This window comes from Hetaerina americana, unplaced genomic scaffold, assembly GCF_022747635.1.
Source record: "Hetaerina americana unplaced genomic scaffold, ioHetAmer1.1.p SCAF_12, whole genome shotgun sequence".
In the NCBI taxonomy this organism is placed as follows: Eukaryota; Metazoa; Arthropoda; class Insecta; order Odonata; family Calopterygidae; genus Hetaerina; species Hetaerina americana.
In genome coordinates, this window is record NW_027286292.1 from 2,518,091 (window position 1) to 2,579,640 (window position 61,550).

General features: G+C 38.0%; 2 protein-coding genes across 3 annotated transcripts; both read left to right on the forward strand.

Annotated features, from left to right (window-relative positions):
* The first annotated feature begins 352 nt into the window (after nt 1-352).
* Nucleotides 353-35,257, forward strand: LOC139685653 (uncharacterized). 2 transcript variants are annotated; one of them, XM_071582612.1, is made up of 13 exons: nt 353-669; nt 833-1,067; nt 1,156-1,281; nt 3,399-3,552; nt 3,632-3,794; nt 14,763-14,976; nt 15,882-16,010; nt 16,128-16,334; nt 19,473-19,632; nt 19,716-19,878; nt 32,421-32,634; nt 33,607-33,735; nt 33,858-35,257. In XM_071582612.1, exons 1-13 carry the CDS (start codon nt 535-537, stop codon nt 34,079-34,081), a joined length of 2,253 nt encoding a protein of 750 aa, XP_071438713.1. In that variant the 5' UTR covers nt 353-534; the 3' UTR covers nt 34,082-35,257. The 2 variants fall into 2 exon arrangements, with proteins under 2 accessions (XP_071438713.1, XP_071438714.1); XM_071582613.1 differs by lacking the exons at nt 353-669; nt 833-1,067; nt 1,156-1,281 and adding an exon at nt 2,781-3,204.
* Nucleotides 35,258-43,817: 8,560 nt separating this feature from the next.
* On the forward strand, nt 43,818-44,402 carry LOC139685787 (uncharacterized). The gene has a single exon (XM_071582905.1). It carries the CDS (start codon nt 43,818-43,820, stop codon nt 44,400-44,402), a length of 585 nt encoding a protein of 194 aa, XP_071439006.1.
* Nucleotides 44,403-61,550: the final 17,148 nt, after the last annotated feature.

Below are 61,550 nucleotides of genomic sequence, written 5' to 3' on the forward strand. Positions count from 1 at the left end.
TTATCCCTTGAAAAGTTCTCGGATGCAAATTCAAAATTTGGGGTCAGTTAAAAGGCATAAATTACATTAAAAATCAGCAATGAAGTCGTCAGGTCACGTTACACTTGATTCGGGCCAACAAGCTAATAAACGAAAAACATAATAAATACCACATGTACCCGGATCGAGTGGTACAGCTAGTATGAAATAAAATTTAAATCTCGTCTTCTTGCCAACGCATTCAAAATTCACGCCATAAAGTGATTTAAGAGAGCAATTAGCAACATTACGTTTTGGAACAACGCGCGCTGTTCGCGATTATGCCAAATAATTGAAAGACGATTTAATCTTAGCTGTCGTTCCCAGGGCTGGACTACTGACGTTTTCGTGTGTTTACTAGCGGGATAATGCCAATGCAACGCTATTATTTTCAATGTTTCTTGAAATAATCCTTAACACGGAAGCTACGAAAAGGAATAATTGTATGTTTCCTTGAGTATCCACGATTTAGTTTGTTAGGTTTTTCTGCTTAAATTACGCATCTTGATTCTGCAAATGGGCTTCACAGAAATGGATAATTTGCCCATAGAAATGCTCGAGTATATACTGTGTTGTATGGATGGCCGTTCCTTGATTCGCGCTAAGGCTGTATGCAAGAAGTGGAATGATGTGGCTTCATTATTTGATAAGGTAATATAATCCTTAGTATTGTAACATGTAAATATTTCGAGATACAATACTCTCGGGTTGTACGGAAAGAAGTTTCTTCCACCCATGATTCATTTTTGGCATTAGCATTATCTATTTATTTGTATTAAACAATACTAAAAAAATGATTAACTAAATATTACAGAAACAATCACATTGGAAAAGTTTATGTTACAAAGAAATATCACGAGTTCCCTTGCTGGAATATGCTCTAAAGAAGTATCCGTATTGGCGACCGAACTGCGAAAATGATGGACAGTTAAACTGGAAGGACCTATACCTAACGTGGTTGCATTGGAAAGTTCTCAATTGTTTCCAGTACTACAATGATATACTTTCAGATCATAAGACTTGTTGTGTTACATGCTTAAAACTTGTTGGTGAGATAATGATTTACTCTTTGAATTTGACATAATTGGAGTAAGAAGATGTACTCACTGTGTTCGCTGATGAAAATGACATTTTCAGGCAATTCCATTGTAGTAGGATTGCTGAATGGGGAAATCAAGTCGTGGAAAATAAGAGGCGGTGATCCATACCTCTTATCTACTCATAGGTCTAAAGTGACAAGCCTGGATGTTCTGTCTATTTTAGGTAAGCCATGTGCATTTCAAACAGTATATATGTAACATATCTCTGGGCTCTACTGAAAAGGGCAGTGAAATGTTCTTTGATTTCAGAATTTAATAGAATGTAAAGCATATAACAATTATAATTATTTTAAACTTAAATGTGAGTTATAGTAATTGAGAGACAGTTCTCTGAATTGATAGGCTAAAAATTAATGAAAATACACGTGCGAAGAAAGTCGCCATATTCAAATGAATATAGGCGCTATGAAATCTGGGAAAAGATAAATTACATTGTAATAAGATATAATATCCTCAATTGAATAATGCACATATTAGCAGAAGAGCATGGAGAAGATCATCCACAAAGAACCTGAACTTGAAATAGATTCATTCTACATAATACAATTGCAAGCTATAGCTATATGTATTTGAAACTTACCCAAAATGATTTACTCTTTCAAATTAAGTATTTCTTTGATTGTGAAGTTTGTGTTACTCCATTGTTTATTCCAAACATATCCGAACATTCTGAAAAGTTTATCAGAACAGATTGCTTTAGATAAATGAAAGTTATATGTGGAAGACAAAATATGAGGCATTTCTCATTAAGAGTCAATTATAGTCCTCTGCTGAACAACTTGAATTTCTAACTGGAAGAACGAAAAATTCTCAACGTATGGAATAATGCCCTAGAATCAAGTAAAGGTTTTATGCCACCAGTCTAAATGTCCATTACATGTGTTGCTGCAAATAATGACCTCGAACACCCAAAAATAATATAAATTCGCACACTTGTACCCAAATATTCAGAAAGAAATTCAACTGAAATATCCATCAATGACATTGAAATTCTTAAGTCTCTAACAAACAAAATTTGTTCAATGCCTATTGAATGATTATGCAAATTGTTGCCATAAATTTTACTCAAAGGATCGGTTCTGATTAGTCCCAGTTCAAATATTATTATTGGCATAATCTACTAATTCACAAATTGTCATTTTATTTTTACCAGGCTCTTCTCTCAGCTGAATAGTAAAACATTTTCTCCCAGAATTTGCCTTTCAAAATGGGATTTTCACATGTCGATAAATTTGGTGAATTTTTCTTGGTCCAGCAGCCTAGTAGAGTCATAAAACTCATCAATCATGTTGATGTACTTGCTTGCTTACTAAAGTGCATTTCAATGCAACAATTTCAGAGTGTAAAAATCATTCACCTTGACTGGAGTGTAGTAAAACTAATGTAGTGCTCCTAATTTATCCTCAACTATGGAACGAGATATTCTCTGCCATGAACTATAAAATATCATTGTTAAAAAAAAGTTTGATCCAAAAACATCAGTATATGTAGTAAAATCTTGTGCTTTCCCTGCGTATTTGCTTGATGAAGTTTTCTTGGGTCTTCACCGTGTCAGGGGTTCCATATTGGTCGTAGTTTCGATGCTCGACTCGTGCATCAAAACGTTGGCCAATATAGAACCCCTGACCCGGTGGGAGACCCGAGAAAACTTCATCAATTAGTCTATATAGTTTACTCAACTGTTCAATTTCTCGAAACTGTTGTATAATTCAGCTGGTAGAAGAAAGTAAAATGTTGGATGTGGAAGCATGGGTTGTACAGAGAAAGACATGCTACATATCCTATATTTATGTGTTGAATCAGGTTTGAACTTTTAATTTGAAGAATATGTTGATTGGATCTGAAATATCATCTTGATTTTTTTATATTGCATAGCTGTTTAGGGAACTTTCAATTCATCCAAGACCTGCCAATAGATCCATTCCATCACTGTGTAAATAAATGAAATAGTGAATAAAGTGTTATTCTAGGGTTACACAATACAAGTTTAAACATTAAAAACTTTTTTGTAAGGATGTGCATTCAAAATCTTATGCCATTACTAGTGCCAATATAAATACTTCACTAAAATGAATGGAAATTGAAGGTAAGTTATTATTTTGATCTTCCTTTTTGATTTTATTTTCTCTTAGATGAAAAGTAAACCATTATTAAAAGATCTTATAATAAAATGAAATCAGATACATTGTAGATGTTAGAAGGTCAGCAGTCGCCATGTGTCTTTTTGAACTTCCTTATTAACTGTCTCATATTTGTAAAAAAGAATTTTTTCCTATCAAGATGAAAGGAAAGAAGTTACATCTGACAACGAGCTGGACTACATATTGTCAACCTCAGATGACAAGATAGTGAAAGTGTCTTACTTCATAGATGAAGACATGATACCAAATTTTTTTGATATATACCACCATGAGCATTCTACAATTATGGTTAGGTAAGAAATGTTGCCAAATTTGATATAAATGTTTATTATTTTTGTTCTCAATGTACTGCTTCTGTTAAATCAATTTCAGAGCACTGCAAAGTTACTTTGCCACTCTGGATGAGAGTGGAGCTATTGCTGTGTTTCTTGTTACTGCGCCAAGTCATGATGATATTTTGCCCGCAGTGTACTTAGTTGCCGAATACCAACCAAGTGTCCCACCAATCCTCTCTTTAAACATATGGGGGAGTAAGGTAATTACATATTTCTCTTCTGAAGTATTGCTTGTTTTGCATGGTTGTGTAGCTGCCCTTTTTCATTTTGTGACCACTTTCTGCATTCAAGTAAAGCAGCTCTCGGATATTTACTGTCTCAGGTGCCCAATTATGTTCTGGAGCTTTGGCTGCCTATTCCTTTTTACTAGCTTATCATATGAATGAAGCACCATTTTTCAAACACCATCTTTGAATAATTTGTATTTTCTGTGTATTATATAATGGGAAACTTGATGGAACATGATAATTTACTGCCTCAGGCAAATTTGCTAAATATCATGGATTAACCGGTAGGCACATTTTTAATCTACCTTCTTGATAAAGATACAATACTTTTGAGTCTACATTTACCGGGTACACAAACATTTCACAATGAAACGGAAAATGGTCATTGCTATGAGTTCCACAAATTTATGGAACTCATGACTCATTTTGTAATTCGGAAAAAAATTCCCTCATAAACTATTATCCAATAGTTGTTGCTATGAGCATATCACTGACTGCAATATTGTTAGATGATATGATTGCTAAAGACGTAAAAAAATTATGCAATAAAATTTTTTGAGTAGGTTGTCTATTGCTCTCTTTCCAAAAAGTGTAAAGGTAGAACATTATTTTAGCAACTTAACATGGGAAATATTAATTTAAATATTTCGGTTGGCAACAGCAGCACCAGGTGAGAAGATTATCTGATTGCTAAACACTTGAACAGATACAACCAGCAGAAGTTTGAAGGATTTAAGGAGGCTCCTGTTCTGTGTATAAAAAAGTTAACGATTGGACAAAATTTTAATGATATAACAGTAGGAAAGTAATATCAATGTTTATGACAATCTAACTATCACAGCCAGCATATGACTGTAATTCAAGTTTTTATGGTGAAGGTAGTTGGAACTGTTTGCTGCTAATTTAACAGAGAATATCATGTAATAAATAATAGAGGATTTATTCCTATGCTATGTCCATTGCAATTTTAAAATTGAGTACATTTTTGGGCTTTATGAGCTTCATATAATGAAAAACATAATTTCATCCACATTAATGATAAGTTGAATTTACATCTTCTTAGATTGAGTGCCGGCTTTATGATTTGCATCAAGTTACTGTTGCGGCATCTCCTGCAGTTTCTTTGGAATTTATAATATTTCTATTTGTAAATTAATCACCACCCTCTCAGGAGGTGAACTTTTATCTGTCATGAATTATAAAGACTGTTTTTTAATACCATTGGAAGTAGCAATTACACCTCCCTATATCAGCAAAGGCAGTTATCAGAAATAAAGCACTACTCAAGAAAAATAGTGTAAACATCATCAGCAAGCTTACACCTTAAAATAACAGAAAAATAAGCAAAATAATAACAAAGTGGACTTTAAACAGATTCAGGTGAGATGTAGTGGAAGTTGGTCATTATGAGAATAACAAGTTTGCACTTTTCCACAGATTTATTGGTAACATACAACCTTGTATCTATAGATGGTTCTATGAACTGAAATGTGTTGTATGTTACCAATAAATCTGTGGAAAAGTGCAAATTTGTTTGCCATAAAGTGGACATAAGTATTTAATTTAAATGATTAAGAACTGCACGTAAAAATATGTAAACTTTTGGATAGACAATGCCTCACTTTGTAGGCAGCTTCAAGTGAGCCCTCTGATGGAAATAACATGTTCACCTTTGCCTATCAACATGGTCAGTGATTTTCAATAAAAAGAGGAAAATCCCATGTAAAATAAAAAGTCAGCATCAAAAGGCTCAAAGATAGCAATAATAAATGGAACAATAGCAAAGTTTAAATTAGTTTAAAATGTAATGAAAAAGAACTGCATGTCCACAAAAATGTAAACTGGAACTGGTGAAATTAAAATGGAAAAGAGTACAATATTAATAATATTTTATTGTCCACTGACCATATATATCTTGTAGGTATAGGTGTCATCAATTACAAAGAAAAGTACAAAATACAGGTACATTTTGACACTATGGACATGCTTAAAAAAGAACATATACATTAAGGTGTGTAATAAAAACTCAATGAATTATAACTGCTTGTCATTTAAAGATTCATTCTATGAATAACACTTAATTAGCAGGAGTTTCCTGAGTTTCTATTTGAAATTGCATAATTTATCAACAGTTTACAATGACTGGTAATTTTTTTATAAAGTCTTACACCCATTGCCATTGGGCTTTTAAATGAAATTGCTGATTTATGGTAACTTGTGTGGATGTTGTGATGATTTCCAGTTGAATAAGAGTGAATATCACTATTTTTGTGAAAGAGATGGATATTATTTTTGATGCAGACAGACATGGCAAATATATACATAGATGGAATTGTAAGAACGTTTAATTTTTTTAAAGACAATCACCAAGAACAGATAATAACATTTTTTAATTAAGAAAACTTTGTGCATCATGCACACACATGATCCCCAGAGCACTATTCCATATGATGTCGTGGAGAAAAAAATTAGAATGATACAAGAGTTTTAATACCTCTAGAGACCCTTGTGTTATGCAGGGACTGAAAATCTACATCACAGAGTGCAGTTTAGAACATAGAATATTAACATAAATATTCAACCCCCCAGCTTGTTGAACATTTAGACTAGGAATAATGCATGGAAATCTGCTTTTTTGGAGAAGGAATTAAAATTACATGGAATATGGAATGGGCATGGAGTAGAAGATTTAGGAAATGAAATTAAAAGAGTCAGAAGTTAATGTAAAGACTAAAATTTGGGAATTCAACAGAAGAAAGCAGCGGAATGGGTTAAATAAGGAGAATCTTGGCCAAAAATTTAATATAATATTTTTGAATTTTTACATTTATTGCCAGGTTTGTGATCAATTCATGAATTATGAATTCAGTTGTATTTCAATAATTGATGACTTATAGGTTATTAGAAAATTGATTATATTATTTAGCTAGTTTATGCAAATGACTAAGAGTGCATAGCAACTGCTTGGATGAAAATGTCCATTCACTTATAACTGTTCCAGTTCAATTACTATTTGTGCTAGTCTTATACTTTTCATGTAACTAGTCCGGCACAGGATCTCTGCAAAATACATACTTCAGGTATTTAGAAATAGGAATACAGAAAACATATTTAGACATTGACAATATTTAAAAACACAGAACAAAGCATTTGGATGTAATCGTTCTTCCAATTTTGTTGGCAAAACTACATTCAGTTAGTGCTGAAGAAGGTTACAAGTAAACCCGTCAATTCATTTCCAAGTGCACCTTGATTATAGTATGTAATTGATTGATCCAACACCTTCTATATGAAAACTGAGGTGATGTGGTGTTTTTCTACAAGGGTTAAGGTTTTTGGATGTTTCTCCATGTCTGGGTGTCTCTTGGCGACAACAGTTTCTCCAGTCATGCTGCTGATGTTTTCAGGTCAGAAGTTTTATTTGGGTGAGATTGAGACTTTGGCAGTCTCTTCTTCCATATAGGGGACTGGTAGCCCTAGGTTGGCTCTGATTGGTTGAGCATTCATCTTTGTGTCAATCCTGTAACCCTCCTCCAGCTATTGGCTGGCATGTCACTGTCCTCTTGGTTGTCATTGTCTGGGTTTTTCTGTCATTTCAATTTCCTTTCGGATTAGCCTTGGATAGCAGTGACTTTCACTGCAAATAACGTTTGCTTTATCAAAGTGTACCACGTGGCCCGGTTCAGGCCACATGTGAACTGAGACAGCCGAAAGGCAGAACTGTTTTTTCTCCATGATGAATGTATGTTTTTGTAACCTGAACTTGATTGATTTTCCTATCTCTGTGATTTTCCACACGAGCATTGGAGTTAGTAGACTCCTTTGTCGAGCAAATGGGTGATCTTGTGTTTAGGCTTGAGAAGATAGTTGCCTGCTTTCTTGCAGCAAGTGAATCTCATCTTCACATTGTGCCATTTCCCCACAAAATGGAAATGCAGCCATAAATGAGAACTACAGAACAACGAGTTTGATTTTGCCTATAGCTAAAGGGGTTATCAGGATCATCATCAAAAGGTTGGAGAGCTGAGGGTACTAAAAGAGAGGAACATCAAATACAAAAAGATGCCTGTGTTGGTTTTTTTAGATTTTAAGAATATGTTTGATTGAGAGAACTGGGTAGAATTGATGAATGTGTAGCAGAAAATTGGAGTAGATTGGAGAGGTAGGAGCGATATCCTCAGTCTGTACATATCTCTTACTGCACAAGTGCAAGAGGCAGAAGGAATGGATGGGCAGTATTAGGACAAGGGGTATCCATTATCACCTTTGCTGCCCACCGTATTTGTTGAGGAAATGGTTGAAAAGGCATTAGAAGATCTGGAGTTAGGAAGGAAAGTCAGTGGCAAATTCATGAAATCTGTTAGGTTTGTGGATGATCAAGCTTTAGTTTTTCAATCAGCCAAGGGGCTAAATAAATGCACGGAGGGAGAAAAACTGCCACCTTAGGCTCTAAACATTACATGCTAACATTTCATTCCAAATCAAGTCTCATAAGTCATGCAAAACATCCTAGGTACCTCAATCCTGAGGCTTCCGCGACATCTATCTGATGAAGGATCCATGCTGCTTCTGGGAATTACCATTGAGTAGGTGTATTGATGGACAACTGTTTCACCCCCAATCCTGGAAGCATCTAATATACGATAAATATTGAAGTCAAGTAATGAGATGTGCTGGTGAGCTTTGATGTAATCTCCCTGTTCATGAATACACTCATTGATGACTCCATGCTACTCATTAAAGAACTCACCTCAGAGGGATTACCAAAGGATTTCCCGGGCCTCACAGAATTCTGACTCAGGAACTCATACTTCCTTTGGAATGATAAGTACTTTCAGCAGGAGAAAGGTGTGGCCTTGGGATCACCTCTCTCTCCTGTAGTAGGTAACATTTTCATGGAGAATTTCTAGCAGAAAGCAATAGAGATTTATCCAAAGAAACCATCTCATTGGATCCATTATGTCGGTGACACCTTCGTCATCTGAGGGAAGGATGAACTAGAATTGTTCCTGAAACACCTAAATCAGCAAATTCCTGCCATAAAATTCACCATGGAAATTGAACAGAATGGTTTTCTGCCCATTCTAGATGTGCTCGTGAGTAGAAAACCTAATGGCAGCCTTGGCCATGCAGTATACTGCAAGAAAACCCATAATGACCTGTATTTGGATGCCCGATCACACAACCATCCAGCCCAGAAGAGCTCGCTAGTAAATACACTAGTTCATCGTGCCTATACCATCTCAGATGCCGACTTGCTCACATCAGAAAAGAGACACCTGATCTCAGCGCTGGGGAAAAATAGATACCCAGAAATATGGTCCCAAAAAGGACTGCCAAAAAAGAAAAGGAGTTGATGGAAGATGGGATTCTGGCCAAGAAACAGAGTGAGGAGAAGCCTGGAAAAGAAAAACCGATGATATATGCTACCATCCCGTATGTCGCTGTAATGGCTGAAAAGATAAGTAAGCTCCACCGGAAACATAATTTAACCACTAGGTTTTCCACAGCAAGAAAAATCAGCGATATCATCTCTAAGCTGAAGGACCTAATCCCCGGTCTCATGCATGAAGGCAGTAGTAGTATTTTAGGGGAGGTGACCAACAGCTGAGGTCATTTGCGCCATTAGGGATGGACAGGAAAGGATGAAGGGTGGAGAGATACCCAGCGTTGGCATTAGCCTGCTCTTTACGAAAGACGCCAAGGGGCCTGGAGCTTAACGTCCCATCCAACGGACGGCGTACTCACTCAAAGTGCCCTCCACAAAGCACCTCGAGTAGGGATCAAGATACCACTGAAAAAATTCAACACCGCCGGGATTTGAACCCAGGCCTTCTGGGTAGGAAGCCAGCATCAGATTTTCATTTCATTTAGCCACCGCACCATCTCTATTCCCTGCATGAAGGGGTCTGTCACGATAGTTCCCTTAACATGAAATCCTGGCACATGAAGGTGTCATATGTCTCCATGCATGCAACTTATTGAAACCAACACATCACTTATTATTCTGTAGGTGCTAATCTGAGTTCAAATTTCAAAAGTTTGAAACTACAATCTTATTTATGGTGTAGTAATGATCTAATTGCCTTTGAATTGTCTTTCATGTTACTTCAGAATTCAGACATATTTGCAAAATGTTGTAATACCTATCACGGTATCTGCAAACATGTTTTAGATTAAGGTACATCCACAAGCAACGAGGTGTCTATCAACAAACAAAATTATTGTATATGAATAACTTTACCTATGGTAAAAGTTTTCCAACACACAGAGAGATGGCCGTGGAAATAATAAATTTAGTATTATCTAAAGTTAAACTTAATATTCATTATTTTAGCAATGAATTCAGAGGGAATGCTGCTTCCACTCATAAATGCTTACAATTGACACATAGGCTCAGGACATTAATGGCAGGTAGGAATTACAAGGGTAATTTGATAAGTTCTTGGAATGGAATAGAAATAAATGACCTACCTCAGTGCAACTTTTTGATTTTCAATGTAGTCTCCCTGTACACCAATGCACTTCATCCAGCAATTTTCCAATGTCTTGATCCCATCTCAAAAATTAGATCCCTTCAGGCCTGCAAAATGCCTGTCTACTGTTAGTTCTTTGTATGAAGAGAATCTCTGTCCTCTGAGGAAAATTTTGAGCTTGGGGAAGAAATGAAAATCTGATGGAGGCAAATCGGGCAGAAATGCAGGTGCATCAACAATTTGTATCTTAGTTCACATATTTTTGCTATGGCAGTGACACGTGTATGGGCATGCACTGTCTTGATGAAAGACGACTTTCTTCCTTGCTAAAACCTGGTCTTTTTTCATGTCTTTTACTGCATTTGGTCCAGGAGATTAGCTTGGTGTTGCCCAGTAATTGTTTGATCAGTGGCAAGATAAATCTATCAGCAGAATCATTTTTACATCCCAGAAAACTGAAGCCATCACCTTTCCAGCTGACCATATTGCCTTCGCTTTGTTTGATGGTGGTGAGTCAACATGTTTCCATTGATTTCACCGCTGTTTTGTCTCTGGGTTATAGTAGTGGACCCAAGTTTCATCTGAGGTCCCAAACAGGATCAGAAAATCTTGTTGGTTGCTCTTTAAATGTGCCAAGCATTTTTCGTAAATTTTCATTCTGATGTGTTAGTGATCCTGCATCAAGAGCCGGGGTACCCATTTAGCAGATAATTTTCTCATATCCACTGCCACTGTTAAAATATGATATGCCCATTCAGATGACATGCCTTCAGTTTCAGCCGTAATTTGCACTTTCAGTTGGCAATCCTCCATGGCCAATTTATGCCCTTCTGTAATAATTTCTGGGGTAGTGACACATTTTGGGTCCCCACTATGCAGATCGTCATCGAAATTGTCGTGACCAATCTTAACTCATTTGCCGACTTGGCAACAGTTGAATATAATGGAGCAGTGGAGCAGAGTCCCTGAGTGTGTTCTGAAAGTCTGCAAGAATTTCACTTGCTTTCATACTTTTCTTTATGAAGTATTTATTCGCGGCTTGAATCTCAATTTTTTCCATCTTCAAAAATCACTACTCAGGAACAGCGGAGATGTGTCCGCACTACAGATAGCCTCCCAGAGGACTGATGCATTACGTGTTTACTGATACAGGTCTACCTATTACCATGTGGGAAACTCATTGTGCTAGGGCCGATATCTGGTGGTGATTCTGAGAACCTTTCAAATTACCCTAGTTTTTTTTTTTTTAATTTTTCATTGTGTTGTCACTCGTATTGGTGATAATTCATCCTCTCTTGCAATGTACAGTTATAAAAAATTAATGTACAAGGCAGTTGGGGGAGTCAGGAGGAGACCGGAAGTTGCATGTCTGCCTGTGGAGCTGAAGGTTGTTGGTTCCATTCCTGTGACCGGCGAAAATTTTTCAGCTTATAAAAAAATTTTTAATGGTGTTTGGAACAAGACAACCGCACCTTATAGAAAAAACGCAATAATGGTATTTTGGAACGAGACGACGAGAAAAATAGATCCCTGAACACATGGTGAAAGGCAGCAGTTTCACCATTAGGCACTGGTGGCGCAGACCGAGTGGGTCGGCCCAGCATCAGCTGCCACAGCTGCAGGCGAGAGTGAAGTTCATGTCTACTGCAGCACTGCGATGTGGAAGGCTACGGGGAAACTACCAAATTATTCTCCCTAGAATATGCAGCCTTGCCTTACATTATAATATAGTAAAATGGAAAGATATGGGCTGCAGCAAACCAGTCCTTGGATTGAAATACTGATGATAAAGGTAGTTGGATTTTTATCTAAAATATCTGGCTAGAAACACATGAAAAAATACCAAAAAATACCTCTGTTTTTCTCACTTTGATGCTAATCCTGTTGATAAAAATGCTTGTATGCTATTTTCAAAGTGAGAACAAAAGAAGTATTTCTTTAATATGAAAAAGACTTAATTAACATTGAGAAATGACCCTGCAGTAATACACATTATTACCAGAAATATTCACTATTATCTAAGCACATATCAGGTGATTTGTTAAATAGGGGTTAACTTATTAATTTTATTAAATGCTCATGTTTGATGCTACAAAAGTAGTTTTTTTAGTCATAAGCTGTTTAAAATGCAAGTCACAGAAAAAATTCCAAACATCCAAGTCGAAATTCCTAGTCGAAAACTAGAGATAATGCAGATGATTATGTTGATAATTATATCACCCTTTCTGCACAAACTTCACTTTGCAATTGCACAATACCAACTTTTTGAACCAATATTATGATAGTGTTTCTATTTTGCTTGATGAAATTTATTGACAAAATTTAATTTCCTCACAAAGTAATGACTGGTGTAGTTTATTTGAAAAACAAGACCTTATCACTTCAACTATTTGTGAAGATAGTCATTTTTCTTTGAACCCAAAATAAACATTGGCAAAAAATCTGTAAGAGTGGGCAATGTAAAAAAAGAATAAACAATCTGACACACCACAGATAGTTGAAGGAATGGTAATAGAAAATAAAATAGCAATATCTACATCGTAATTCAAATATAGTGATAAGTGATCTGTGTATTGGCCAAGAAAGCATACAGAATATCATTCAGTTTGTTTGCATTTGCCCCAATGAAGTAGGACTTGCCATCGAAACGACACTGCAACTCCCTCTTTTCCTTTCTTGTTTTCCTTACCTTTGATCCTACCTCGTTAACCTTTCACCCCTCCCTATCTATCTACCCTTACTATGAACGACACTGCATCCCCATCTCGGTGACCACCCGTTATCTTGTGCTGCTCTAACTTGGTGAATGTGCCAACATCATCTAGCTGGTCTTGCAGGCGCCAATCGTCAAAGGATTCACCACCAAGTGATCTAGCCCAGTGAGTTACCATTTCCCTGTTTAATCCTCTCCCATCCCTACTCCTACCTCTCTAATTTCCCCCTTCATAATCCTTGTGCATTGAAGTCCCGCCAGAAGTAATATTCCCTGCTTGACAAATTTTGAGGTCTTTTGACTCTTATTGAATAGTTGACATGACTTATGGGTATCATATTGCTAATGGGTTCAGACCGATTATTTCTACAACCAGACATAAGTGAAACATTTGAATTTGGATATCCAAGCAGTGATTGTTGCAAGTGGCCTGGGAAAAGTCTCATAATCCATTTGTATGATTCTGTTGGCTTTGAATTGTGTGGTGGTGCAGAATCATTGGGTATGGCTGTGCCATAAATGATGTTGCACATACTTGAATGTTAAGGCCACAGGATGAGAAAGGTCCTTTCACTATTCAGTTGTTACCTGCTCCATTACATCACCCGATGAAAATTAAGAAAGGTAATGATATGATTACATGTTATTCAGGGGTGGATTGGTCTGTTTCTAACTGGGGAGTAAGTTTGCATCCTAGGCTGCCTGCACTAAATGAGCGCTGATTCTCACTAAAACTATCAGTATTTTCTATAGGTGTTTATAATTGATGCAAAATTCCATGCATGTGGCAGGTAAATATTGTGGAAGAAGTAAAGATCATTTTCCAGTGATATGATAAATTCATTGTAAATTCTGATGTACTTAAGAGAAAGAGTTAAGTACCAAAAAGAATATGTTGAAACCTGTTGAACCATAACTTAAAAAGTATAGTGGGACTTAAGGTATGATCAGATGATATATCATTGCAAGGAATTTTCAGACTTATATTAGGATCAACATCAATGTTAGAGTCCCTTTGGGTGAGAGGATATTAGTGAGTCTATAGTCTAATTACTGGAGCTAAAAACTATAAAGATCATTGGTTCTAGTTCACTTGAAAAAATATGGGAAATATTTTAGCTTCCTATATAATTTTGAAAATATAGGTTAGGAAAGGGATTCCAAGTTTATAATTTTTTCTGCATTTGTGTATTGCGATCAATACACAAATATTATTGCAATCAATGTTGAGCATGTTTGTGAATTGTTGTGATTAGTGTCCAATGCATTTGTGTGATTGTTAAATGCAAGTCCTCATAATACATTATGAATCCAGCTGAATTATGTTCATTTATAGTGATGGAAATATATAAAAAATTATCCTAATTATTTTCTATTTTTCTCCTATTTTTCTTTAGAAAGCAAATGTTTTTGGGAAAAATAATGTGTGGGAAAATATGGGAAAAAGAATGTTGTGTTAGGATCTGACTTTTTGTCCTGATTAATTTCTTAGAATCAGGATATTTCATTTTTTTCTTATTTAATGTGCGTTTCGTCAGCACACTTCAAGGAAACAATCTGTGAAGTTTTATTAGCGTAGTTGACTTTTTTTATAATAAAGGCCACATTTAGATTTTTTGTTATGTTACCTAATTGCTCTTATTTCCCTATCATGTATAGTGACAAGCTGACTTTATATAATGCTATTTTGTTAATATCAGGGTGGCTTCATTTTTGACAAAAAATGAAATGGTACATATCTCATCATTTCAGATATCAGGCATGACAAAGGAAGGCACATGTTTGTCTGCTGACTTCCTCAAGCGTGAGGATACAATGAAGGTAGAGTGCACGCCAGAAAATGGCACTGTTCATGTGACTCTTGTTGAAAATGCCTCCTCATATGTGAGTAAGGTCAATCATATTATGGAAATAGAAATTTTACAATATTACATTTGGAGGAGTAATATTTTCATGTGGATCACAGGTAACTATTTTGTATTAAATTACTATTATTGTAATGAGAACAACAAATATGGTCTAAAACCCTTGAAGTATTCAAACGTTAAATGTGATCATGTATTCAGATGAAAACCCTTAATCATTGTGGTCATATAATATAGGGATATATGGGAGGTGATCAACGGTACATTCTTAAAAGGAAGAATTCAGGGAATCTGTTAAGTAAGATGAATAAAGCCCAGACCCTAAATAAAAATTTCCAGAATAGCTAAATTAGCAAAACTTGAAACAAATGTATGCTTTCCAATGCATGATAATGATAAGCCAAAACTCAACATACCAAATTCATGAAATGGGATAACAAATATGTTCATAAATATAAGCAATAATGAAAAAACAGAGTTAGACTCAAAAACTGACCGATGTAGGTACACTTCTCTTCTTGCAAAGTTCATGATCACAACCAAAATAAGATCAAGTATTAGAGCAATGTGAATAAAACAATTTTTTATGTCGCATTCATGTTATGAATACATGACTTTCCCGTGGGTTTAAATGATAAAGGGCCTAAAAACCCTTTGACTCACTCTGTGTCAGCTCACGTGTAGTAATGTGCATCCAAAAGTTATGTAAGAGTCACAGCAGGGCTCTCTCAAGTTTATTTAGATGCTTGCCATGAACTATATGATGCCAAAAATATTTTTGGAATTTTATTTAATGATTAATTTTTTTCTATAAATTTTTTTATTGTATGACCATTATTTCAGAAATCCTCTGAGTTATTTCAAATCTTTTTACAAGTTTTGTTACTTTATAAATGTTGTTGATCAAAAGTTGGTAGAAATATTCCTGAAACTTGATGCTACTATTTGATTGGAAGTAATTTGATGGCAGCATTTATGTGAATTGTCTGTTCTTTTGAATTTGCAGATGATCATAAGATACTCATATCTCTGAATGGGAATGATTACTATGAGTACAATTTTGAAAATATTCTAAACACTTATGCAACGGCTGCATTATTGTATGGGAACTTGCTAATCTTTGGCTTGGAGTCAGGTTGGTATGAATCTTTTTCTGGTTTAATCAATTGGGACAATTCAAAGACAGACTACTCAAGCAATTTTATTACTATTTGTAAGATTTTTAATTCATTGTGTTTTTCTTCTACTTCAGGTTCTGTTGTGATGTATTATTTTGAAGCTCCAGAAGAACTGTTGCATTTAGATTTGCAGTGTTATCACTGGTTATATCCTGTTGCAAATGAACCAGTGATCACAATGGATGTTTGTGAGAGTTCATCAGGCCCACTGTTGGCTGTTTTATGTCATACAAATGTTCATCTAATTGAATGGTCATGTACTATGGATGATTTCATAAATGGTGAATTTGATATTTAGAAGATCACTTTCTAAAGATATGTTGCTTCAATAATGTTGAATAGCTCCATTCCTGCACTTCATGCTGCAGCAACCTCTTTTTTGATCAAAATTTCCAGTTTTGATAAATTTTATTTTTGCCCAAAATATTTTTGGAAGTTTATTTAATATTTTGTTTTTTTTTCTACAGAATTTGTTATCTTGAAGACCATTATTTAATTTATGCATTGTTTCCCACATTTTTAATTATCCATTTATTTTTATGTAAAATTTATATAAAATCAGTGAAAAAGACGTTAAAAATATTTTTATTATGTGATCTCACAAAATGATAATTTCATTTTTATTAGAAAATTTCTATCTTAAAAAATTAGATGTATTAACGATTTCCCACACTGCTACTATGTGTTACTTTTTCCTCGATTGAATGTTTACTCCAGGAAATTGTTTTGTTTTTTGCTTCAAAAGTGAAGTTGAGAGTGGATTTCTTCAGTTACAGTGCACATTCATGTTGTAGTTATAAAAGTTTAATATTATTTAAATTATTTATTTTTACACATAATGGCATTTATTTTTCCCTTGTAATGAAGTTGTTATAGATTAATATTTATGTAAGTAAAGAGATAAGGTAAAATAAATTTATTGCTCTTCATCCAGAAATATTTTTTTAGAGTTCTCTGTTAAAGTGGCCATATTTGTAATATTGGATGATTCAATAACAATGATCATAGGCAACTTGAATTTTTCTTCTAATCCTATTTAACTAAGACTATACTTCCCTCTATGTTAAGGATACATAAGGTCCTTAGTATCTCACAGGGAACATTAATTGCTTAGAGGATCATCTCCAGTCCTTCCACTTGTTTCTATAATTTTATTTATAATTTTGAATGATATGATTATTGGTTTATAGTTATCAAACAATCCTTGAAGAAGCAGGTTACATAAAAAATCATCCAGTTGTTTGTTGACAGCTGCTAGATGTTGCAATAGTTCCAAAACTTCAGCTCATACTCTTCCACTGTCTAAAAAAAATCCTCATGTGTCTGCTGTCACTTATATCCTAGTATGCCTTTTGAAGTGCATCCAAGGCTTTCTTGGCTCTTATGGCTGCCAGCGCAGTGGGATGGCACCCACAACACTCTTATCCATCAACAAGCTAATTTTGCCCTCCAGGGCACACACTTCTTGTTTTATCCATGCATCTTCTCCTATTGTATCTTCCGTTGTGTATTGAAATACTTCTAAAAATTCAGTAAACTTCAATATATCATCATGAATTGTAGAATTTCTCATCTGAAAAAACCTGATAATTGTAGTGAGAACCTGTGGTGTTGAATTCAGTCATGAAGAACACTTTGTAGGGTATGAGAGCAAAAATACTTATTTTCCTTTTTCAATAGTTGAAAAACTATATGAACTTATACGAATCGTGGACTCATGATGTGACAGAGTTGGGATTACCTTTTCATACATGCAGTTAAACCGAGGTTAGGCTGTCTTTTTGTCCTACTTGTCTTGATTTCAAAAGTTTAATTCACAAAAAAATGAAACTTACAGTTAGGAGTTCATTAATGATTGTTGCTGTCTTATCATCTAATCTCAATTCTTCAATTACTTTAAATGGTGTTTCCTGAGTTGTGGCAATGATTGCTGTTTAAACCGTAGATGTCCCTGAGTTTATTAGCTTCTTTAAAATGATATTTAGTTTGGTATGAACAAGTGACCAAGTTGCATATTCTGTAATTTAAAAAGTGTAGTTAAGATATACCTGAGGATCTGCAGTAAAGTGAGATGATTCAGAAGGCACACAATAGGAAAATAAGGAAAATTTAAATTTGGGTTTCAAAGAAAAGCATTGCTGCATATGTGGTGTTTTGTCATAAAAAGGTTTACAAAAGAGATTTTCTTGACTACATATAACTTCATCAATACTACAGTTCAAATACATATTTATTTAAAGATACACTTCCTGTATGGTGTTGTAGATTAGGGTGTGCTGATAGCTATGGTCATTTGGCTTGAAGTTTCTTCTTAGGCTACACGAATTTAGAAGGAATTCTGTTTTGGAACTAGCATTTGCATATTATTCCATTTGATGTGACTCACTTCACAATTTCTCACCAATGGTGACAATATCTCATTTATGTTGAATACGTGATGGAGGTTGTTGTAGAGGGCAGACTGTTGAATGGGTAAGGATTGATTCCATAGAAAATGAACATGCCACATTGCCTGCACATGTTTATGCTGGCAGAATGTTAAAAATTGAAGAGGGTGGTGATGGAAATCAAAATATCATTTAGATTTTTTCCATATTACGTTCTTTTCCAGGGAATTTTTAATTCATCCAAGATTCACTACCAGATTATTTTGAACTCTATGAATGAAGCATTATTCTAGGGTAACTGTATAGAATTCCAAGAAACTGCGGGAGATGCCCTAATGGTAACTTTTAACGGAGTCATCCGCTTATATGCATTTCAATGCAACAATTTCAGAGTTTAAAAATCATTTGCCTTGACTGGGATTCGAACTGGGATCCCTCGATATCCAGCAGAGTGCTTTAGCCAGTTAAGCTATCAAGGAATCCTCTTAGCCTCTGAAATTTTGGGGGCTTCAAAGGAATGAGATGTTGCGACAATAGCTTAACTGGATAAAGCACTCAGCCGGACATCGAGGGATCCGGGTTTGAATCTGGGTCAAGGGGAATAATTTTTACTCTCTGATATTGTTGTGTTTAACTGTATAGAAGTTAAATGAATTAGAAACTGTAAGACTGTGCATTCCAAATGTTATTTCCTTGCCAAGTTCAGGTATTAAAACTTGTTATACTCAAATTAATTTTAAGGAAGGTAATTATTTTGATCTTGTTTTGATTTTATATTCATATGAGAGGAAAACCGATACCGTTTTCATATATTTAGTCAAAAAAAGGTGAAATCATGGTTTATTGGAAAAACTTCAAATTATAGAACAATTGGATATGCAATCTCTTCCAGCATAGTCAAATTAAAGGTTTATATATTGAGACCTCAATTTGAATGGATAGAATTTGGAAGGACATCACCTCACAAAACAGGTCTTTCTGACCTTTTTTCACTGTCTGATCATATCTAAAAAAGTATTTTTCCCCACCAAGATGATGGAAAGGGGGCTCAAACTGACCAGCAGCTGGACTACCCATTGTTAACTTCAGATGAGGAAGATGAAGAGGGGGATGAACCTTACTTCGTAGAAGAAGGCATGATACCAAATATTTTTGATACTTATCATCATCCTCATTCTAACATTATGGTTAGGTATGAACTTTTGCCGAAGTATATTTACATTTTTATAATGCTTCTATTTTTTCCATGCACTGCTCATTTTAAATCAATTTCAGATCGCCACCAAATTACTTTGCCCCTCTTGGTGGGAGAGAGCCCTTTGCTATGTTTGATGTCTTGCCAGCAATAATGACTAATGTTTTTCCACCGGTGCACTTTTTTGCTGGCTACCATCCTTATGGACCACCAGTGCTGCCTATGAACTTATGGAGGAACATGGTAATTACATTTTACTTCTGAACAAATGCTTAACATGCATGTTTGTGTATCTGCAGTGTTTCATTTGGTGACCACATTCTGCATTCATGTAAAGCAGCTGTTGGCAGATATCTACTGTCTCAGGTGCTCAATTATTTGCTGAAGCTTTGGCTGACCATTCTACTTAATTAGCTTATCAAAGTTAAAAAGCATCTAGATGCTTTTTAACTTTGATAAGTCTATGAATCAATCTATGTGGAATTACAAAGTTTCTCCTTTCATTATGTTAAGTCGATTCCATGAAGTCACGCCTGAGACAACGAATTATTAAAAAGCATCATTATTCTCCAAATCTAAGGGCTATTATCCAACTCTCAGCAGGGTGGTCTGAAATCCTTCTGTGATCAAATCTGGCTGCGGGCCCCATATTGGTGTGTGCACTTGATTTATTGCCTTGTAATATAACAGTCTTTGTATAATATATATGTTCAGTATATTACATCATGGGACACTAAATGGAACTTGATTATTTATTGCCGCAGGTACATTTTCTTACCATCACTGATTAACAGGTAGGCACTTTTTAATCTACATTCTTGGTAAGAGATGTATTAATTCCTACTATATAATGGTGGTTACACAAAATATCTCTTAAATAGTGATACAAGGTCTTTGCTAATACCTCTGCACTGTTATGGAACTCATAAATCATTGTGTGTTGCAGAAAAAATTCTCTGATGACCTATCATTCAAATGTTATTGCTGGGACATATCATCAGCAGCAGCACTGCTGGAGGATATGAATATCTGATTGTTAAATACGTTAACAAATATGATGAGCAAAATTTTAAAGTAGGTTGCATTATTGCTCTATTTCCAAAAAGTTAGTGTTTAGACATTATTTTAACTTAACAGGGGAAACAATTTCTGTATTGGCGACAACTCCAACTTCCAGAGACAGCATATGAATCATTATTATTTGGTATTCTACTGATTAATGTATGTTTTGGATGGGCATTGTCTGCACAGCCATACGACAAAACATTCCCTTGCTTCTCCTAATGAAACTCAGCCTGACATCTGACAATATAATAAGCTTCTTTTCAATCCCTATATTTCCTTCCTCCTTACATTCCATATCCGTCCTCCAGTCAATATTCCAACATCCCTATACTATTTCTACTCCTTCCTTATTTGCCTAACATTCTTCCCTCTACCAAATCTTCAGCGTCCGATTGTCAATCAAAATGTATTGCATCTACCTTTCCTGTCCCCTTTGGATTTCACCCAACAATCCTATCTCCTCTTCCACCATGCCTATCACTTAATTTCTTTTCTTATCTGCCCATTTATCCTTTTCCATTCTTCGCTACACCCACATTTCAAAAGACTCCTATCAATGCCTATCATCCTGCTTCAATAATCATGAATCCATGCTGTAAAATCATACCTTATAACAAAGTTTGAATGAGTTTTTTCTTAACCTCCTTGTCAACATCCCTGTCAACAATTCCCTCCTCCTTAAAAAGGTTCCTTTTCAGATTTAATTCTTATTATATCCCCAATACTTCGACCATTTTGGTCTGAAACACTTCCGACATAGGTAAACATTTCCACCTGCTAAAGTTCATCTGCTCCTATTTTAATATTTAACTTAGCTCTTCTCTATCTCAAAAACAACATAGCCTTAATTTTTAAAATCTTTATTTTACCTTTTTTTAACCTCTTATACCTATTGCACTGACTTTCTAATGCACTCAAACAATGCTTGCAACCACTTGACTGACCCACAAACTAAAGCTTCATCTGCAACTGACCGACTTATGATTTCCCCACGGACTCCAGATCTTTTCATGCCTCTTCAACCATTTCCTTAACAAATGTGTTGGGCAGCACAGGTTTACCCCTCTTTCTAATACTGCCCATCTGGACTCTGCCTATCTGGACTCTGCCCATCCATTCCTTCTGCCTCTTGCACTTGTGCAGTAAGAGATATGTACCAGCTGAAGATAAGGCCCCTTTGCCTTCCACAAGAGTGTTTTTAATGTGACACCCTCACTCAAATGGTTGCCCAATGGCCAGATGCTTTTGCAGCCACCTCATTGAGGAAAGAGATGCTGCACAGAGTACCTTTCATCTTGGTTCTCCCCTTCAACCTATCGGGCATGGATGAACATGGAATTAAATATTTAGAAATTGGAATTAAAGAGTAAGGAAAAAGGTTGGGAATGAGAAAGATAAAGCTGCAGTATTTGGGTAAATAAGAGGAAGTATTGGCCAAAATTTAATGAATTAATATTTGTCTTTTGCATTTTTTGCCAAGTTTATGATTAATTCAGTGTTATTTAGTCAGTAGTAGATATGTACTTATTAATTTAGAAGGTATTTACGAAGTGTATACACATAACTTGAGTTCAAAGCAACTGCTAAAATGAAAATAGCCATTCCTTGTCTCTGTCAATATCAATTACGACTTGCACTAGCCCTATCATTTTCAAACCACACCAGCACAAAGTCTGTGCAAATTGCATACTTGTATATCAAGGGATATATCATCACTTTGAAAAAATAAAACAGTGTGATATGGTGATATAATCTCTTTCAATATTATAACTAGAACTACATTCAGTAGAAACATGAGCAACAAAACTGCAATCAATCCAGACAGATTTTAGAATTTCTTTAGATTTTCAATGATAGTGTATTTCATTGATAAAGTATTTATTGATGAAACCCACTGATCATTTATTGACTCAATGCTGATGATTTGGCTAAAAGGTGTCTCACTCAAACAAACTTTACAATGCTCTTGCACCAGCTTAATTTTCTGAACAAATGTTATCATTGTGGAACTAATTTACTTGATGATGTTTAATTTAAAAAATTAATTATTCTCTAGCAATAATAACTGCTGTAATTTTGTTTGAAAATAAAAATTTTCACTGGAATAATTTTTGTAGGCAGTCATTTTTCTTTGCACCCAAAATAAACGTGGACATAAAATCTAAAAGATTGAGGAACATAAATAGCAATGCAAAATCTTGGACACACCACTAATTGTTGGTCTAAAGATAAAAAAAACCATAAACATTGTAATCAACCCAAAGGTCGGTTTGGTAGGTGATGGAAGAGTTCACCCAGTACTAAGCCCGACGGCATGTGAAATTCACACATCAGGGTAGGGGGGCCAGTTCCTTTCCCTGTGCCGGTTATGGTTTCCCAGAAAGATCTGGTACCAAAAAAATCATATAGCTTGGGTGCCCAGAGGTGTCCCGGGTCCAATTCCCGGGACCCTCCCGACCCTCTGGTCAGTAGTCCAACGCTCTACCCCCTGGACTACCACGACCCACGGTCTGAATAAGATAGAATAATAAATGGTGATATCCACATTATATTACAGTTTAGTTAATAATAATATGTATACATGTTATACAACTTATCAAGCATGATCATTCTCCAGTTTAATATCAAATCACACAAATGAAGAGCACCATTATCACTTTTCCCCACCGCTGCATAATGGAAATAAATAACAAAAGCATAGCACGTAATCATGAGTCACAATTGAATGAGAGATAATAAAATAGTAATTAGTAATATCCACATTATAATGCTTTATTCAAAATACTCATTAGTTTTTCCACATTCACTCTATCAAACGCTTTTTCGAAATCTACGAAACAGGCAAATACCTCCTGGTTGTGTTCTATATTCCTCTCGATTAATAATCTCATTACTGCAATGGCATCACACGTACCTCTCCCCTTCCTAAACCCAAACTGATCATCACCTAAGTAATCATTTGCCCTACTCCCTATCCTTTTGTTTCTGATCCTGAGAACCACTTTAGCTGCGTGGGATATCAAACTTATTATCCTGTAGTCCTCACAATATGTAGTCTTTACCTTTTTCGGAATAAGAACTGACACTGATCTCACAAAGTCTTCCAGCCAGATTCCATCCTCATAAATACTACGAATCAGCCCATATAGCCTCTACCTCCCACATTTTCCTAAACATTTCAGTAGTTCCGCAGGAATGTTATCCACCCCCACGGCCTTATTTAGTTTCCTCTCCCTTAATGCCCTTTCTATCTCATCATCAAGTATGCCTGGACCTAAGCCAGCTTCCTCTAAGTCATGTTCCTTTTCTCTGTCTAACTTTGTTGGTCTAAGTTCCTTACTATACAGTTCTTCATGTATTCCTTCCATTTCTCTTGGATCTTTCCTGTGTCAACTATTATCTTACCCGCCTTATATCTAACTGTTAGCATAGATCTTCCTTCCTTACTTCCCGATAAAGATTTAACTTTGCCGTAGAGCGCACCAATTTCACCCTTCCTCTGCAGACTTTCCATATCCTCGCACTGCGTCTTCCACCCCGCTTCCCTTGCCCTATTTTTTGCCCACCTCAATTTATTGTTTAATTCTTTGTACTTCATTTTGCCTAATTCTGTATTTATGTTCTTCCATTTTCTCCGCTCATCCATCTTTGTCGTTGAATCATCTTATTCGTGATCCATGGTTTCCTAGTCCTTTTTGCGTTAACGGTTCCAATAGTGTCTTTTGCGGCTTTCGATAACCCTTTCTTGATCCTTTCCCATTTGTCTTCGATAGTTCTTAGCTCTTTACCATCCTCCATGATTTCCTCTACAGCCTGTTGGTACTCCTTCCTTTTCTATCCATTTAATGCTTCTACATTCCATTTTCTAGCCCGCCGCCCCTGCCTTATCTTTTTGAAATGGACGCTACATTTCATAACAACTAAATTGTGGTCAGAGTCTGCATCCGCTCCTGGGAAGCTGTGCGAATTTATCACACTGTTCCTAAACCTGTGTCTAACCAGAATGTAATCTAGCTGATACCTTTCTGAGTCACCTGGCATTTTCCATGTATACCTGCGTTTTTTTGGTGTCTTAACCAAGTGTTGGTGATGACTAACCCCTGTCTCCTGCAGAACTCAACTGCTTTCTCCCCACGGTCATTCCTCATGCCTAAACCGTAGTCCCCAATCTCATCACCATCTCTTCCTTCGCCTACCGTCACATTCCTATCCCCCATCACCGTCAAATGTTTCCCTGAAGGAACACACATGATTATGTCCTCTAATTGATTGTATATCCTATTGACCTCTTCCTCCCTATGGCTGCTCAGTGGCATGTATTCCTGGATAATAACCAAGTTCGTCGGTTCTGCTTTTATGTCTACTATTAGTATTCTATTCTTTACCTGTTGTATGTTGACTACACTTCTTCCTACCTCTTCATTTAATACTATGGCAACCCGTCGTTGGCTCTTGTCCCCGCCGCTTTATATTATTCTATAATTATCACTCCAGCAATCCCCACTATCCTTCCATCTCACCTCGCATAGACCTAAAATATCTATATTTCCCCTTCCCATCTCTCGCTTAATGTTCTTTAATTTCCCTGTCCTCATCATTGTCCCAACATTCCACGTTCCTATTCTAACTACTGTGGCCTTCTTCTTCTGCATCTTCTGTCCTGCTGCTGCGAGGTTTCCCTTGCAAGGGTTTCATAAGATGACGACTGCAGAAGCCTTCCCTCCCCCGCTGCCGGGCAGGACACGCGACCGATTGGGCCAAGTCCCGTAGTTGCCAGGACTCAAAATCTATGTAGTGACCATCTTATTTATCTTTGGAATGATAATTGAGGTGGTTTCCTGTTGCCTTCCTCAATTGTGTTTTTAATGTGACACCATCACTTACTGGCCACCCCCCTGGGGTCAGACGCCATTGTAGCCGCCTCACTGAGGAACAGACGCTGCGTGGACTACCTTTCGTCTGGCTCCTAACCTTCGACCTATCTGGATGGGTGACCCAACCAGGAGCAATTATTATTACTCCTGCCAGCACAGCTCAAGGGGTCATCGGAACGCACAAGCGTTCCGATGACCCCTTGAGCTGTGCTGTGCTTTGACGGTTCCACCACGTCAAAGTTGTAGTCCGGGTAGATCTGTGTATAGGGAAAGAATTTCTGCTGATTTTTATTTGGTTTCATTGCCATTCCCTGATCAAGCAGGGCTTGCCATCAAAATGGTATTGCATTTCCCTCTTTTCACTTAATTTGGTCCTCTCTCAAATACATTTGATCCCTCACTGCCTACCCTTACCTTCTACCATACCGCATCCTTACCTAGGTGACCATGTGTTATCTTATGCCACACTAAATCAGTGAAAGTGCCACCAACATCCAGCTGATCCTGCAAGCACCAATCATTGAAGGATTCCTCACCAAGTGATCGAGCTCCGTGAGTTAGCATTACCCTGTTTAATCCTTACCCATCCCTCATCTCACCTCTGTTCTGCCCCGCTTCGTTTTATCCTTGTCTGTTTAAATGACTCCACATATAATTTTTCCATTTGTCCTAAATCATAGGTCTTTTTAAATATGTTTTATCATTTAATGAATGGCTACCATGACTGTGGGTACTGTAATGCTGATAGTTTGATATCTATTGTTTCTGCAACCAGACATAAATGAAGCACCTGAATTTGTAAGAAGTGGTGATTGTTGCAAGTGGCCCGGGAATAGGCAGGTACAGAATGAGAGAGGACCTTTCACTGTTTATCTTGCTCCATTACATTACCTGATGAAAATTAAGAAAGGCAAGGGATATGATTGCATATTATACAGAGGTGTATCTTTGCTTTTATAACAGAGGGAGATAGTTCACATGAAGGAAAACAGCTGCTAACTTCGCCTTGCTGCCTGCTCACAGTGACCACTGACTTGCTTAACTATTAGCAATGCCAAAGAAGTGTATGATTAATGCACAATTCCATGTTTGTGGTAGGGGAGCATTGTGGAAGAAAGAAATTTTGCAGTAATGTCATGAATTCAGTTTAAATTCAGATGAACCTAAGAGAAGGTTTCAAGTATCTATAAGAGTCTTATTAAGAGCCTCAAACTGAGAGTGGAAAAAAAGACTCCTTTGCGTTCAAAGACTTCCTTTGCTTGAGCTGCCAAAACAAAGGGAACTCTAGACCGACCTTTGTTTACCTTTGCTCTCTTCTTGCAGACTTCCTTTGAGAAAGAGAGCTTTGTGACTCTCGTATAGAAATCCTTCCTTCATTCTCACCTGTGCTTAAGTAAAGGCTCACTTTATTGGAATGACTGTAAGTACAGCTCTGAGGGATGTCAGATGTTTCATTGCAAGAAATTTTCAAACTTATTTTAGGATCAACATTCATTTTGTTGTCCCTTGTGGTGAGAGAGGATATTATAGATGTGTAGGAGGTAACTCTGGGAGCTAAAAATAGCAAAAGTTCATGGGTTGTAGTTCACTTGAGTATACCATTAGAAATATTAAGGATTCTAGTATATTTAGAGAAGACTGGATCAAAATTGAATTTCAAAATCTAAATTTTCCTCTTTGAGTTTATTGCATCATTGTAGTCATTGTTTAGCATGTTTGTGAATCACTGTGTGTACTGCTGCATGAAGATGGGTTGAGTTGTATTAAATGCAACTAATTAATATTAAGATTCTCAAGAAATAGGAAGCTGAGTTAACCAGCCAAGTGGAAAGCATAAAATAGAACACTTGCACCCCCTCATTCTGGTGATGAAAACCTCCTTTCACCATCATCTCCTGATGAAAGATATCCAAGGCTAGAGTTCAGGTTTTACAGCCAGAAGCTTGTTGTTTAGTGCATGCCATGTTGCGCTCCACTGAGCAATTCTTTAGCTTAATTCTTAGCTCTTTTGCTAGTACAGATTGCAACTTCAAATGCAAATATTCAGTGCTTCTTTTGTCACTATATTGGCTCACTCTTTTTCTACTAGTCCAATGTGTCCTGGAACCCTCAGGGAATGACATTTTAACATTTGAACTTCTAGGTCTGAGGGAGTTAACTAAATCTAAATGACCACAGGATTAAAGGGAACAATCTGGAAATGAATTGTAATGCACTTAACACATCTGTGCAGGTGAGCAATCATCTGTTATTGTTGTGGATTTTGCAAAGGGCAAGTTTAATTTTGAAGAGTTCAGTTATCGAATTGCTACTAAGCAGATGCATCTTCACTCTTATGGTGCCATGATTAGAGGAATTTATAGTGCACGCATTTCATCCTGAAGAGTTTGAACCATCAGTATAGATCATTGTAACAATGGTGTGCTGGCTGAGAAATGTATTGAATTTTTGTTGCACACTGTTGCGCAAATGCAGTCATATGCTTTCTTGATATCAAAGAATATTGCAATGACATGTTGACACAATAAAAAAGCTTCTTGAATGGAGTTGTGTACTCAAATAAAATGGTCAACTTTTGGCCTACTGTACTGAAACCGGCACTGGATATCATAGAGATGTTTGCATTGCTTAAGAAACCAAACAAGTGAGCCGTAAATTATCCTATACATCACCAGGCATAGTGTGCTTGTCAGAGAGACTAGACAATAGTTTGAGGAGCCAGTTCTATCCTTTCCCTGCTTGGGCAGAGGAATGACAAATAAGTCTTATCAAGTGCCATGCTCTCAAAAGCATCTGGGAAAATACATTGATCGTTCATATGACATCCACCAAGACAGTTGGTGGAAGATTACTAAGGCAAGCACTATGGACCTGGTTTGATCCTGGGCTGGTGTCTTTGGTTTCTCCAGTGGATGTTTTTAACTCTCACATGGAGAAGTTTTCATTGTAGGCAGCAATGGTGGCCCTTTCGGCAAAATTGATACATCCTTTCAATGTAATGTTTCGACTATGAAGCTTGGGTCTTAGTTCACTGTACTACAAATTTGGGCATTATGTTTACCAAATGTCTCGAATATGCCAGATAGAGATTTTACTACTTGGGACCCTATTTTTATAGCTGATAAAAAGGCTGAACCTCGTTAACCTGATATTTTTGAAAATTCTCCCCCAGACCTTGGACCCTGGAGTTCTTATGTATTCGAATTTCTTTTGCACATTCTTTGTTCCACGTTGGAACTGGAGGTCAGAAGGTAAAATAGGGTGTCCTTGGAATGTTTATAGTAGTTGCAGTTGCTATGTCTGTTGTATGTGCCTTTTTATTCTCTTAAGGTGTTACAGCTGTGCCATGCTTAAAATTCAAATTGCTTGTGAAAACCTGCCAATTGGCTTGTGGATATTACAATTTTCAGTAAAGATAAAATAGTTCCTGGAATCATTTTTCACAGGTAAAATGGGGTTGTGATTGCTGCCTCATAAATCATTGTGTACGAACAGGCTAATATTTGTAGCCTGACATGGAATAAAATACAAGGTCAATAGTGGAATAGTCACAAATGAAACAATTGAATCTGGGTTTTTCCCTGTTTTTTAGTAAAACTAAGTTCATATGTTTGATAAAACTAAATAATATTCATACTGTTCTTTTAACTTGGGTCCTATAAGCATGCACGGTGGAGGAAAAAGAAAAACCATTAGCTAGGGCCTGCTTGCCATTTGTCGCCTCGATCTCCGGGAAAATATCCAGGATACTGGTGAGGCATAAAATCAAGGCAATCCACAAACCACCGGGAAAAATTAGAAATTTGCTTGTCAGAGCCAAGGACCCAATCGGCCTAAAGACCCCAGGCATATACCAAGTCCCGTGTACCTGCGGAGATGTGTACATTGGAGAGACGGGGCGGACGATCGAGACCAGGTTGAAGGAACACATAAGACACTTACGACTAGGGCAGTTGGAAAAATCAGCCATCGCCGAACACAGCATCGGGATGGATCACTCAATTAATTTCAACAGGACCAAGCTACTTGCCCACGCTGGTGGTTACTGGGACTGCATCATCAAGGAATCTATCGAAATTAGAATGGCCGGATGGAATTTCAACAAGGATTCCGGCTATTCCCTTAAGCAACACATGGAAACCTGTGCTACCCTGAGGATGATGCACGAGTCGGGCATCGAAATGTCGGCCAACATGGAACCCCTGACCCAGTGGAAGACCCGAGAAAACTTCATCAAGCAAATACGCCGGGAAAGCTCCAGTTCTTGCTTGGGTCCTATAACTTTCCCTTTGGGAATCGTAAGCCATTACCCATTAAGACAAAGGGCTTGGTAACAGAAGTTTTTAGTTGCAGAAAATTGGGCATTACTAGATATTTTCAAAAATTTTTTTTCGAAATAACAGCTGTGCATTAGACAGAAGGGGATTTAGTCCTATACAGCCTTGTACTACATCTGTTGTCTACTTTTGGTGACAGTTTCATTCCGGTTCAAGGTTAGCGTTGATTGCCATGCAAGCTATTAAACACTGGAGAAACCTATGTCAGAACTGTTGGGTGGCTTTATCAGTTGAAGAATAATCAAGAACTTAAACTGCATGTTTTGGGCCATTGAGTAAAGGTGGTTAGGCTGTAAAAAAGTAAAGCAAGAGCTGCAGAGGGAGCATGGGAATGGTAAGCACTAAGAAACAGGGAAGGCATTAATCACATGAGATAGTGAAAGAAAGAAAGAAATGACAGAAAAAAGTCATGGAGAAGGGGAGAACAACATATAGGAGCATAATAGTTGTAATAAATTTAGTTGTGAGACTAATAGAGCTAAGGGTGCCTTGTGGAAAGAGCAGCTCAAGAAAATGGAAAATATGCAAAATACCTCTATGGTAAAGAGATAAGTTACCTTTATGATAAAGAAAGGTAATATACGTAGAGAAAGGGAATGTAGCATGAAATGGAATACCTTTTGTTGAGTTCATTCAATGAACAAGTTGTAAAAGCAATATGAGAAGTGAATTTGAGCAAGGATGTAGGGGTGAGTAACCTTAAGATTTAAGGGAAGAGTTTTGGGGTCAATGGAAAAAAGGGGCTGTTTGGACCTGGGTGCAAAATTTATGAGAAAGTAATTTGGTCAGAAGATCTCATTCATTTAGTTTCATCCAATCCAAAAAATGAGTAGAATGATTAGGACTATGAATATTATCATGATTTCACTTGCAGGAAAGGTAGTACTGACAAAGAGAATCATCAATAAAAGATTGTGGGTGGAGTTGATATTAAGAGGTAGCAGTCTGTTGAAGCCCATATCAGAAAGGGGAGTGTGTGGTAATTGGTGAAGAAGTACAAAGAGGATGGCCTCTTCAGTTGGCATGAACTACAGAAAAACTTACCAAGACCTGAAGAAGAAAATAATGAGGGCAAGCCAAAGAAAGTCCATGCAAAATGTTATAGTTGTCAGGAGCTATCCAAAGTGTACCATTAAATACCATAGTATGTATGGTGGCGCTTATAATGTTCAACTCACAGGCTTCATTATTAATATCCTAAGTCATTGCTTGTCTTAAATATTTACTTTTTCTTTTACTTTATTTCTTGAAGAAAGCTTGGCAATTTTATAAATTTTGTGATTTCATTCTGGTTACAATGAGTTCAGTTCTGTGTATTTTAAAACACAAGTGTTATTAATTTGGTTGGAGTATGTTGGAATTGAGTGAGTGAAATATACACACATTTTCACTAATTTTTTTCTATGTTGCTCCCATTTCTCCTAGAAGGCAAATGTTTTGGAAATACGAGGGTCATCCGGAAAGTAGTACCCGTTCGTGCCGCATGAAGTGCTGACGACGCGAGTAGCCGCTGGACGAGGTCAGATAGCTTCAGTGGCTTGTCTGCCTTCTCTGAGCCAAGTTGCGTGACGCTAGCATTGCCTGTGTTGTTTCTATGATTGTTTACAATGTTTAAAAAAATTGAGAACGCCGCCAGTTGTGAAGTGAGGGCAGTGATTAAATTCCTCAATGCAAGAAACGTTCGCCCATGTGATATTCATCGCCAATTAAAGGAGGTGTATGGAGACAATGTAATGGACGAGTCGTCTGTTCGGCGGTGGTGTCGCAACTTCAACATGGGGAGGGGGAACACACACGACGATGAGCGTTCGGGGAGACCGTCTGTCATTACAGACCAACTGGTGAGCTCAGTTGACGAATTCGTGAGGAACGATCGGCGCGTCACAATTGATGACATCTGTGAGCATTTTCCCAATGTTTCTCGAACAATTGTTCATGAAATTGTTAAACACCATCTGCATTATGCAAAAATTTGTGCAAGATGGGTCCCTCGCGTATCTCAATGAGCTGGCGGCGAAGGACTATGCAGCAGGAATACAGAAACTTGTCACACGTTATGACAAATGCCTTAATTTGCTTGGAGATTATGTTGAGAAGTATTTAAAGTATCCTCTTTCAAATAAAATTTTTTATGTTTGTTAATATTTACTTTTGTGTCTTTATTTCACGAACGGGTACTACTTTCCGGATGACCCTCGTAGAATGTGTCTAAGGATCAGTGACTGACTTTTTGTCTTAATTAATTGCAGAGTTTAGGAATATTTCATGGATTACTGGTTTGATGTGCATTTATTCTGCACTTTGCAAGGAATAAAAATAGTAACATTCACCCACTTTGTTGAGTGTAACTGCAATGAAGGCTACCCTTAGATTTTTTGTTATGTTACATAATTTTTCTTATTTTCCATCATTTATAGATACTGGTTCACTTTTTCCATGCTGTTTTGTTCATAACAGAGTGGCTTCAATTTTGACCATAATTGAAATTTTGTTTACCTCATCATTTCAGGTCCCAAGCATGCCAATGCCAGTCCCCTTTTGTCCTCCTGGCTTCCTCAGGCATCATGGTATGATGAAGTTACCATTCCCTCCAGAGAGAGGCATTATCCACGTGACTGTTGTGGAAAATTCCTCCCCATATGAGATTAAGGTCTATCATTATAAGGGAACAGAAATGTTGCGTTATGACCATTGGAGTAGAAATATTTTCATCTGGATCACACGTAAGTATTTTGTAATAAATTACTGTTATTTTAATGAGAGCGTAAAAGATTATCTCAAATCCAATGAGCATTGAAATCTCGAATTTGATCATGTACTTGGGTCAAAATCCTGAATCATTGTGGTCATATGTAATAGGAATATAAGGGAGGGAGCTATAAGAGCAAAATGGATTAAGTAATTGTAATGTGATATTCCTGTTATGAGCACATCATTCAAATGTTGCGATGTATTTAGTTGACGGCCATAAATTGTTGCAGTTAGATATTGTAGAGATGTAAGAAAGTTGTTCAATATTACATTCTATGCAGGAAGAATAAAGGAAATTTGTGGAGTAAGATAAATAAAGACAAAATGTTCAATGAAATGCACCAGATTATCTAAATTAGCAATACTGGAGCAACAAACTTATTGCATCAAGCACATCAAAAGTGCAGCATACCTAATTCGCAAAATGGGATGTGTCATTCCTGAAATATAAGAATAAATGAAATAATGGAACTAGTCTCCTAAAAATAACTCTTTATACTTAAAATACTCTTCCCTTGTTGCATAACTTAATTATAACCAAAACAGGATTCCATATTAGGGTATCATGGCTCAAATAATTGAAATGTGGCATTGCTATTATGAGTACATCATTTTCCCTTGAAATTAATTATTGAAGGGCTGGAAACCTGTTGTTTCACACAACTTTGGCAGATCATGGGGTAAAATTTAATCGTAAAATGTATGCATGAATCTCCTCAGGACTCCCTTGAGTTTATTTAGATGCTTGCCATGGAATATACAAATATTGTTGAATTGTTAATGGCGATTGTCAAAATTTGGTAGTAATATTTTTGTAACTTTTGCTATTTTTTCACTTGAAGTAATCTTTTGGCAGCATTTGTTTGAAACCTTGTACAACTATTTGATTGGAAGTAATCTGATGGCAGTGTTTATCTGAATTATCTTTACTTTTGGATTCCCAGATGATCATATGTTGCTTGTATCTCCTGATGGAAATGAATACTATGAGTACAATGTGGAAAAGGTTCTAAACACTTACCCAACAACAGCCTTGTTGTATGGGAACTTGCTAATCCTTGGCTTGGAGTCAGGTGTGTACTAAACATTGTCTGATTTAATTCATTAACCGGACTGGAAGAGTTGTTGCACATGGTATGTTATTAATATTTGTGTGGTAGTAAGAGTTGTAATTCATTGTTTTTTTGGACTTCAGGTTCTGTTGTGATGTATTGCTTTGAAACTCCAGAGGACCTTTTGTTTTTGGATTTGCAAAGCTACCACTGGTTACAACCAGTTGCAAATGAGCCAGTGGTCAAAATGGATATCAGTCAAAGTTCATCAGGACCACTGCTGGTTGTCTTCAGTCAAATTGATGTTTATCTTGTTGATTGGTTATGTAATACAGATGATTTGAACTTTGATGAAGTGGATGTGTAGAAGGTGATGTTCCAAGAGTTTGTCATCTCTCATCGACATAACAACATCTCCAGTCTTGCTCTTGTCTCTAAAGTAACATCCTTGTGTGTTAATTCTTGCCAAAGTTCAAATATCTTGCAATGAAAGATAGTCTGCCCAAAATTTTCCGTAAGTTAATATTTTCTGTTTTTATTTAGAATTTGTTAACTTGATGATCATTATTTAATTTGTACCATTTAATATTTATCATTTTGTATTATTGTGCATTTGTTTTAGATCAGTATTTATATGGATTCAGGAAAAAAGGCCATTGGCATATTTTTATGAATTGTATGATCTCATCAAAAGTAAATATAATTATATTTTAAGGATTTCTAAATTAAATAATAAGAAGATTGAAAAATATTTCATTTGCTACTAGTCTGTGTTACTTAAGCCTGAATTGAATGACTTTTTAAGAATACCTTTAGTTTTGTATTGCTTAAGTGAAATTGAATGCGAATGTCTGTAATTACAGCAAATTCTATTAGTCGTTTTAATGCTGAAGTATTATTTAAATTATATACAGTACAAACATATTTGTCAGTTTTTAATGTTATACATTTGTTTAGATTAATATTTATATAAATTCATTAAGTAAGTAATATAATGTTGACTGTTATTAATCTAGAAATATTTTTTAGTCTTCTACATTGAAATGAACCTATATTTAATATTTGATGATTTCGTATCATTTCAGTCTTAAGAGAACTTGAAATCCTTTCATTGAATTTGTGTTGTTACAATTGGCTGCACCCTTTGCAAGTGAGCCAGTGTTCAGAATGAATATTCACAATACTTGCTCAGGACCCCTTCTGGCTGTCATGAGTCACACTAATGTTTGTTCATCTAATTGAATGGTCATATACTATGTAAAATGTGATATGTGTTCAGGTAGATATTTAGGTAGCCATTTTCCAAATATGTGTTGCCTTTTCAACCTAACAACAGCTACTAATGTTACTGAAGCTGCATTACTATGTGTTAATTTGTGCCAACGTTTTAGCTCATTGGCAGATATATTAGCCCAAATTGTTTTTGTAAGTTCATTTAAAGAGTTCTTTTTGTTCTATAGAATTTATCTTGGTGACCATTCTTTTAGTTATACATTTTAATATTCACCATTTTGTATTATTATGCATCTGTTTGAGGCAAATATTTATAAATTTCAGATTTTAAATTTAAAATTTGAAATTTTGAAATTTAAAATTCAGAAAAAGGCCGTTGGCATATATTTTTCTGAATTGTATGAGCCCATGAAAAGTGAATTTAATTAATATTTAAAGGAAAAAAAAATGATTAAAAACATTCCTTACTTACTCTACTGGTCTTTGTTACTTATTCCTGAAATAAATGGCTATTCTGGATTTACAGTCTCTGCTTCAGAAGTAAATTTGACTGAATTTCAGCAGTTACAACACACATCATGTTGCCATTTTAATTATTATACAATTATTTTTAGTTGATACTTCTGCAAACTCAGGAAAAAGATGTATTGCACTGAATCCATTTTGTTGGCTTATCTTTTGAAGTGGTCATATTTGTCATACTGAATGATTTCCCATAATTACAGTTTTAAGAGTACCAGAATTCTTTCATTTATGAGTATTTATATGAATTTTCTCAAAAAATTATGTTTGTGGGACTTATTGTCAAACATTAAACATCAAAATATGGTGTAAATATTTTATTATTTTAAATGAGCCTCCACAGTTGGTATATTAATTTTTAATTAGGTTTGAAAACATGAACTGGCATCAGTAGGTGTAAATATATATTATTAATATTATGGGTAAAATACCGGTTAAGGTAGGTTTTGGATGGGACCAACTACCAAGTAATTAACTTGTCTCCTAACAAAACACAATCTAACCTCCTACTCTACTAGTCCCTCTTCATATCTGTATACTTCCTTCCTGTCTTCATTTCATCCGACATCCCTATCCTATTGCTGCCCCTTTTTCCTTTTCTTAACATTCTCTCTGCTATCACATTCTTAATCACCCCATTGCCAATCTTTATGCTTTGCATCCATTTGTTCTGTCTCTGTAGGATTTCTCCCAGCAATCCCCTATCCAGCCCCAACATACCCAACACCACCTCATTTGTTTTCCTGTTTGTCCACTTAATCTTCTCCATCTTTCTCCACATCCACATTTCAAAAGCCTCCAATCTACACCCTGCACTCAATCCTGCTTCAATGATCATGTTCCTGCACTGCGCATAACTACGCTCTATATCAAAGTTTTAAGAAGGCCTTTCTTAAAATCCCTGTCATCAATTTCCTCCTTGTTGTGAAAGCTCCTTTGCCTAATGCTATTCTCCTTATGCCCCTACTACTTCGTCAATTTTGTTCCAAAACACTTCCGAGATACCTAAACTGTTTCACTTGCTCTTGTTTTTTCACTCCTAATGTAGCATTGAATTTAGTCTTTATCTTACTGGAAAACTGCATAACCTTTTTCATTTAAATTAATTTGTATCCCATATCTATTGCACTGAATTCCCAATAGACTCAGCAATGCTTGCAAACGGTCAATGACAAGCTAAAGCTTAAACCTAATTAATTTAATGGCTTCTCTGCTGACTTTCATTCCTATCTCCAGTTCTTCCTGTGTTCATCATCGTTGCATCACACTGCACATTCGAGAACTATGAATTATCAAAAAGAATGCATAAAAAAGTGTAATTTCTTATGACTTCCCTTACCTCACCATTGCATTTGGTTTAAATTTCCTTCACATTCACAGAGTTTCTCTGCTAATAAGGATTGGTTCTTCATTAACATAATATGTACAGTTTTGCAGGATATATAAATTCAAAAGTTATAGTATGGATACTGTATGCCTCAAGAGATGAGGACAAACAGTAATCTTGGGCATTACCATGCCAAAGGAAAAAGAATTTTGAATAAGCCCAGTCATTGGCTCATACGATGACCAACTGACTTATTGTGTTTTCAATCACTCACCTCTCCAGGCAAGCTTTATCAAATTCAAGTCACTTCCCTCAAGTTTCATTCTATCCTTTGCCTTGTCTCGCATATCATCACTATGCATAGACCTTCCCTCCTTTGACTTCCATCTATATGGTGATCCTTGCAGCTAGTGGCAGGAAACTGACAATAGCTTCCCTTCATATCTGCAATCACCCTAGTAGTATATTTAATATGAAATGGCACCAAACTACCTCATCCATGGTGTGTAGGAAGGGCAGGAATTAAAGGCAGTGTTGACTCATTTTCCCATGGGTTGACTCTACGAGCCCAGTTTTCAGATAGGAAGCTAATGAATTAAAAAATGCCAACAAAGCAATTTGATGATTATTTTTGTGCCTTTATTCATGCTAAATGTTTTTCAGCTTTCACATTCATCATTTATCACATTCTGTACACCTTTTATCTCATAGTTTTTACCATTTTCATAGTCATGCAGGCCTTTATTTCTTGAAAAGGTTTAGAATTTTCCTAGGTATAGAATGCAAATTAAACTGAAATTGGCTGAAAATAAAGCTTATCACCATTTTTTAGACCAAAAAAATAGGTCTGCATTTATTCAATTCCCTATGCTGACAGACACTTGCCTTGTTCACATTTTGAGATCACCTACCTCTGGTTACTCAACATATGACTAATAATAAACTGATAATAGGATTTGAAGCAAATGGTTTAAGTAATAGGCAAAAATGATAGTTCCTTCACCTTGTGATAACCTGAAATAAAAAAATGTTCCATTCCTGTTTCTGTTGTCATGACGACCACAATTACACTGTCATACATGCCCCATTCTGCCCAGGACAGGGCTCCCCATCTTATCCCTGCAATCAGAGGTACATTAACATGTGAGGGTTAAAAAATGCTTGGGTCGACTGATTTTAAACATATTAATATCAGTGAGGTGGCTTCAGCAAAGCTGATTTGATATAAATATACAAAGCCTGGAAAAGGTGGTTCCAAATTTGAAAAAAAGACCCAAAGAAGTGCTTGCTTCAGTTGTCATTAAAAAGGTTGAAGTGTCATTAGCAAAACTTCTTTTCGAGAGTTTTACTTTTGGTACAATGATGCTGCAGAATAATCATTTTGAGAAGTAAAAGGCATTAATGTCACACGTAGATGTATAAAGCAAAGGATGAAAGGGAAGTACCCTGCTTTTCATCATCAGACACCTCATTTACCTTAACTTTTGATAATGATTAAGTTTTACTGGGTACTCTCTAATTTTTGCTCTAGTCCAGCCTTTGAGATTCTCCATTTGCAACTCTACTTTTCTCCTAATTCTTTATAATGTTGTTGTTTTCATAAAGATTAAATGTTGATGAGAGTCTTCATTCATACCTATTAACATGTATGAGAATGGAAGATTCTTATCTAACTCGATGTTCATCAAAAATATAAAATAACTACCACTGCTACCTGTATTTTTCAATATGAAGGCAGCTGGGGCACCTTGCCATTCAGCTGCCATGCTTACAGGGCACCAGATCTGAGCCCTGTTGGCTAAACGAGGTAGTAGCCAATGTTCATCGTCTGTGTTTGTCCATCCAATTTTAGCACAGATTGATAAATGAAATATATAAAAAACTGCAATGAAAGAAAAGGTCACATTACCTTGAATTATGAGGTTTATTATTTGAATGACAAATTTATATACAAGCTACATTTGTGACACAAGTACAGCATTTTAATTAGCTAAAACTATGACAAAATCACCCCTACAGGTAGGGACTTGCAAAACGTCAGCTTAAATAGTCGGGCGGATAGACGCGGATGTCTGCTTATACAAAAGTCGTGTGTTCAATTCTCGCCCGCATCCATTGTGTCAACTCTAGTAGGTAGACGCTGTAAACCTGATGGTAAGTCCAGAGTGGCTTATGAGGATCCCAGGGCGGGTTGTAAGGATCACAGAGCCACACTGGCCTTCAGGGGCAAAAATAATAAAGATAAATAGAATAAAAAGGAGAATACTCCCGCAGTAGCCCTGCTTGTAGTGAGAGGCGACTAAAAGGGCGGGGAGAAAACCCCGAAAACAAACCTCCAGTCAGCAAGGGATGCGTCCGGAGAGTGCGGTGGATCGTCTGTGTGAGGCCATCACATCTCGCCTGCGATCCGCCCAGGGACTTGCCGTGTCTGGAGACCCATAAGGGAGAGAAGGGGATCCTGGAGGGTGAGCTTTCTGGTTCCCAGCAGAGTTTCGGATGCCCTGTGTAGACCGGGGAGCGATATATCCCTCTTCGGTCCCGGATTTCGCGTAAACGCGAGGCCGGGAAGTAGCCACTCCCGGTCAATCGGCTTCCGTCGCGTTTTCGCTCCGGTGGCGAAAGCCAAGGTTTGGGGGCCTACGTAGGGTGGTCGGAGATGCAAGGGCTTTGGTGGGCCCTTGCATCGAAGATTCACCCCGAAACAGACCACTCCTGAAAAGCTGTATCCCTCGAGTTAGCCCTGGCGACCGCTCCAGTTCAGCGGAGTGGCGTCCCGAATGTGTGGCTTTGTGCAGGGTGGGGAGGCCGAAGGATGAAATATTTTATACTAGGGAGGAAACAACCTTTCCACCACTTAAAAGATCCCATCCGGACATGGGCGGGGAGATAATTGTTATGTCGCATGTAAGCGGTACTTGATTATGTCCTGTACCAAGAAAGGTGAGACCTTGAAAAAGGTGTCTCCTTTCCTTTATACGGAGAGTGCTGTCGCAGACCGTAACCTGGTGACCCAAAGAGCGTGAAGAAACTGAGGGATGGTAAACTGCTCATTGGGACCCTGAACCGTCGACTAACCACGAGGCGCAACGGAGAAAATCATCAGCACCTCCACGATATTGACGTTTGTACCCGACAGGCTCTCCGACTAGGTGCTCGTTAGGTAAGAATCAGTTCCCGTTCGGCCGTTCATACCGAACCCAGTCTATTGTTTTCAATGCCAACGCTTTGGCCACGTTGCGTCGCAATATGAGGGCAAGGCCACCTCCCCGCGCTGCGGCAAGGACACGCACGAGGGTAAAGAGTGCCCCTTGGAACCTCTTTGTGTCAATTGCGAGGGTGCACACCCAGTGTACTCCCGTGATTGCCCGGAGATTAGAGAGGAAAGGAAGGTCATGAAGATAAAGACGATGGAAAAAATCCCAAGCACGGAAGCGAGGAGAAAATACAGGGCGCTAATCACCGCAACATTCTTCCGGGTCTTTGCTTCCGTTGCGTCCATTTAACTGCCCAAGAGTGCCATCGCCACTCAAACAGACGATCCGAACAACAAGGCTGCGGACATGCGCCTGCCAAAAAAAAGAGCCAAAGAGACTAAGAGTAAAATGGACAAGGCCACCTACTCCAGCGGGTCCTTCAAAGTTCACTGAGCAAAGACCACCAAAATTCACTGAGGGGGACTTGCTGAAAGGGCGTGAAATAACAACTTCCCCTATACCTCCAGCAAAGCCAAGAAAGCCGGAGGCTATTGAAGAGGACCGTAGTATCTCGGATACTGAGGTCCTCGCGAGCGAGTGGAGGAGGAAACATCGCTTCAAGCGATAATCTCCCGAAAGTTGGTCACCTCGCTACTTTTAAAAAACTTATTTATTTATTTTCATTTTAAACTTTTAAAATGTCTTTTAGATTGCAGTGGAACTGCAATGGTTTTTATCGGCACAAGGAGGGGCTGGCCGTTTTTATTATGATTTTAATCCCTCTTGCATATGTCTGCAAGAGTCACATTTTAAGGCGGCAGACAAGGGTACTTTAAAGGGGTACACTGTTTTCAGACTGGATGGCACGAGTGGTCAACGAGCCCAAGGTGGAATAGCAGATTCGATTCGTGAGGTCCTTTACACCTTCCGAGTCCAACTGAACTCTCCATTCCAAGCAGTCGCTGTCACATTGCACACCCTTAAGAGGATAACGTTATGTATGTGATAATGTATGTGCCGGAGGATACACCGGTAACACCGGTTTTAATTTAGAAGCCCTTGCCCGTCAGCTACCTCGGCGATTCATACTGATGGGTGATTTTAATGCCCACGATCCTTTATAGGTAGGGCCAAAGACTCCAAGTAATAGGAGAGGACGGATTTTATCAAATTTTATCGAGGATTGTAACCCGTTGTATTAAATAGGGGGGGGAACTTGTTTTAACAGTTTTAATAGCGAATTCTCAGCTATAGATCTCTCTATGTGCTCGAGAAGTCTAACCCCAAAGCTGAAGATTTCCGCTCATGGTCTCTGTGGGAATGACCACTTTCCTCTTTTACTCGCTAAAGAAGACATTCCGCCCAACCTTTTTAAGCCTCCGAAAAACAAGCTCCTGTTGGCACGGGTGATGAGCATGCGCAGCGCGTCGAAACCAGCGTCTTGTTGAGAAGTAAAAAAGAACTTGAATTATATTATTCAAGTTCAATATACAATATTACAATATTCAAGTTCTTTTTTACTTCTCAACAAGACGCTGGTTTCGACGCGCTGCGCAACGTCGAGACACTAAGTTCATCGCTCGTAGGGGCAGCTACCGAAATTGTCCCGCGTTCATCCGATAACCTTAATCGTGCACCTGTCCCTTGGTGGAACGAGGAATGCGACAGGGCGGTCCGGATGAGGAAAAGGACCTGGAATATTAAAAAAAATCTCCCACGGCAACTTATCTGGCCTCTTTTTGACGGCTGAGAGCGCGAACTCGAAAAGGCTTCCGGGATAGATTACGTCTCTACGATAAACCATTTAACCCCACTTGCTCAGGTTTGGGACAAAGTGAAGAAAATCTCCGGGTCCAAGGGTTCATTCGTCATCTCACCATTGCTTATAGCTAGCTGGGTGGTGACTTCACCCGCTGAAATTAGTTATGACTCGCAGTGATGGGGGCTATGACACCGACTTTGTAAACGTAAAGAGGCGATGCGAGAGAGTCCTTATTTACGGTGAAGCGCCAACACCGAATACAATGAGCCCTCCTCGCCCTGGGAACTGAAATCCGCCATCACAGACTCTCATGATACCTCCTCAGGAGTGGACCGGATCCACAACACTTTTCTTCGGAGTACTCCGGAGTCAGCGTTAGGGGAATTCCCCAACACTCTCAACCAATTTTGTATCGAGGGTAGTTTCTCAAGCTTCTGGCGGGAGTCCGTAGTGATACTTATTCCTAAACAGGGAAAGAACAAAAATGACAAAAATAGCTATCGTGCCATCTCTCTCACCAGTTGCCTGTGCAAAAAGATTGGAAGAATAATCAACCGACGCCTCGTTTGGTGTTTAAAGAGACATCTTCTTTACGACGCTCAGTGCGGTTTTCGGCGTGAGAGATCCACGACAGACCATCTGGTGCGCATTGGAAACTTCATCCAGGAAGCTTTTCTACTACTCCAACACGTCGTAGCCGTCTTCTTCGACCCTGAGAAGGCCTATGATAGTGTGAGGCGACAAAAAGATTTAAACACTTTGCATAAGTGGGCATTTAGAGGCAATATGGCCCTATTTGTAATGAATTTTTTTAACAAAACGCGTTTTTAAGCTAAGGAATGGCAAGTATTTATCCAGATCCTTCATACAGGAGAACGGGGTACCTCAGAGATCAGTGCTGAGCGTGACGTTACTTCCATCGCAATCAACGACGTGACGAAATGCACCATTGCTCCGGTGATGGCATCGTTCTTTGTGGACGACCTACCATATTTCGCTGGTCGACACGACTGGTAAACGCCTCCGGGCAAGCTTAGGTAACCCTAATAAATTGGGAATGTGGTCACGAAGGAACGACTGTCGTTTCTCCACGGAGAAAACGAAATGTGTTCATTTCCACCGTCTTCGTAGACAACCTGCTCCACCAACCTTAAGACTGCAGGGCTGGAATCCCCCAATTGTGGAGTCTCTTCGTTTCCTGGTTACGATCTTTGACCAAAAACTAAACTGGCGGAAGCATATCCGCGTATTACGTGAGAGATGTCTTCAAACTCTCAATGTTTTAAGGCTTTTAAGTCACTACTTGGGGAGCAGATCGCACTACCATGCTTTTATCATAACGAGCCTCGGTCCGTTCAAAATTGGACTACGGTTGTATAGTACACTCATCAGGGCGAGAATCTTACTTCACACCCCTCACATGTGTTCACAATACTGGGATTCGGTTGGCCACCGGGGCATTTAAAACCAGTCCAGTCCCAACCTTACTTGCTGACGCAGGGGAGCCTCCGTTGGCAACCCGCAGGGGCTCTTTGATGGGCAATTTTGCCTGTAAAATTTATCCGTGACGAACCACCCATGTTTTAACATTCTTTTTAACCCACGGGTTTTAGATATTTTAGAATCAGGGCCTCAGCTGTTCGTTTTAATTATTTTATCCATGGATTTAATTTTAACTTTCCCGAAGTATGCCAGGTCTTTTACGCTAAATATCCACCTTGGTTAACACCAACGCCTGATAATAAGACCATGTCACGCACGCACCCAAAAGCGTTCACGACCGAGTTGGCATACCAGCGACTCTTTTAGTGCCTTCCTAGGATCGCACTCTGACTTCGTCCCTGTCTATACAGATGGGTCGAAGTTGGACTCCGCATGTGCCTATGCGGTGGCCTCCCGCTACCATGGAGTCTTACGGGAAAAACTGAATACGTTTCGCAGTATATTCACAGCCGAACTGTCAGCTATCAGGATGGCCCTAAAAGAAATAAAAGAAAATTACGGCTCTTTCCTCATCTGTTCGGACTCGTTGAGCGCCTTAAAGTCCATATCGGTCTTCTCACCAATGCACCCGATAGCTCATGAGATCCATTATACCCTCTTATCCCTTCAGAGAAAGGGAAACAGGGTGTCCTTCATATGGACTCCTGGTCACGTGGGAGTAGCTGGCAATGAAAAAGCCGACAAAGCAATGAAGGAGGCCCTGGGCAAACTCGAGACCGATTCCACGTTGGTACCTGTGGACGATCTAAAGGCCGCCTTGCGGAATTTGATCAAAAACCAGTGGAAGGAAGCTTGGCGGTCCTTACATAACAATAAACTTAGGGCCACAAAATCGGTCGTTTCGGCATGGCCCTCTTCCATCCGGAATATTCGAAGGGAAGAGGTCACGGCCAGGCGCTGGACGATAGGACATTCTGCCCTCACACCTTCGTACCTCTTCACGGAGGAAGAAGTGCAACCTCACTGCAATGTTTGTGACCTGCCCCTGACGGTGAAACATATCCTGACACGGTGCAATAAATATCAAAGGGCCAAAGACTTTTTTATAGTGAGGGGTAATTTAAGCAATTCCTCAGAGGATGACCCCAATTCTTTAAAGAGAATTTCAAAATATTTAAGAGAAACTGTCCTAGTGGGGCAACTTTAGTTGCGTTATCTTTATCTTTTAATGGTTTTGCTTTTAAATATGTATTTATTAATTAATTTATATAATTATATATTTATTAAAATCTATTATTGGTGTAGTGACTGAGCAGGCTTAAATGACTATATTTTGATAAGTGTAAAAACGCAAAGTAAAGTACTGAAGATTTTAGAACAGTGAATGATCATGAAAGTTAAGTTTATCTACTAACATGCGCAAAATGAACTTAAAGTAGGATATTTACTCGTATATAGGATTTAGAGAAATTTTCATGAATTCCTATTGCTGAGAAGTTGTTACTTTAAGTAGGTGTATTGTATCAGATTATTATTATTCCACCTGATCCAACCACATTTTATCTTCTGACTAACAGGGAGAAACATAATTGGCATGAAGAAATAATCACACACTTTGATAAATGTGGCCGGCTTTGTGACGGCCATCCCGGGTTTCCTCAGTCACATCCAAGTCTGAACTTGAGTTATATACACTTAGCTCTGGCAAACTCACTCAGCACTCCCCTTCTTTGGTTGCAAAAGTAAGTGGAACTTGGGAAACCATCCTTCTTCCTTTTCTCCCGGGCGTCGAGAAGAAGAACGTGACATAAAAAGTTTTCACCTTCTGTCTGCTTCCCTTACGAGCCCGTCTAAAGCACCCCATCAACAAACGAGTCATTAACGACTCCATCCATCCTTTACAAACTAAGGTGGGTATGAAAATAAGTGTAAGGGCTTATATGCACTTGCCAAACGTTTTTCCCCTCCACCGCTCATTCCTTCAGCCGTCCTTCCCCAACCGCCCTTCGCCCACCCCTCGCCCTCTCGCAGTTTACACACAATTTTCGTGTTGAGGGCCATAATTAAAAAGAGATTCAATCCACTCCCCCGTCTCCTCCGATGGAAGCCAAGTCTTAAGAACTGTATTTCATTAGCTAAATCGTAGATTCGGAGGGATCCCTTCCTTCTTTCCTCAGACCCGTTAATGGCGTTGCTCGAGTGGGACCCTAAACCCCTGGCGAATGCTCCCACCAAAGGGGGGGGGGCAGTAGTTTCGGGGTTCGAAATTCCCCCCTTCCTCTCCCGCTCAGCTTAGCTCCAAAATACCCCCTCCTCCTCTCGCCACTTTCCCCGCAATCTCTCGACTACTCGAAACCACCCGCCCCCTGCATGGAAAACACTTTCGTCATGCCTCTTCCTATCCTATGTTTTTCACTCTCAAAGTATATTGATTGTATTTTTGGCTATTTTCTCTACATATATGTATTTTTTTGGATGCATTTGTGTACCAATACTGGAGGTCTCGCATTTCGCAAGAATTTGGAACCAATATGTCTTTTTCCGCCGATGCGTTCTCATGTCACAATGGGACTTGTTAATTTACGCAGGCGCAGTGTTGTGATAACTTGGAAACATTAGCTTTCGTATGACTGAAATGGTTTTACTGTTGATCGCATGCTAGGAAAACGAGTTGGAATGCGGTTCGTCGGGACAGAAATACATCCTTATTTGGAAGTCATCTTAAACAAATCACAAAATGGTCGCATATTACTCAAGAACTGGGAAATAGCCAATTTAACACATGTGTTTAAAAAAGGCAATGGAGAAGATTCTAGTAATTACTGACCCATATATCTATCCCTCATATCCATCTCGTGCAAAATCTTAGAGCTCATAATTGTAAGTTCAATCATGGGTATCTCGATTCCCAGGGTTTACACCTCAAAAACCAATACGTTTCCGTTAGGGAAGATCTTGCGAGGCCCAACTGACACTTTTCGTTCATATTTTGTTCTGAAGCGAAAATAATGTTCGCATCGATGCTATACTTCTAGATTTTAAAAAGGCTTTCGACAAAGTTCCTCATAGGATGTTACTTCCGAAATTGGGGCGTTACGGGATTGATAGATAAGTATGTAATAGGCTGAAGTCATCAATTTTTAAATGCCTGCGAGCAAAGGGTCGTTATAATAGATGGCCTATCATCCTACGCAGTAAGCGTCTCATCGGGTATTCCAAATGGAAGCGTTATCGGTCCATGGAAGCGCTGTTGTTCCTTTTATACATTAATGAAATCAGTTCTCAAGTTTCCAGGAAGCTTCACCTATTTGCTAACAATGCAGTGATATAGGGTGTATGCAGTCATTAAGATAGGGAATCATTATCTGCCTAACGACCTATATACGATCCAAAAGTGTTGCGAGACATGGGGGCTGGGATTAAATATGAAAAAATTTGTTTTGATGAATTTTGGGAGGAAGCAAATTTCACCCGAAAACATTTAAAGCAGAGAGGAAACCAATAAAAAAAACGCAGAATAAGTAGAATATTTGGGCGTAAAAAAGCTCTGTTATATTATGTTAGTTATGTGCACCTTGAGCATGCTGGGGGTGAATGGGATCTTTACGAGGTAGGCTTAATTTTGGAACTAGATCGAGTGGAATGTAGAGCAGCTACGTTTGCGAAAGTTTGTTATAGACAACGTATCAGTGCCACGATACAGTTGGAAGAATTAGGATATGATCCATTAGTCGACTGTAGGTTGAAATGCAGTTTTAATTTACCATGCACATTTGAGCCTGGTCTCTTATTCGAGGGTGTTAAAAATATATTTACCGGCCCCCAATTACTATGGTAGATCAGATCACGCAATTAAAATCAGGGAAATAGGACGTACGAGGTAGTCCCAGAAAGATCCGTCCCAACAAAGAAACACAAAACTTTTGGAAAAAAATGTATTTACTTTTTCAACATAATCTCCTTTCAGCTCTATACACATTTCCCAGCGATGCTCAATAAGTTTGATACACTTTTTATAATAAGAACTGTCTTGCTTCTCAAAATAGCCATTAACTGCCGACATCACTTCTTCACGGTTGGAAAATCTTTGACCACCGAGCCATATTTTCAATTTCGTGTACAGAAAATAATCCGAGGGGACTAAATCCGGCGAATAGGGTGCATGAAGTTGCAATTCAAACTTTAATTCATGAATTTTGGCCATTGCAATGACGGATTTGTGAGCTGGTGTATTGTCTTGATGAAATAACACTTTTCTCTTAGCCAAATGCGGCCGCTTTTGCTTGATTTCTTCGTTCAAATGTTGCAAGAAGTTCGCATAATGCTCACCATTGACAGTTTTTCCTTTTTCAAGATAGCCAATGAAAATTATCCCACGCGTATCCCAAAAAGCCGACGCTATGACATTGCCTGCATATGAAATGGTCTTCGCCTTCTTTGGAGATGGTTCTCCCTTTTGAATCCATTATTTTGGTTGTTCTTTTGTCTCGGGTGTGAAGTAATGGACCCATGTTTCATCCAGGGTTATGAAACGGCGCAAAGTTCTGCTTTGTTGGTGTGAAACTTTGCTAAACACTCAATTGAAACATCTTCCCGTCACAGGTTTTGCTCGAGCGAGAGCAAACGCGGCATCCATCTTGCACACAGCTCTCTCATGTCCAAATTTTCAGTAAATATGCGATATTCCGCACTTTTTGAAATGCCTACTATGTCTGCTAGCTCAAGCACTTTCAATCGACGATAATCCAGTATCAGTTTGTGGATTTTCTTCACCGTTTCCGGAGTCGTCACCTCATTTGGACGACCAATGCGATGTTCGTCTTGACAGCTCGTAAGGCCTCGTCTCCTTAACTCTGCTGCCCAATACTTTACTGTTGTAAACGATGGGGCAGACTCACCCAGAGTAGAATCCAGTTCAGCTTTTATATTGGTTGGGCTGAGGCCTTTCAAATAAAAGTATTGTATCACACAACGATGACCAATTCTCTCCATTTTCACAAATTCACTGAAAACTTTCACTATTGATGGCTGCCAAACAAATACTAAACAACTTAGCCTCTTCACACTTGAAACAAATAGATTGTAGATTGTAGAACTTTAGACTGTAGACTGGAGATCTTTATAGATTGTAGAACTTCGAAAACAGTTATATTTTTTAAACAACTCCCGCCCTCTCTAGGTCAGGCCGGATACTTCTGGGCCTTCCTATGTATAGAACGATAGCAGAACGGATATATTTAGCATGTCGTATTTTGTATGCATCCTAATAGGCCCATTTTTATAAAATTATTCCCGAATCATTTTAATATTGTTCTGTTACTGAATATTTTTGCAGGTAAGTAGCTTCTTGCAAGAATATCTACTTTGTTCGATTGCATGTTCGAGCTAATATCTTTGTGGATGTAATGATTGCGTATGTATGGCTGGTGACAGAAAACCTCCCACCATGCGCCCTTACGGTTGCTTGTGGGGTATCACGTAGATGAAAATGTAGTAAGATGCGACATTCGGATCCTAATTAAGGGGAGGATTCGGTGTTTTGGTTTTCACCTGGCAAATTTAATTGCGAGATGGAAAGGGAATTAAAATCAACTAAGCCTTAGGGAATAGGTAACATTCCTGCGGAACCACTTAAGAGTTAAGGAAAAAAACGAAAAGAATAGTTTTTATGGTCTAGTTCTAAGCAATAATGAATAAGGAATTTGGCCGGATGATTTAGTGAGATTAGTTAGTGCCCATCACAAAAAGGGAAAGGGAGCCGTATGTGACAGCTATAGGAAAAAATACGAGGGTAGGCTGGAAACTAATGCACAGATGCTTGTAGACCACAAACGAAATGACCTTCAGAAGCACTCCTAGTGGCATGTGGAAGTAACATTCACCCTGCGGAGGTTTGAGGTCGTTTTATTCATTTAGTGCATTTCGAGAAGCGGAAGTATGGAGATGTGTTCTAATGCTATGTCAACGTGAGTTAAACAGCGTGCTGTTATCGAATTTTTAACTGCTGAAAAAGTGACTCCTACTGAGATTCATCGTCATCCAAAGGCCATTATGCTGACGATGCTATTGATAGGTCTACTTTAAAACAATGGGTAGTAAAATTTCGTGGTTGCGAGCCTCGAAAAGCCATAATTGTTGATGAAATACGCAGTGGACGTCCGATCACTGTCACAGACGATAAACATCGCAAACTCGTCGAAGGTTTGATGCAAAATGACCGGCGAACCACTCAAAAGCGTATCGCAAACCATATTCGAGTATCCAAGGAAGACGTTTGTCGTGTTAAAGGCAGCCTGGCGCCAAAAGCCTTGCAACATGACAACGCTCGTCCACACATCTCCCGCGCAACTGGAGAGGCTCTGCGAAACCTGAAATTTGAACCGATTCCACACCCTCCTTATTCCCCCGATTTTTTCCCTCAACCCAAGAGACATCTCAAAGGTAATCATTACACCTCGGACGATGAGGTGAAGGCAGCTGTTAAGCCCTGGATTCGAGAAAGGTCGGATGAGTTTTTCAGTGACGTAATGAAGACAATTGTTGCAAGTTGGGAGAAATGTGTTAGCCTTAACGGTGGCTATATTGAAAAGTAAATATATTATTTTGGAACTTAATAATTGTAATTTAATGCACCTTGTGCCCGATCTTGCTATTTGTTTTTGTTCTGGCTCAGCAAGCATGTGTGCATTACTTTTCAGCCTACCCGCGTAAGTTTGATTTCGGGCGCAGAAAATTCATACTCACGATCACGATGGGGAAGAGGCAAATAATTACTTAGAGGGTAATAACTTTGTGTTCTGGATGGGTAGAGGCACGTGTGATGCATTGTCAATGATGAGATTACTAATGGGGAGGAATATTGAATTGATAGAATATGATCAGAATGTATTTGTTTGTTAAATAGATTTAGATCAGGCGTTCAATAGAGTTAATTGAGAAGAATAATTGAATTACAGTATACATGTATAGGAAGAGACTGGAGGAGTAGGGGCCGTAAGCTGTACATGTCTCAGACTTCTAAGATGTGTGTGTGTGTGACAGTCGAAGAGTCGCGATTGGCAATGTTAGGAGTACAACATGGATATCCATTATCACCCGTACTTTCAAAATTACACGCAGAAAAATGTTAAAAATGCCATGGAAGGAACTGAATATCAGAATGAATATTGGTGGTGAATTAATAAAGTTGGTTAAGTTTTTGGATGATCAAACTTCAGTTCCCTTGTCAGCCAAGTGTTTGTAAACATTGCCAAGCGTATTGGAAAGTCAAGGCGGTAGGCATGCGATGAGAATAAATCTAAGAATTACGTTATTCGAGAAAGAGGAAAGTTTAATTGAATTTTAAAATATGAGTTCACCAACAAGACGAGGTTTTTCTATCTCGGAAGTGTTCTGGACCAAGATGGTTGGTTCAACGCTACCAGAAATGAAACGTCAACCAGTTTAACCAAGGGCGGTACGTATGTATTATCTTAATTGGAAACAGCTCAAACGAAATAAAATATGACCTAAATGATCTCACATGTCGGTCGCCTAACCAAATAACTAAAAATGGATGAAAAGTGTAGAATTCTTCCACCCGACGATGGCGGATTCCACTTACTCTAGTTTCACTCTTCAAACTATGATATCTGTCTTCAGCTTCGTTCTTCTTCACACTAACATTTTAATTTTCTTCTTGTTGATGCTTATAATATATTCCCGAAGTACTTGGTTTATATCAATGAAAGTTGCTTGCATGTCCTACCGCGTTTTTGCAACTACTGCAATTTTATCTGCGAATGGTAGCATATTAATTTCATTACCATTCAACTGGTGTCAACCTTTGACAAAAGGTACCTTGACGTTTGACCTTGGACGTTTAATTCTTGTGCTTATTTATTGCCAGAAACGTTATAGTGATGGCAAGAGGTTACATTCTTGTCTAATTCCTTGGTTTATTTTAGCTTCCTATCTCCTTCTGTTTTTTATTTGCACGGTTGTTATCTGATTCGTGTAGTGGTGGTTCATAATTATTATGCCGTGGTAGTCCATTCCAAGCACTTTTAGTATTATCCAATCGAGACTTTAAGATTCGGAAATAGGAATATGGGGTTCAGATCTGGTGGATATGGCAGTTCTTTCGTGGTGTGTAGTGGTGAATATGGTGAGTAGTCAACCAATTCCAAGGGAAATTGGTGAATTTTAGCCATAGCGACTACTGAAGTGTGAGAAGGTGTGTTGCCCTGACTGAAAAGAACTTTCTTCTTCTTCAAATGCGGTCCCTTTTTTGCTATTTCTGCCTTGAGCTCGTCAAGTATTGATGAAAAATACTCTCCCGTTATTGTTTTACCTTCTTGAAGATAATCGATTGAAACAATTCCGTCACTATGCCAAAAATAGTCATCATCACCTTCCCAGCCGAAGGACCCGTTATCGTATTTTTTGGAGTAGGGCCACCCTATTCAGTCAACGGTTTTGGCAGTTCTTACGTGGTGTGTAGTGGTGAATCCAAGTTTCATCAACAGTTATGAATCGATAGAGGAACTCTGAGTTGGTTCACTTAAACCGCTCCAACAGAGCCTTGGACTTGTTCATTCTAATGCGTTCTTGATCCAAAGTGAGCAAACGCGGTACCCAACGCGCGGACAGCTTAAGAATGTCCAATTCTTCAGTCAATATATGACAAATGCGTTCTCTCCACATATGGTCATAGCCTCTGCATGGCCATATGGAGAAACACCTTATTTTGACTGTTGTTCAATATCAATCACATGGTGAAATTTTTCGATATTAACGGTAGTTATGGCAGTTTCGGTCGTCCCGAATGCTCATAATCAGCCAAACTGGTACAGCCAAATTTAAACTCAGCTGTCCAAAATTTAACGGTCGTAAATGATGGTACAGAGTTCGTGTACACAGCGTCTAACTCGTCTTTGATTTGCGTAGATGTATGATATTACCTTTCATAAATAAATATTTAATGATAATTTATGATGCTCAATATTTTTCATTTTCACGAAAACCCTCACGACTCACGCAAACGAATGTTAAACCACAACTGAGCGTCTTAAATGTTTGAAATTTTGGTGAGTAGTAATTTCAAATAACACTGATCAAGATATGCTTTTGGTGTCAAAATGCAATGGAAAGGATTCTCTCCAGAAATTCCTACCCTTAATCCATTTTGTCATTGTTCTAGCGCAAAGGATTCATCACAAGGAGAAACGGATTCAAATCTTCTTCTGCACAATTAAGTCATTTGATGAAATGTTATAAAATATTTTCATCTCAATTTAAAATACATAATTTGGCTGAAGAGCTAAGTTGGAAATTGAAACATTCTACATATCTTGTGATTTGACAAATGATTTTCATCTCTTTTACATTATCATATCAATGAACGTAAAATGCCAAAGAATATATAATAAGATTAAATTTACAATTTCTAATATACTGGCCAATGCACTTTTAATAATTTGGTAGTAAAAATAAATACTTTGGAGAACTGAACAAGGTTTTTGAATTAAGAGTTTTGGAGACTACTACCGAAAGAAGCACTTACTTATGCCTGCATAAAGCTGTACAGGTTAAGCAGAATTCAATAGAAAGAGGAAAGTGTATTTTCCACTTTTGTGCTTTGCTGAGATTGTTCGAGATACTTACGTATATTTCTTGATCCTGTGTGATGAACAGAGGAGATTCATTAGATGATTATATGTTATAATCTAATATTAGCAGCATTGACACATTTAGATAAAATGCACCCAAAGAATATTCTGCAAATATTATTGCTACGATGGCGGCGTAAATATTTGGACAGCTTTTCAAGATTCAATCGCACGCCTTAGGTTATACAAATAGACACAATTTGGACCTATACCAATGAGTATCAGAAGGAAGTCAGGTGTCTCGACTTCAACTCACTTCCGAACTATACGATTCTGGCACTTTCTTTTGAAAAGAAAATATCGATTGATGGTTTGACACTACTCTTTTCACAGTGCCTTCCTTAGAGGATGAAGGGAAGACACAATGGAGGCAATAAAGACACACGATGGAGCCCAATATACCATGAAGCTTCTAGTGCACACGTTGAGGGGGATAATTCGCGATAAGATGTGCATGGAAAAGGATTTTTAAGTTCTGTTCGGAAATCAACCTGGGTAGTATTAGTTTTCAATTTTGAAAACTGCCTCTTATCAAGGAAAGCGAGTGATTCATAAATGTTTTGTCCATTCCTCAAACAGGAACTTCATTTCATAATCTTTTCCATAGCTCCTCCTCCGCTTGTCTCCCTATTCAGATTCAGAATTTTTAGAAGAATGATTGTTCCCAGGAATACACTTGATTTTGCCCATCGAAGGATGACCGGGGGGAGCTGTAGCTTGGGAACAAAAGATGAGTTCAAGGGTAGCATTATCATAGGCAGCAAAACACTTGGCCGGAGTCGAGTTCAAAACGAAGTTTCGTTATACGTTGACCTCATCAGGAATATTTATAAATTTGGAGGGGGGGGAAATTAACTAACCCATGCCTATTTTATCACAAATTTTATTCCAAATTGTCGTCAATGGGAATATTCATAATAACCTTCTTTTTCAAATTATAATGCAAATTATTTCCTTAATTCAATTGATTAAAAAGACAAGTCGTTACTTCGGATAGTGCTTTTATATTTATCTTTTCCCGAGTCAACCTTTTTCACACTTTATATGACTTACTGATTACCCAAATACTAAAAGTGGGGTTTTTTATCTTCCTCGTAATCTGCATATTACACTTTCCTGTGTCTATAAGAATGTCTCCCATCTTTAGACTGTCCACGGTATTTCTCACTTTTCTATACTTCGCCGTAATTCTTCGTTAGTTTCAAAATCCATTTCATCTTCATCGTTCCCGTGAAGCAACACGTTTCCAATGTCCCAGTATTCTCCTTTGTGCCGCCTTCAGAGTCAATAACTCATTATAATTTTTAAGTGTACTCCAGATACGTGCTTTGATGACTTATTTCCTTTATTTCAGGATTGCATTGCCCGATATCAGTAGACTTTCCTTCTATTAGAATGGCTTCTTTTCATGCGCTATTTGATTAATTATTTCCTTCATGCTTCTTTCGTAATTACTGATCCTTCTTCTCACGCACGAAACCATTGTAATTTTTCTAAATTTCTGTTTCTCTAATCTGTGTTGCCTTTCACTTTTCTGCCACATACCATGCTGGTCATTTTGCTTTTATCTTCAGCTGTTACATCACTGTCTTAAAGCTGACGAGCGTCTTCTTCGGATCTCCATCTCACAATAACTATGCATTCGAAAAAACGCAACCCTGTTTTTTTCTGTAGATTGATTCTATGAATTTTTTTTAATTATTGCTCTCTCCTCTATTAATATTTTCCATTCTCATCCGTAAAAATTGTTTAGAGCCAAAATAGCCTCTACTGTACCCTTACTGTTTCTGCAGACAATAGTGTTTTCTTTACGTTCCATTATCATTATTATGGTTATTGTTAAGTTGCGAGTTGAGTTCGCATTAAATGTATTTTTCGTCTGGCCTATTGGTTAAAAATTTGTCTTTTGAATTTAAGCCATTATTTTTTCCAGTTGAGTAACCAAACGCTAAAAGTGAAGTGATTATGCGTAGTTTTTGGAGGAAGAATTTGAAAGAGTATAAACCTTGGGTTATACAAAATAGAAAATATACTCCAAAAAGTGTCACTACTCAGCAGCATCTTCAGCAACAGTGAACTACAGCATGCATTGTTTATTTATTAATTATTATTTAATAATTATTATAATTTAAAAATAAAGGTAATCCCTACTCCACTATTACCGAAAATAATACAGTGTAGTATTTATTTTGTTAGACGAATGCTTTATTTCTTGAATTGGAACTATCTGAATAAAATTCAGCAAAGTATCTCCCTCAATGATTAACTAAATTTTCTGTGTAAGTCTAATTTACAACAATGTCGACAATATCACTTGTGTCCTCATCGAACCTTATTCATACGAGGGTCATCCGGAAAGTAGTACCCGTTCGTGCCGCATGAAGTGCTGACGACGCGAGTAGCCGCTGGACGAGGTCAGATAGCTTCAGTGGCTTGTCTGCCTTCTCTGAGCCAAGTTGCGTGACGCTAGCATTGCCTGTGTTGTTTCTGTGATTGTTTACAATGTTTAAAAAAATTGAGAACGCCGCCAGTTGTGAAGTGAGGGCAGTGATTAAATTCCTCAATGCAAGAAACGTTCGCCCATGTGATATTCATCGCCAATTAAAGGAGGTGTATGGAGACAATGTAATGGATGAGTCGTCTGTTCGGCGGTGGTGTCGCAACTTCAACATGGGGAGGGGGAACACACACGACGATGAGCGTTCGGGGAGACCGTCTGTCATTACAGACCAACTGGTGAGCTCAGTTGACGAATTCGTGAGGAACGATCGGCGCGTCACAATTGATGACATCTGTGAGCATTTTCCCAATGTTTCTCGAACAATTGTTCATGAAATTGTTAAACACCATCTGCATTATGCAAAAATTTGTGCAAGATGGGTCCCTCGCGTATCTCAATGAGCTGGCGGCGAAGGACTATGCAGCAGGAATACAGAAACTTGTCACACGTTATGACAAATGCCTTAATTTGCTTGGAGATTATGTTGAGAAGTAGTTTAAAGTATCCTCTTTCAAATAAAATTTTTTATGTTTGTTAATATTTACTTTTGTGTCTTTATTTCACGAACGGGTACTACTTTCCGGATGACCCTCGTATATTAGCCCTTCATCGCTTTATTTCATCGAGGTCCATTTCTACGTCGATGTTTTTGTATTGATGGATACTGGGCTGTAAGGTTGCTCCAAATATTCTTCCCTTCTCTTCACTTTCGTCTCAATTTATATTCTCGCTGCTCCGACATTTATTGCAACTTAATCTGAGTTTTCGGAATTGGAAGTGATTCTCACTATCCGCTCCACATTATCACACATTCCATATTCCAGGTAGCTTACGCTCTTCTTCATATAAATTATTTATCTGCATTATATTATCTTCCGGCTAATTTCATTTTTCTGAACATTTTGTGGAGCCATTTGTCTTATCTTTATTTATCTCGTTCTTATAAATTCATCTCTCCTCAAAAAATTGCATTTCTTCCTCGGTGATTCAATGCTTTTGCCTGAGAGCTTTCTTTCTACCGACAGCTCTTTTGCGACTTTTATTTGAGTGACTATGATATATTTTCATTTTTCCTCAACTGTGCCTACGTCTACACAATTTTCATAACCCTCTATCATCTCACAAAGATTTTTGAAAGGCTATCCTTGGTTAAGTATCCTTTCATATCGCTACTTCTCAATAATGTTTCATGGTTTTATCCAGTTACTAGAATGTAAGATGGCATTTCATAATCATTATGTTATACTATCACTATCATACATGTAACCACTATTTCATAATCACTATGTTGTGGTCTATGTATGATCCTGGGTAGCTCTTGCAGTTATTTACTTGGTCATTGTATTGTATTATCTAATTTTTACTTGGTTAATACTCTATTAATTACTTGGTCATTGCATTTTCTAAGATTTACCCAATCTAAATTTGTTTCCTGAATTTTTTCATGTACATATTCTATCAGAAGAGGTTTTTAAACAAGCCATTTGCCACTATTAAGATATGCTTTTTGTCAAACTTCATTTAACTTTTAATTTTCAGTATTCAATTTAATCTTAATTTATCATACTTTATGATACTTTTATTTATTAATACTTACTAAATTCTTAGTTCTTGTTTTTATCGATATTTATTAATATTTTATCTTTATGTTATTATTAATGTAGTCACTTCTTCCAAATTTTATTTCATTTTTGCATTTTATAGTATATATTTTTTACACTTCTTATTTATTATTATTTTTTGAATTTTTATCTATTTCTTTTCTTTAAAAGGCGGTTTTTTCTATATTTTAAATCTACCATTTATTTTAAATGAAATGAATAATTTTTCTTTGTGTTCTCATGATACGTGTCACCTTTTCACTGCTATTAGGTATCCGGACATAAGCCATGTCTCCGTAGGTTTCACAGGTGCTTCAACCCCCTTCCTGAGTGGTTGTTTTCCTGCTGGGGGTTTTTCGTTAAGGATATCAAGTCACAATCTTTACGCTTTCCCCGCAAGTGTATTATATCAGTTCATAGTCTACCCAATTTTTTCAACAATGTAGCATTTATTTTATTGATTATTATTCATGAAACATTTTATTTTGTGTTTCCCTATTATCAATGTAAAATCCTACCCTCTTTGTTATCATCGTTGACTTATTTATGCATGTAAATGAAAAATGGCGCTCGGTTGAAGAAGGGAATATCTAGTCCCAATCTCACCCTAATAAAGATGTTTAATTATTATTATAATTAACACTACTTCTCTTTCTTTCCGTTTCCCAATCTTTTTTCCCATCTTGGCCTCAAGCTACTAGAATTATTCAATTTTCATTTCCTCTAATTTTTAACTATCTCATGATGTGTGCATAGATCTTACCTACTTCATCGTCTCCATAGTCCATCGTTGGCATTTGCACCTGTAGTGTTATGTTGACTTTGACTTCTGTTTCTATATTAGCCATGATTGTTCATTCGCTATTCTGCAGAAACCGTCCACACGCATTACAGTTTCTTTTGTCAACCTACTATCCCCTTCTGAATATTCATTTATAGGTTAGGTGCGTGTGATTAAGGATCATTTAGGGTTTTGGGTTTTCTTATCTCTCTGGAATTTCTTCGACCTCCTTTCTCTTTCGCTATTACTTGTGGTCTCTTCCAACTTGATATCAAGCCCTAATTCGTTCCTAGTGTGTACAAGATAGCGGTTAGATTAAACTATTGATTTCTCGTTATCCTAAAATAGTTCTACTTGCAAAAACACTCCTATAATCATCCTCCATCAAAACAGCAAATAATTTTTAAAAAAGTTCGTTAATAAGGGGAAATCCTTTAAACCCTGAATAAAGTTAGGCATTCTTGAGAATTTTTATTAGATATGAGTGAATTTTCCATCAAATGCGCAGAGAGGGGAGTAGGAATAAAAATAGATGCGGAATTCATCAAGAAAGTAAGATTTGTGAAAGATCGCACGTTAGCTATTCATTAATTCAGCGAAGGGATTGCAACTATTACCGATTGAATTATGGAATCTATGGGATAGGTATGGGATAAAATAAAATAACAACGCAAAAATAAAGAGTTTTCCAAGATACAGGAAGCATAAATGAAAAATGAAAACGGGAGTGCACGATATACTACCTTGATCAAAAGGTTCCCGGAATAACCACCGTGTGGCGCTCCCATCGTTCCGATTTGAGTTCTGTTTTTTTTGTTAAATTGGTACATCTGTTGTTGATATTCCCTTTAAATCTTAGTGTCATAACTTGACATTTGCAAAAGTTACGGTCGGTTTTCGGTATGTCCATCAGTGCTTCCTGCGATTTTTCCATTACTTCCTCTCGGCTGCTAAAACGCGTTCCCCGTAATGGTTTTTTAACTCGATTGAACAGAAAGAAGTCACAGGGAGCCAAATCAGGTGAATTCGGTGGCTGTTGGATGGTATTTGTTGCATTTTTCGTCAAAAAATTACGAATAATGATAGCACTGTGCGACGGTGCGTTATCATGGTGCAAAATCCACGAGTTTTCTGCCCACATTTCTGGTCTCTTTCGGCGAATTGCTTCACGCAAACGTCTCATAACGCCCAAATAATACTCTTTGTTTACTGCCTGGCCTTCTGGCAAAAATTCATGATGCACTACACCGTTGTAATCCATGAAAACCGTCAGCATTGCCTTCTTTTTTGACTGAAAACGACGTGGTTTTTTTGGTTTCGGCTCATTTGGTGAACGCCATTCACTTGCCTGATGTCTGGATTGCGTGTCGTACTCTCAAACCCACGTCTCGTCTCCAGTAATGATCCTTTTGATGAATGTGGGATCGGATTCAGCCTCGCAAATCATGTCTTTTGCGACGTCAACACGGTCTCTTTTTTGCATGAAATTGAGGTCTTTTGGCACCAACTTTGCTGCTACACGACGGAAACCCAAATCATTAACCACAATGTCTTGGGCGGATCCATAGGCAATGTTCAAGTCCTCCGTTATTTCTCTGATGGTTAATTTGCGGTTATTGACCAACATTTCTTTTACTTTATCAATTTTTTCACCGACTTTCGATGTCGATGGTCTGCCACTGCGTTCATCATCTTCGATTGACTCACGACCACTTCTGAACCGCTCGTGCCACTGGTAAACGACCGTTTTTTTTAGAGAATCGTTGCCGAAACACTTTTCCAACATTTCCAACGTCCGTGCGCCACTAAACCCGTTTTTTACGCAAAATTTAATACAAGTTCGTTGTTGCAAATTTAAATCCATTTCTGAAATTGTAAAAAATCGCCAACACACACAGAGATAGATGTACTCTTGGCTACGTAACTTTTGCAAATGTCAAGTTATGACACTAAGATTTAAAGGGAATATCAACAACAGATGTACCAATTTAACAAAAAAAACAGAACTCAAATCGGAACGATGGGAGCGCCACACGGTGGTTATTCCGGGAACTTTTTGATCAAGGAGTAGAGTACATACGACAATTCACCCATCCAGGAGGTTATTTTGTAGTAAATTACCATATTATTGAAGCCATTATCAAAACAATTTCATTGAACAAAAGTACTAAATGAAACAGGATGGAGTTGATGGCAAAGTAAAGATACACATGAAAGTTTGGTGAAAAAAACTATGATATGGAGCGAAGTTTTGTGAATATCGATTTGTAAGGCATGATAATAAGTGTATTTGGGACGCTTTGGATACGGTGAAGAAAGGAGAAAACTGAGAAGACAAAAAGAAAAAACAAAAGAGGAAGAGAAAGACATGTAAGAAAGGGGGAGAAGGCTGTTGGAAGAAATTTGAAGACGACTGAAAATGGATGAGCAAGAATGTTGATGGACCATGAAATTCAGAGGACTGATGGAGGGGAGAAGCGTAAGTAAGTATGCAGAGGTAAAGTACAGACATGTTGGATGGAATAAATGTAAGGAGGACATGTGTGGAATTGAAGAATAGTTTCGTGTAATTGAGCGTTTATTTATCACAGAATTTCCCTTGGTTGAATTTAGTTTGATGTTCAATATTTAGGGCAACGGAAGGATTACGTTTCCAAAAATCATACCTATCCCAAGGATGTATTTTATGTGTTTTTAAATTGTCAAAAAGTTTGTTTAAATATCATAAATTTTTCTCAACCATCAATATATGGCAAAAATTGATTTTTTGAGAAATTTTTCTGATGATTATGATACTGCTTACTAATTCTCGTACCTTCTTAAATCTCACCAAATAAGTTTCTTTTTAACATTTAAAGCTGGATGAGGACGTGTGTTAGAATCAAGGGAAACCATAAAATACAATCAGCGATCTGGAAAAAGATATGTATAAGGAACTTACAGTAATTCTCTAGTCTTGCGCAGTGAAAAAAATGTGAACATTTTCAATCAGGGTAAGTAAAGGAGACATTCACCGGAGGGCTAAATATTTAAAGATACAAGAGCCACTAGGACGAACATTGAGCTTCAACCAACGGCGGGAAATATTTCTTAGGTCCCTGGATTATTTCCATATTCTTTTGGCTTGATTCCTTTTCCGGACAATAAAGGTGTTAGTGGAGAGAAAAGCGGCGAGGGAGGCGACGAGGGTGGGGAATTGCAGGGTGGGATGGGGGAGAGGTGTGGGGGACGGAAAGAGAGGGTGAGTGAGGCGAAGACGACTTCTGAGCGGGTGTAAAAAGAGTACGAGGGGGAAGGAGGCTAGGGTGCGGCAAGGAGGAGGGGAAACATGGGAGGAAGGGAAGTGGGGGGGCACCCAATCCCATATCTCGAATAGCAGCAGCAGTGGTTGCCATGCGATGGGCACCAGAAGCTGCCGAGCCGCGGTTCTCCGAGGTGGGGAGCCATCCGGTCTCCCCCCCCCCCCTTGCCGACGACCTCCTCCTCCGCCACCACCCGGGGATGGGCCGAAGAGGCACGAAGGATGGGGAAGGAGGAGGGAGAGATATGTTTACTGCGTCTCCCCAACCGTGGGGAGTGATCTCCTCCTCACAAAAAAGTTGCCCCTCCCGCACGCCCCCTTCTCCCTCCCGCGGCCCCCCGTCTCTTCCCCCCCAAACCACCTCCTCTCCGGCCTCCCACGCCAGGAGAGATTCGCTCCCTCTCCCCGACTACCTCCGACGCCCCCATCGTAGGCCTGGGGACCACTCGTACCCGGGGGAAGTGTGGAGCGACACCTCCCGTCTGCTGACGACGGGACGAAGTGTGAGTGCGTGTGTTGGTG

Excerpts from the sequence above, each read along its gene's own strand:
- LOC139685653 (XM_071582612.1), top strand. The coding sequence starts at position 535 with ATGGGCTTCACAGAAATGGATAATTTGCCCATAGAAATGCTCGAGTAT. Across the intron at positions 3,795-14,762 it reads TAAACATATGGGGGAGTAAG|ATATCAGGCATGACAAAGGA; the intron begins GTAATTACATAT and ends TCATCATTTCAG. Across the intron at positions 16,011-16,127 it reads AATCTTTGGCTTGGAGTCAG|GTTCTGTTGTGATGTATTAT; the intron begins GTTGGTATGAAT and ends CTTCTACTTCAG.
- LOC139685787 (XM_071582905.1), top strand. The coding sequence starts at position 43,818 with ATGCACCCGATAGCTCATGAGATCCATTATACCCTCTTATCCCTTCAG.